We start from the raw sequence: 70,825 nt of genomic DNA on the forward strand, positions 1-70,825 counted from the left end.
CTTGCTTAAGTATGGTGTCTACTGCTGGCCACCAAAGTTTAAAAATTTAAACTGGTGAAAAAGCCATTAAGGAACGATAACATGTTTGGTGTTAACAATGTATTAAGAAAATTAGGGAAAATGGATTTTAAGCTAGAAAAGGAAAGATGAACAGAGAAGAAACAACAGTGTTATTGTCTATCTGCTAAACCTATCTACAGTAACTTGACTGCATTCATGTGTGCCTCCATATTTACACTACCCTCCCGCTAGTCTTTGTCTATAAAAGTTCTGTATGAAGATACTCCACCACAGAGCTCAGAGTAGAATCAGTGCTAAGTCTATTATCACATAGGTCATCCTAGCTACAGGTTTAGAAATTAGGTCCAAGAATGCCCTCTATACCACTGAAACCAACTCTTGGATCCTGAGATTGGCTTGAGATTATTTTTTTTCCTGCAGCACCAGGTAATTTCAGGTATCCAAGTATTTCCTACTAGCATGTATTTTCTACTACTAATCATCAGTCCATATGTTTTTCAGTCTATGTGAGAAAAACATAGATTGCCTTGTAGAAACAGTAGAAGATGCAGTCAGCAGATGCAGAAGACACTGGAGATCCATAAAACAGACTGCAACAATATGCTCATTCAGGATGAGCAAAGCAGTGGAACCATTGCCCTAAACTGTCCCATACGTAAAATGAAGTATAGGCAGGACACGAGAGCAGCAGAGACCTGCAGGATAAGTGCTGCAAAGGCAAAGCAAAGAAATCCACAGAGCTATGAAATCCACTGGCTATTTTCTGAGAGAAGGATTTCATCTGAAATGAAATCAGGCAGGAGAAGCAGACTGAGAAAGTTTCCATTGTCATAAAAATATCTCCCTGGGTAATCCACGCTGATGGGAAAAGGAAACTCTGATAATTTATGTGACAGTTTAATGGGATTTTGGTGACACATGATACTTTAGAAAGAATTTGCCCAAATCGGACAGACAGGACTTTAATAAGGTTTCAGCCTCAAAACAGCAATATTTTCACCCTTTATTTTGCATTTTATCCTACACATACACTGCTCACTCATAGCCCATCTATCTCATTTGCAGGGCATATTTCTATATTGTGAGAACAACAACTCCTCTGCACTTTCTGGTGACATTCTCAGCTAGAGAAACCTCTGCCTATCTGAGATCCCTAAAGGGATCAAGCTGACTTTGCATCTTCAGGGCAGAGCAGCAGAGCTTTGAATTCTGAGCCATAAGCTGCCCATGGGCCACATCCCCAGCTCTGTGGATGTCATTAATAGCTTCTCTGTAGAAATCAAGGGTAGCAGATGGACAGTCTGCAGTAGCGATCACAAACAATAGGATGCACCCAGGGCACACTCCAGGAGTAAACGTCTCTCACGCTGACTTACACCTCAACCCATTTCTTCTCCTTATGAGAGACAGCCTTCACCCCAGTGCAGCATTCCCCTGCCCTTCATTGCCATCACTCAGAGAACAGGCACAGTACCAAAAGTAGTTGCTTAGAACACTCAACTATGGCGAAGCCAGGGTTAACAGGACGAAACTTTGCAGAAGTTGAATATCAGTGAATTATATGGAAGAGTTTCCCCCGTGGAGAAGTAGAAGTTAACATTAAATATACATTGCCCTGAGCACTAGAAGCCATTCTGTACATAACAGCCTCACAGAGGCTGGAGACAGAGATAACCCGACAGGCATTTGTTTTCTTACTCATTCCTATGGATCTACCCCTGAAGCCCTTATTTTTTTCTGGAAAAGCACCTTGTGGGAATCTGGGCAGGTGAGGAACGGTGTGCAAATGATTCAATGTTTTGCCCAGTGTTTCTTTACTCCATGAAGCTAAGATCAGCGTGGGACATGAAATGATACCTGTTGGCCCTACGATGGGCGTGGAAAACAGAGCACCTGTCACTATTTCTTTCACCATTGGGACTACCAGCCAAATTTAACAGGGAAACAAGCTGTGTTGTGTAGTCCCTCGAGCTCTTCTGCTCTACGTGAGACACATTCTGTAGTAAAGAGAAGAATTTAAACCCACCTAATCCCACCAGCAGCATAAAGCAGTGCTCATTCTTAAACATGGGTTGTGTCTTTAAGAGGTACAGATCCATCTCTGCCTCTGACTTGAGGTCTTCCTCAGGGAATGGCTCATAAGAAATGAGATATATTAAAAGGAAGTGAAATCAGAGCCTCCCATTATCAAAGGGATAAAATATCAATTTTTTGTCAAGATAAAAAGCATCGTAGATTGGCTCAGATGGGAAAAATTAAATTCTTGGTCTTCAGTTGATTTGATATTTATCACTCCACCGCTCTAGAAATATTCTGACAGGGAATGTTTCTTAAAATATTATCCTGCATTTCTCCTCAGTTAGCAAGCTGGGAGAGTATGAACTTGTGTGTCTTGTTACACCTAAAAAACTCATAGGAAAAGAGAAAAAGGAAAGAAAACAAAGTCTAGAAAATACACCTTCTAACACTTCATTTCACCAAGAGCTTCTCAATAAAGGACCTCAATTGGGGAATCACTGCTGTCCAAGTCTACCTACCCCATATTGTAGAATATCCCAAAAGCAATTCTCTCTTCCCATATAAAGAGACTAATAAGCAAGAACTGTCTCCCAGTTCATAACCATTAATCTTATCTTGACAGCAAGAGCTCAGATGAACTCAGAGAATTGAGTAAGAAATTGAAAGTAGGGGAATAACGTAGAAGGTCTTTCAGGGAGTCCTGCTGCCCACCCTCCAATGGTGAGGACTGATGTATCCTTCAGCCTGGACAAGCTTACTTCTAGATATACAGTGTTGTCTTGATAAAGAATTAAGTGGAATGAGCCAGTGTTTGTGTCTAAAACATGATTAATGGAACTTGATCACGCACGTAAAAAAAAAAAGTGTTTAGGAGAACTGTCAATTCAATGTTAGTGGCTGCTCCTAATCTGTATTCCCCTGGCTAAAGAGCGACTTGGAAACACTGCAGTGTTTTAACAGCTTGTGTTCAAACCCTCAAATCAAAGGCTCCTCAGTAGCTGTTTAGATCATGGACAGAACATCAGTTTTCCAAGAGAACACGGATGAACCTTGGAGCTCACAGGCAAGCTCAGAACTAAGCAATACTTACATATCATCAAGATGATCAGGCAACTGAGATCCTATGGCATAATCAGAATCTCAGCATACTTGGCAGAAAGATAGATAAAGCAAGATTCGCCATTGCAATTAAGTAGATAGCATGAGGAAATTTCAACCAGTGTGTGTATGCCAAGACACTGTGCAGCCACCATGAGATCAGGAAGATCTTCCATTCAGTGAAGAGATTTCTGATGAATCACACCTTTCTACATCAATCACTATTGGGAGTGGAACATCAAGCCAGGAAGACTACTGGGCAGAGGAAAACTGTCTCCTCTTAGGTCTACTAGTAGGAAGGTTGGACAAATGAAATATATATATATATATATATATAATTTTTTGCCCCAGAAGTTGCTACAAAGCATGGAATAAAGGTATACCTGAATAAAGGAGTCAGGTTGTGAAACAGTCTTATCAGCTCCAGAAGGAAAACTAACAGAAGTGAACACAATGTCCAGCACCCAATTGCTTTTCCTTAATAACACGCTATGTATCATTAAAGTGGGAGTTTTCACACAAGAGATCAGTTTGTTCTTTAATTCCTATCTTCATAAGTGATATTCTGTTTTGAATACAATCTCCAGAAGGTTCTTTTTTGTCAAATAATTTAACAGCATGAATGATGGCTGCTGATCAGTTTGAATTTCTGATGCCTACTACAAACAATGCAGACTTACACTATATGTTTGTGAAGCTGATACTGCCTGATATGTTTCTCCAATTCTGGTGCCTCCTTGTATATTCAACCCAACATTTTCCTAGCAGAACTCTTCCAATTTATGTTGCCAAGGAATCCTTCCACTGCAGCTCAGCCATTCTTCACAGTCTGAACAAATCCTTACTTGAAATGAAGCACTTGCAATGAAACAGTTCTATTTCAGAGCATTCGCTGCCACTTCATCTTCCGCTCTGTAAACTATCGGAATGCTTTTAAAGGAAACACTTATTTAAATAAAAGAAAATCCCTGTAAATCACAGTCGTGACAAGCTAACAGCAAGCACTGCAAAGATGATTTATCTTCCTGCTACATCTAACAAAGCTTCGCACATCAACACATTGTTTGTAAAGACTTCTAACTCACGATTTCTAACTACAAGAATATACTAGTAACAAAAACTTTCTTATATCAGTAATCTCTCCCTGTCATCTAATATCCCATCAACCTCAAAATCTGAGAGTCTCCTTCAATTATTTCTGTTTACTGTCTTATCCAGCATGCCTTCTTCATGGATGAAGAAACCAACTATTTAGTCTCACTGCCTGCTTGTAATCCAAATTCATTTCAGAGCTTGCATGCATTAGCTGCATGCTTTAATTTGATTTATTTTATTTGACTTCTATTAAATTACATTTGAGACAGGTTAGCAGATGGCCTCATGGGGAGCATCTCGCCAGCATCACCCCCTGTGCAAACAGCAATTATTGTATCTTAGCTGAGCCCAATTTCAAGTTATATCTTGACAAGCTAACAAATAAGGTCACAGTATCTGCATTGCAAGTAATATCCCAACTGGTGGGAAAGACACTTGACAAGCTTGAAGGTGGGCCCAGAGAGCGTTCTGATTGCAAGGGGAAGATGTAAAGGAAATTAAGCAGCAAGTCACCACTTAAGAGCAGGGATGCTGTTTCAAGTCTATCCACATTCTGCATTGCTTGCAGGCCCGCCACCTATGTTAGTACAGAGACTCCACGTCACTACGTGGATTGCTCATTCACAGTCTGTTAGTGCTAAACACGGGAGATGATGGATAGTGAGGGCACCACAGCCACCGAGGCCCCCTCTTTCTTCATATTTCTCACTCTTCTTTTGCCCCTGGCCAGTCGCTCTTTGTGAAAAACAATTCCTGCACGTTGCATTACCCTCCACGGTGACCCTCGAGCTGTTTTTTTTTTTTTTGCCCTTTCAAAACACTTGACAAAGCTGTCACAGAAGGAGTTCGGCATCTGGAAGCTGTGACAGACACGATATGACCTGATTCATAAAACATAACTAAACAGCTTGGGCTGCCAGAGGCCAGGATTTACAGGACTGCGTTTCAAGAACGGCCTTCAACGCCTGCTCTACCAAACACACTCCTACTCTGCCGCAATACAAATTCCCCAGCTCCGATGGGGTGACCTGCAACACTACAAAATGACAGAGCAGCTGAGACACTAATCTTGTTACAGTCTACCCTGTCTCCTGCTGGTCAAGAAGGGGAAGGGATGACCTTGGTGTTGGCTGCACCTTTTACACCAGGCTACAAGGGAAGGGAATGCTATAAAAATAAAAGACATCATTTTTTTTTTTTCAGAAATGACTCCAGCACAGCAAGTACAAAGGAAACAAATCAAGGCACTGATAGTTTCTGTTATATTATCCCTACAGCCTCACTTTTACAATAAAAGCCTCTCTGCATTTTTATTTCCTGAAGGTGCAACCTGACCGACAGTGTATTTAAGGACTTTCTGCCATCCTATCCATCAACCCTTTTTCCTTCATTTTCCCTTCAATCACTAGTTATAGTCTGTTAGGTGATTGCCATGGTACCAAAAGGCAAACATCATTAACAATTACACTTTCTTATACCATCAAAACAGTTTGTCAAACAGTACAGTTCTTCAGTTCACATAAACTCCCTTAATACAGTCTGTATTCTTCAGTTATAAACACTGTGCCACAGAACCAGCACTGATTGAACCACCTCCCTCACACACTTCCTCACAAGAAGTACATAGTATTACATAAATGGGTTGACATTCATTGGTCAGGTGGAATGTACACCTCTCCTCAGGACAATCTTACTAATCTACAGAGTACAAACTCCTGTCTTCTTACATACAAGCAGAAAGTACATATGAGTGGACAGACAACACAGTCTTTCACTTTGTCCGTGTCTGGCCATTTCCCTCACAGGAGGAAGGAAACACGGGTCGGGACTCGGCACTCACCCTGCAGCTGTTCTGTGTCTCACTCACACCACACTCACTCTGACATTTAGATCAAAAACCATGGTTAATTCATACTACACAATGCTGACAACGTTTTCTAGCTGGAATCTTAATAACACTCATACTCTGGTCGACCAGTTGCAAACGTTAATGTTTTTCCCAGAGTCGGCTTGACACACGGTACCAAACACTTAAAGCAGATGATAATATTGAACATACAACCTATAAGCCCCGTGATTACAACTTGGAGAACCCAGGCTACCATTTGACAGGCTATCCACTATATCCCATACCTGTAGGAGAGACCAACCTAGGCCCCTCCTATTGTCAACTACCTGGGAGAGAGTATTTGTTCTTGTTTCCATTCATATGACATACAGTTCCCTTTCATAGGAACTCACCCAAGGAGTCTTCCTACCCCAGCTGGCAACCAAAGCCATGAGCTCACCTCCCTGGGAGCAGCACGTATGGCTGTAAACTGTGTAGGATGTCTCCTCAAGACATATGGGCTCCACTTACCATACACATACCTGGTCCACCTATGGGTGGTCCTTGTCTGTCCCTGCAGTGATCAGGTGAGGAAGGGAGTCCTTCAGAGAAATCTCAGGGTGCGCCAAAAGTGTCTCCCTCTCAGCTGGTCCTGCAGCGAACAGAGCTGGTCCCACCTGGGCCGCCACATTGACTACAGGAATTGAACTCTATAACCTCTATAACTGATACAGTCTCCCATGACATACTTATACCAGAGTTGAGGAAGTATGGGATAGGTGAGTGGACAGTGAAGTGGGTCGAGAACTGGCTGACTGGCAGAGTGCAGAGGGTTGTCGTTGGCAGTGCAGTGTCTGGCTGCAGGGCTGTAACTAGCGGCGTCCCCCAGGGGTCTGTGCTGGGTCCGGTCTTGTTCAACATCTTCATCAATGACCACCCTCAGCAAGTTTGCTGATGACACGAAGTTGGGAGGATTGGCTGACACACCTGAAGGCTGTGCTGCCATTCAGCGAGACCTGGACAGGCTGGAGAGCCGGGCAGTAAGAAACCGGATGAGGTTTAACAAAAGCAAGTGTAGAGTCTTGCACCTGGGTAGAAATAATTGCATGCACCAGTACAGGCTGGGGGAAGAGCTGCTGGAGAGGAGCTCTGCTGAGAGGGACCTGGGCGTCCTGGTGGACGACAGATTAACCATGAGCCAGCAGTGTGCCCTTGTAGCCAAAAAAGCCAATGGCATCCTGGGGTGTATTAAAAAGAGCGTGTCCAGCAGGTCGAAGGAGGTGATCCTCCCCCTCTACTCTGCCCTGGTGAGGCCTCATCTGGAATATTGTGTCCAGTTCTGGGCTCCCCAGTAAAAAAAAGACAGGGATCTCTTAGAAAGAGTCCAGCGGAGGGCCACAAAGATGGTGAAGGTCCTGGAGCATCTCCCCTATGAGGAGAGACTTAGGGAACTGGGTCTGTTTAGCCTTGAAAAAAGAAGGCTGAGAGGGGACCTGATCCAGGTCTATAAATATTTGAGGTGTGAGGGGCAAAGTGGTGAGGCCAGACTCTTGTCAGCAGTGTGTGGAGGAGTGACAAGGGGAAACAGACAGAAACTGGACCATAGGAAATTCTGCACTAATGTGTGCAATAACTTCTTTATGGTGAGAGTGACAGAGCACTGGAACAGGCTGCCCAGGGTGGTTGTGGAATCTCCTTCTCTGGAGATATTCAAGACCTGCCTGGATGCCGAGCTGTGCGACGTGGTGTAGGGAACCTGCTTTGGCAGGGGGGTTGGACTCAATGGTCTCTGGAGGTCCCTTCCAACCCCTACAATTCTGTGATTCTGTGAATATCATGGGGTGGTTTGGATGAGGAAAGACGACCCCTTTGAATGACCTTTTGTCAGGGCATGTCCTGGGATTCCTAGGATCCTCAAAATGCAGCACTGCTTCTGTCACTGAAAAATGGGGCCCTGTGTGGATTGGAGGGAGGGTCCATGAGTCCCTGGCCCACCTGACTGAGTATTTCCATGGTCTTAGCAAAGACATACGTACAACTTGAGAATGAGAGTTAGCTGTGTTCATGGTGGCATGGCCACTGCTGATGGCCTTGAACTGTCTGAACATAACTGAAGAGGCTCAGGCTGATGCAAATCAGCTATTGAATGACAGTGTTGAAAAACTGGAAAGACAGGTGGCAGTTTTGATGGGGAAAAAACCTAATTCAATCATTCTCCTATGGAAGATCAGGAACATCTCTCTGGAAGACCATGGGGAACCTGTACAGGGAATCTGTATAAAATGGACTCTGTAAATGAAGGCACTAAAAGGTCAGATTTTGAGGTTCCATTTGGACTAGATCTATTTGAGATCTGACTGATTGTAACCCAAAAATGAAAAAAAAAAAATGCAGGATAGGCTGGTGGGAGTGCCCTGACCAGTGTCCAACCCCCCAAACCCTGCTGCCCATAATACAGCAGCTGAACTGATGGATATAGTACAGTGGTTTAGACAGAAACCAAGAGAGCATGCCAGCATAGCTGCTCTGGTTATGGGACATGGAGGCAGAAAGCGCTGTGGTGAATGGACTGGAAATTTCAAAACTGACATCCATTACTACTCACCCTGCCCTCAGGCAAAGACTGTATGTTCTGTCCAACATAATGAGGATAGCCATTTGATCAGTGAATGATTTATGGCTGTGTGTCATATAACATGGCCAAATAAGAATGACATACCATTAAATATCAGCCTGTGGTCCTTTATGGAGGACTAACAAAATTATATTAGAGAATTAGGCATGAAAGAGGCAATCTATGAAGATGATTTTGAGAGCCCAGTCAATAAATTTTTCATCAGGAACGAGGGATCTCATCCTACAGCCATCACCTTTCCATCAGGATGGGTCTATGTTATCCATACTGAACCCCCCAGTGGCCCTCAGGTGCTGTAATACAACAGGCTGCCCAATTGATGGGGAGACAAGAGTGCCTACGGCCAGATGCAGGCTCTGAATGGTGGTGATAAGGTCAGAGAACCATCTGCTGCCATGACTTATGCGTCCAGCCCCTAAGGTAATCCAGTCTGGACCCATTAGGGTCTTGAGACAACAAATGTTTAAAGACCAGATTAGAGCAGGAGTTCAGTTTAAAAAGATCGATGGACAGCATAATCAGGAAAAAATATCTGTTAAACAGGCCCAAGCACTGAGTATTTATAGTCCAACCTTTTCAGCCAAACTAGATGTGAATGTAACTCAAGAAGGGTCTGGATGGGGTCTCTGGCAGAGCCAGAGTTCTTTGTGAACCCCTATGAGGTTTTGGTCACAGGTTTGGCATGGAGCAGAATAAAGATACATCACAGTTGAAAAGCATTTATTGGCTACCTATTCTACACTACAGGTGGTAGAACCAGTAACTCAGATTTCAGAGGTTATCTTTAAAACAACTAGGCCAGTCCAGGGGTGGGTAAAAGATCTAACACACATCTCTATGATGGGGGTGGCCCAATCACAAGCAGTGGTGCGCTCAGTAGTTCTGCTTGCCTGCTCCTCAAGGAGTTAGGAGAAATCTGTGCCTGTTGCGTGTTCGAGTGCATGCGCAATGCCATGTGGAGGGCTTATCACAATAAAGATTGGCGGATTTGCTGCGTAGACCGGTCAGAACTCAGATCTGCGTTGTGCTTCCTGCGGCACCAAACGCCCAACAGTGGCAGTTCCGCTTATTGGCCAGCAGGTGGCAGCAGAGACCACGGAAAGAACGTCTGCGGGACAGACCCTGGGGATCTGTTCTCTTTTGATTATAGGGGAAGAACACAAAGATGGAAGAGGAGGGAAGGGGAAAAAAAATAAATGAAAAAAAGAAAAAATCAAACCACAGCAAACAAATAAAACTTCTCCAAACGTAGCAAACATGAATGCCTGTCAATAAATAAATGAGTAATTGAATTGATGCCTGTTTCCCCTCTCTCCCCCCCCCCCCCCCCCCAACTTCTGAGATGAAAAAACACCTGGTATCAATTGGACAGATGCACACAGTGAAGCCAGGGATGGTCTGAAACGCAAAGCAGCTGAGCAGCTTTTAGAAGAAAACAGAGTAGTAACAACTTCTGTACCTACATTCACCACTCTGAGATCCTGTCTGGGTCACCCAAGGCTTGTAAATAACCACTGGGTCGGTTCTGATGTCGAGTGATTTGTTGTCAGTTCTCTCATGGTTCTCCGGTCAGTTCTCCGGTGCCAGGATCTGCCACAGGGCATTCTGACCACGGGCATCATGTTTCTACGCTGCCGCCTGCATTTAACAGGCAATGGGACTGCCCAGCATGTGCAAGGCAGCACCTCTTTCACACCACCAGAATGTTTAAGGCTGTTGGGATTGTTGTTAGCGTCCCATTAACACTGAGGCTAGAGATACCCTTAGGATTGACATTACTATTAGCATTATTTGATGGTGCCCTATCTGGGTCATTTTCAGGGATGTCTGGAGTAAGGCACAGTGTCAGGAGTGAAAGAACAGACTCTGTTACTTTATAAATGTGATAATAGAGAGAGTTCATTGGAAAAAATACAACTCTTAAATAATACAAAGCATGCTTCTGATTGGACGCAGGTATCATCTGGGCTCTGATTAATATTACTTTTAAGGTAAAGATTATTGTTACCTTAATGATTGTTTTTTGGATTATGATCAGGGTTAAGGTTCCTTTTGCTACAAACTTCTAGCATCATTTTTGTTGTTGCATTTGGAGTTAGGGACGATTTTAGAATCAGGGTAAGGGTTAGGATTAGAGTTACATTGCTGGTTAATGCTGTTATCTTTACAGCTCCTGTGAGGGTTGGGGTCTGGGTCAGGTGTTTAAAAATGAAATGAAAAAAGCATAAAAAAAATACATTGAAAGCTTCAGATTTCCTTAATCTTTGTGGAAATCATATAATGTGCAACTCAGATCTACCTCTTCGTGCAGTGACTGCCTGTAAATTTGCTAGATCCTAATACAATATGGCCTTCTGCTTTCTGCTAACTCACGTTCATTTCATTTTCATTAAATTTGCTTGGTAGTCAGATTTTGGTGTGTGGATATTTTAAAACAATCTAACTGACATTGGCCAAAAATTAAAAATAAATAAATAAATGCACGACAGCATCAATTGTATCAATTTTTATAGATAAGAAGAGCAGTTTTCCTTTGTTTTCTGTGCCTCTTTACTTTCTTACCCTCTCCCCTTGTGTGAGAAACTCTCAAAGTCAAAGATTTCTAGTTAGGCAAAGATGGCAGCGATAGCAGCAGTGCTTATTCATTATTGCAATACTGCGCGCACATCCCCTATTGGCAAGGGAGAAACTGCACACCAGTCAGTGACATTAATTCTGTTCTGTGCCCTAAACCCAATGCAGGTGATGCTCTCATGGCTCTCATTGGTTGAGCATCACAGGCTCACAGACTCCTCGAGACTGTTGCTAGGATTCATTTCCATAGAAGGTCAATTACCAACCTCTTGTTTTTAGGTCTGCCTTGTACTTTTCTGCGGACAGAGAAGGGCAATGTTTCCAAAAGTCAGTACATTCATTCTGTCCTGTGCTGGGCTCTACCCACCCTGCGTATTTATCTTGTGCTTGTCTCAATTCTCCCCATGTCAGAATGCCCCCAGTCTGAACTTAACTCTGTTCAGCAACTTTCTTGGTGGAAAAACTACTTATACAGCTGTTTTACAAGAGGGTTATACATTCAGTTAGGGCCTACACTATGTACTGAAAATACTGGAAACTTCCACTGCAAAAACACAATCTACCTCTCCCATCTGTGCAGCCTTGCAGACCCAGAGCACGCCAGGTTATTTCTGCTTTCATAGCATTTGCATGCTGTAGGGTGAGCACAAGGTTCTGCTGCTTGATTCTTCTGCAAGAGCTGCCTACCGGCAAATGGTTGCAGGGATGGAGGATGTGACAGAAAGCATTTGTCTCCACAAGAGCAGAGTTACATTCAGTGCAGAGTGTGAGAGTCAGGTTGGTGTGGAAAAGCACTGACACGCTGGGGATGATGCAGTGCTCACATGTCTAACACAGACATTACTGTCAGAAGGATGGTGCTGTGTTGTGCTTCTACCTTTGGCAGCCCCTGGAGAAATGCTGTGGCACACAGAACACCTTTGTATTGCACTGACTGCTGCCATGCAGCATGGATTTAACACACCAAATCCAGAGGAGCGTGACTGCATCTAACTGCCCTGAGAAAAACTACTGTAGCTGAAGAGATGAGGAGGCAGCTGCTCATCTGCAGAACAAGCAGTACTGCCAGACACTGGGCCAGGTGAGCACCTCCTGCTGCAGCGTGATGATGACAGGGCTGGAGATGATCTGCAAAGCCAGCTTAAAAGTGGGAGACGTGAGTCAACATGGCAGGAGGACAGAGGTGTTAGGGAGCAGCCAAGGCATCAAAGAGTATCAAAAGGCTTTGAAAGGTATCACAAAGCAACAGCCAGGAAGACTGGGATTATCATGAGCAGCAGCCTGGATGCTAGAGATTATTTGCTCCCATACAAAATGGTAGAGATCTTGCTGCAGACATCCCAAAGCCAGGCAAAATGGGAACCCAGAGCTCTGCCTGCACGAACCCCACAGCCAGAGTGTTGCAAGCTGAGCTGCCTTGCTGTTTGTTGCATTCATCCCAATCCCTGTGAATGAAGACTCGGAATGCAGTCAAGGCGATGATTGAGCATGAGTGACTTTATTCAATAAAAGACAGGAGGGCTTGAGAGGTCAAGGGTGAAGATGGGACTCCTCTTGTCAAGATGAGAGTGGCTCAGAGCTGGTGCTGCTGCCTGGTGCCTGGGACTGGCAGCCTGACTCTAAGTCCCCATCTAAGATGCTCAGCTTCACCTCACTGATGCTGACCTGCTCCTGCATGGTGGTGCTGCTGCTGGGACACTCGGGCTGTGCTTGGGATGGGCAGCACTGCAAAGGCGCTGGGTCACAATCCAGGCAGGTGACTGCTGTATCTGGCAGGCTCAGGTCACGAGCTTCAGCAGAGCCAGGAGATATGAGAGCATGAACGTGGATGAGCCCCTTGTGTCCATCACTGTTACCATGTGGAAGGCTGTCATCCGAATTGCAGCGATTCGTGCTTAATAAGAACTCTCCATTGATGGAAACACACTGCACATCACTACTTGGTTTGGATCTTTGGGGTTGACAAGGGCTCAAATCACCTAGGAAGGCATAGAAACACAAGGTTTAGTGTCAAACGTTTGCAAGTTGAATCATGAAAGAGGCTGTTGATACTTGGTAATAGAGTGGCGGCAGGAAGAAGCAAATAGGCTTCAAGCAACAGAGCCACTGTCTTGAAAGTGATCCTCATGCAGGTCCAGCTCGTGTGTTGTTTCACTGTAATCTGCTTCTTTGGGTCTACCTAGTGGGCAGCAACACTCGAGTTGTTACTGATATCATTGAAAAGAACTGGAGACAATTGTTCTATTCCTAAGAGCTTCAAGGTGCCTAGAAGCACAAATAGAAACCAGCAGTATTTCATCACTTCACCAAAAAGAAGGTCAAACACCTGAGCTGTGAAGAGCAGTTACAGAACCTACGCATAAGATCACACCAGACATACTTTGTTCTAACAACAGTTATGGCACATAGTCCATTTCCTTCAATATTCCCAAAATGAAATGATGTGGAGCATTACAGGGAAAGAAACACTGCACACAGACACTATGACCCTGATTATACTCAAGCAGCAGACTTAAAACAAGTCAGAGTTTTAGATTCCAGGATATTTCAGGACCTATCATGTGTGAAATTCAGTTACACAACAGTGTCTAGGTGCCTGCGTTTCAAGCAACTTTCAGATCACAGCCATGTAAAATAAAAACAAATTCAGTGCAGAAATAGCAATCCTGTACCTTAATACTCATGAGATTATCCATTTTTTACAGCACTCTGACTAAGTTCTAAAACTTGCTCATCCCAGTTCACTTCAACAAGTTCCACCAGTTCAAGCAACGCAGTTCTGAGATCCTGTGTATGTCAGGCAGATAGAATTGAACAGTGCAGGAATAATCTCTGACAGCTTTAAGAGCTCCGTTCTGCTTACAAACTCTCAGTCCAAAATTATTCGCAGTTTTAAGGCAATGAACACCTGAAGCAGTTGGATCATCTGCCATTTGCTGCATTCTGCTTCTTGGCATCATGATTAGCACAAAGGGTTTTCTGCTGTCCTGCAGAGATGGACAAAGTCCTGCTTACAAATGGACCAAGTTCCAGTGTACAGCAGAGTTTGTACCAGACTAACAAGCCACGTCATTCAATTCATTTGCTCAGGTTGTTATGCACTCAGAAAGGAAACAGAACTAACTGTGGAATTCTGAAGGTAATCTGTGGGGTCCTGTAGAGAGTGTTTTTTACAGCTAGTTATCTGAGAAGGGTCGTAAACACGGTGAGGTTAATCAAGCAGCCATAACACCTGCAAGGACAGTGAGAACATCAGGATGCCCTGTGATGGTTAGAAACTAGCCATGGTTCTGGGAACTCAGCAAGGGAGTATCTTTCAGGATGATAACAACAAGCTGTTAAGATACTCGGGGATAGTATGTAATTGGGAACCAATGATGAGCTCCACTTTTGCAATATGTATGAGCTGATTATCCGTATTATAAAGGTACACGCAGCCAAGGAATAAACGAGATTCGCTGATCATGTCAATGACAGGTGTGGTCGTCTGCTTTTCTCCCGCCATTCTGCAACATCGTTGTTGTTTAGTGTCACTGGGTTCGTTAAACTGCTGTTCATTCTCAGATTGTTGGGTTTTTTTCATTTTTTCCCTCCTAGACCCACTCGCAATCTTACTTCCCTTCCCCTCTCAGCCGCGCCGCGCCGCGCTGTTAGAGAGGGGAGGTTCTTTGTTCCTTCTCTCCCTGGGTTTGTTCCCACTGTCACCGAGTGAGCTCTAGAGAGAACTCCGTGACACAAACTCATTGCAAAGTCTAAGCTAGAAGAAGCGTCACCTCAGTGTATCCCAGAAAAAGAACAGCGTTGAGATTTTAATTGGTTTTGGTTTTTAGTTTTATTGGGGGTGGGTTGTTTTTTGTTGGTTTTTTAGGGTTTATATTTGTTTTTTTTGTCTTTTTTTTTTTTTTTTTGGGGGGGGGGGGGGGGGGGGGTGGAGGGGTGCAAGGGGAAGGGAGAGGGAGGGGACAGTTGTTTGGTTATTTTTAATATACAATAAAGCTATGCAGTTCCACTGTCAGTCGCCTCAGAGAGTTCACGAAGGAGCTCAACCACATTCTGCTCAACATCGAGTTGTTCCATTGAGTGGAGCAATGGTAGTCTTGCAGATGGAGCAGTGCAGGAATTCTGACAGGATCTCCAGGTGTATCCAGTTCATCAACTGAAAGCTCCGCAACCAAATTGGAAGGGACCAGTCCTTTTGTGCCATCTGTCAGCTCTCCCTGAAACCAGCCATTCTCACCCACATCTCCAAAGACATTACGTTTTGTCCAGCAGTCAGAGGAAGCTCGTTTTCTGGGTCCTCATTAGGACCCTCAACAGGAATGTAGCTGTGTCGAGCTAAGAACCTTCAAACTGCTGGTGATACCTGTCCTGGAGAATGCAGGATGAAGGACAAAAGCTCTGCTCTCACATTCAGGGCCATCCTCTGACAGAAGGCAGCACTCAGGACTGTTCCCAAGGATCTCTTTCATGGCTTTCAGTTCAAGCTCCTGGTCTTCCAGATGACCTTGAAGACTTCGGGCCTCTTCAATGGCAGAATGGAACGGACTGGAGCTATTACGGAGATTCTTGTTTGACTGGGTCAGAGTCTGTCTCGTTGCCTTCCCCAGCTCCATCTGCTGCTTCTGCTGCTCTCTTTTCCCTCTTGCGTGCTCTGTGAGAATGAGTTTCAGAAAGCACTACTCAGTGACAGGAAATAAGGGGAAACTTGAAAGACTTTGCAACCTAAGTCCTGGCAGTGTACTGCCAGCGGCTGATTTGGCCGTCCAGGATCCTGGCACCACAAATGCTTCATTGCCAAATGCAGCAATAAGGTGTTCTGGGGAAAGGCCAACTCACAGGTAGTTTTTGAGCACCCATATCACAGTACCAACAGCCAGCACCAGCGCAGGCAGCAGCATCACTGAGACCGTCATCGGAATGCGGCGCTTCCGCACAGATCTGTGAGCAGCATCCTCTGTGCTTTTGCCTGTGTTCATCCCTGGAAGAAATGAGACAATGTCCCACGTTACCTTCAGCTGCGCTACAGATAATCTCTCAGTGTGCTTCATGGACCCAAGAGGTCATTTTGTCAGTGGGTGCCTCCGTCTCTGGTGCCGAATCACCGGAGGACAAGAAGGATTGCTTCCACCTCTCGTTGGGTACGGAGAGGCTGCACAGGCACTACCCGTGTCCTCCTCTGGGCCGAGAGCTGGGGCTGTACTCTGGGGTCTGGGCTTGGTCCGTGGGGAGAGCTACAGAGCAGAATCCCTCACACTTTTCCCGGCATGCGTGTCCTGAGCTCCCCCTGTGGGACGCCCCCCAGGCTGAAGGTCAGGCTTCAGCCAGCACAGGGCACAGCCAGAGCCAGCCCAGGGGAGAAACACTCCTGCTTCTTTTACATGTGCTCTATGCTCACACGCTCAGGTCTGGCTGCTGACCTGGTGTGCAAGAGCTGGCAGCAAGAGCCTGCAGGCACACAGTGACTCTGGTTCGTGACACTGTATGATCATAGGACAGAAATTACCTGGCATGCCGGTTGGTGCTGCCTGCATTCCTCTGTCCGGGATGGGCAGTGTGGGATATCCGCCTTCCTGCAGCGCATCCGGGACTGGCAGTGTGGGATATCCACCTTCCTGCAGTGCATCCCGCTCACTTTGTTGGTCCGTTCCTTTAGAAAGAAAGCAGGGCAGTAGGATTGGGATGTCACGTGCCCTCATCAAAAACTGAGCTTCTCCAATCCCGAGCTCAGGTAAAGTCCAGGCCCCCCCCCAAGTACACTGTGAGCCCCTCTGTTACCCAAGGGCATTTGGGCCCTCCCAGCTATTGGACAATGCTGACTCCCTCACACCTCTTGAGGAATCAGCTCCTGTGCAAGGCCCTCACATACTGTGCTGTCACCAGCCCGTCACAGCCAGGTAGCTGCAGGCTGAAATCCAAGCTCTAACACACAGTCCAAGCCTTCAGAATTAGCATCTCCACCTCATTTCCAGCATTAGCAAAGGCAGCCAACCCTGCTCGGGATGCTCCTCCTGCCTTGAACTTGCTCAGCTGCACGGAGGGCTTTGGATGAACAGAAGCACAGCGCTTGCCACTTTGCCACTTGCTGCCATCTGGGTGCCAACGACTGCACAAAGCAGCTCTGACAAGTAATGGTTGTGCTGGGGGAGCAGCTGCCTCTGGGTCTTGGCTGGATGCAGACCATCTGGCAGCAGACCAGCTCTGGTGCTTGACAGCACCTGCAAGGTGATACATGGAACACGGCTGCAGCACGGCTCTGACCCATCCCTTCCTGCTGTGCAGGCTACAGCCTGCCCACACCTGTATATCACACCTCAGCTTCCCAGGTCCCACAGTGAACAGACTGAAGTATACCCACCACGCTCTGCCTTCTCCATTTCCTTCAGCAGTCGCTTCAGGAGACGGGATGAGCCCTGAGAGTATTTTCCTCGTTTGGATTCATCCTCTTCTCTTTCCGGACCTTAACAGAACGTATGAAGTTAAATATCATGTGCATGAAGATCTGAAGATCAGCGGCGAGTCAGCCAAGTCAGTGAAGACAGAGTACTCACTGCTGGGATTCCAGCTGGGCTCCAGCACAGGAGGAAACCGATGACCGGGCAAGGCCCACACTGGGGGCACTTCTGCAACCAAAGACCCATGAAAAGTTTTAGTCACACACTACAGCATCAACTGAGTAGCAGAGCATACAGGGGACAGGGCCTGCAGACACAAGTGTGATCAGACACAGGTGAGGAGAGCTTCCGGCACATGTGGGGGCCTCCTTTTCCCTGAGTGACCTGTAGGGTCTGGCGGTGGTTGGGGAATGCCACAGCCCAAATACAAAGGTCTGGGCTCCCTCAGCTGCAGAGGGGCAGTGGTAACCTTCCCACTGAAACGTGGCAGCTCTCCGAGAGAAAAAATACTCATGGGCTCATCTGTGCAAACCCTTCCGAGCACAAACAGGCTTGGAAGACCTGGAGAGGATCTCCAGTAAAATTGCACCCAGGTAAACCATGAGAGCATGAACGTTTCAGCCTCCAAGGAAACAGACACTCACAACTTACCCCTGGGTTGTCCCCCAGGCACAGGCATGAAGTCCGGATCCAAAGGAGCATCCGGAAAGGGAGCACGAAGCTCATCATCTAGAATCAAGAACAGATGAGAGAAGTTCCCACTTATATACACTATATGGTGTGATCTCCTTCTCCCTCAGTAACTGGATGTGGAGAATAACTCAGGTCATGATTTCCAAAGTTGCAGGGCGGATGGGATGACCCGTAGGCTGGCACCTGGCAGCGTATGCAGTGCTCTCTCCGGGCCACATGCCACATCTCTCACAGATTACGTGGAAGAAGATGCAGCCCCCCGGGGCTTTCTTACTGGGAGGCCTCTGATGGACAGCAAGGTCACACTGAGGCACTGGAGGAAAGCACACCTGTCTCTTCCCCTGGGCTGTGGACAGGGGCTCTGGCTTGGAAACTGGGGAGTGCCATGAGCCTGAAGCAGAAATGCTCATGCACGCCCAGCACGCCTCTTCTGAACTCTCCCCGGGCATCTCCCAGGACGAAGGCTGTGCTGCAGCCAGCAATTAGCAGAGCTACAGCCTGGCATGGCTGGAGCCAGCCCTGGGGAGCAGCGCAGCCACGGGCTCTTGCCCGGCTCCTGCAGTGCTGCCCATCACCCCCTACCCAGCAACACCCCCATGGAAGGCAGGCCCCAGGCAAGTGTACTACAGGGCCGTGGGGACACAGCCTGACTTCTTGCTCCCAGCGCTGCTCAGTTTGGGTCCCATCTCTACCCACTCACCTGCTCCCCGTGCTCGCCACGGAGCAGCACAGCTCTCCTGGAAACTCATGGCCACCAATAGGAGGAAGAGGACAAGGCGGGCAGGGTCCATGGCCGCCCCCACACTTGCACCACGCTTCCAACACCACCGCTGCAGCCACAGTGAGTGTCGCACTGAGCCAAGCCTGCGGCCAGGCCTCGTGAGCTCATGACGCAGCTCAGCACAGTCATAGGATGGGGCATTGTGACCTCACATCTCTGCGATTCCGGGTGGTGGCTCCCCGCAGGCTGCTGCTCTTGTGATGCACTGCACCAGGGCTGTGTGGGGCTGGTGCTTACATCATAGAAATGCAGAATCATAGAATGGCTTGGCTTGCAAGGGACAGTGAAGAACTCAGAACCCCAGCCCCACTGCCTCGGGCAGAGATGCCACCCACAGAGTCTTGCTGCCCAGAGCTCCATCCAGCCTGGCCTTGAACACCTCCAGGGATGGAGCATCCACAACTTTGCTTGGCAAACTTTTGCAGAGCTTCAACAACCCCAAGAAGGCATTATTTCCAGCCTGGTGCACCACCTCAGGCCACAGGGGTAGTGACGCAATATGCACAGGTTATCCACGCATGTGAAATGTGCTGCAATTAAGCAAGCCAAGCGGATAAATCCTCTCCAGTGTGGAGGATGATGGCTGAAATACAAACACGGAGAAGCTGACCTTCCCACAGACCCGCCAAGTCAAGTGTCCCGTGCTTACATTTTTGTTGATAGATCTGCAGTTTCATCTTTTTTTGATGGCTAAGGAAATCCCCTTTCCTGCACCAAGTGTATTTCCCACGTGTAACGTGCTTCCAAGTCTGATTTTAGTAGCAGATATTGAAGGCTTGCTAGTTGGCACCTCCCATCCCCAAAGTCCCAGTGAACTCACCCCCTGCTGGCAACTGGATGCTTGGTGGCGAGAGAACCATCACCTATAGGATCCCACCCGGGTTTCCAGAAACTGTTGCACCTTTGGATACATGGTGATAAATACTGTGTCCATACAACACCCTCATTGAATCAGAGCCTGCCACCTTCCCTACAACCAGGCAAAGGGCACAAAGGAAGCTGAACTGCTGAACCAGGCACCAATGGGGCTTACGTGTTTGCATCAAAAGACAAAATACCAAGCAGAGAGCGTGGGAATCAGATGTTGTTTCTGAAGCAGAATTAAGATTAAAAAAATTGATTTCACAGTCTGACATCAACCCTCCTCCACCCCTCCCATTCCCCCCCCCAGCGCACCCCTCCCTTCCTTCCCTCTTTGTTTAACAAAGACTTTGAATAAAATCATCATATCAATACTACAATTGCTGGCCTGGGATTATTATCACCTCTTTCGGGTTCCTGGACAGGAGAGGTGCACCCCACTGATTTCAGCGGTCCTGCCTGGGTGGTGAGGTGACTTCACAGAATCACAGAATCACAGAATCACAGAATCACAGAATCACAGAATCACAGAATCACAGAATTGTAGGGGTTGGAAGGGACCTCTAGAGATCATCGAGTCCAACCCCCCTGCCAAAGCAGGCTCCCTACACCACGTTGCACAGCTCGGCATCCAGGCGGGTCTTAAATATCTCCAGAGAAGGAGACTCCACCACCTCCCTGGGCAGCCTGTTCCAGTGCTCCGTCACCCTCACTGTAAAGAAGTTCTTGTACACATTCGTTTGGAACTTCCTATGCTGTACTTTCATCCCATTACCCCTAGTCCTATCCCAACGCACTACTGAAAAGAGACCAGCCTCACCACTATGGCTCCCACACCTCAAATATTTATAGACCTGGATCAAGTCCCCTCTCAGCCTTCTTTTTTCAAGGCTAAACAGACCCAGTTCCCTAAGTCTCTCCTCATAGGGGAGATGCTCCAGGCCCTTCACCATCTTAGTGGCCCTCCGCCGGACTCTTTCCAAGAGATCCCTGTCTTTTTTGTACTGGGGAGCCCAGAACTGGACACAATATTCCAGATGAGACCTCACAAGGGCAGAGTAGAGGGGGAGGATCACCTCCTTCGACCTGCTGGACACGCTCTTTTTAATGCACCCCAGTATGCCATTGGCTTTTTTGGCCACAAGGGCACACTGCTGGCTCATGGTCAATCTGTCGTCCACCAGGACGCCCAGGTCCCCCTCTGCAGAGCTCCTCTCCAGCAGCTCTTCCCCCAGCCTGTACTGGTGCATGCAATTATTTCTACCCAGGTGCAAGACTCTACACTTGCTTTTGTTAAACCTCATCCGGTTTCTTACTGCCCAGCTCTCCAGCCTGTCCAGGTCTCGCTGAATGGCATCACAGCCTTCAGGTGTGTCAGCCAATCCTCCCAACTTCGTGTCATCAGCAAACTTGCTGAGGGTGGTCATTGATGAAGATGTTGAACAAGACCGGACCCAGCACAGACCCCTGGGGGACGCCGCTAGTTACAGCCCTGCAGCCAGACACCGCACCGCCAACGACAACCCTCTGCACTCTGCCAGTCAGCCAATTCTCGACCCACTTCACCGTCCACTCATCTATCCCATACTTCCTCAGCTTTGTTATAAGGATGTCATGGGGGACAGTATCAAAAGCCTTACTGAAATCAAGGTAGACTACATCTACCGCCCCGCCCCCTGTCCACCCAGCTAGTGACATCTTCATAAAAGGCCACCAGGTTGGTCGAGCATGACCTCCCCTTGGTGAACCCATGCTGAGTACTCCTGATAACCTCCTTATCACCCAGTTGTCTGGAGATGGCATCCAGAACAAGCTGTTCCATCACCTTCCCTGGGACAGAGGTGAGGCTGACCGGCCTATAATTACCCGGGTCTTCCTTCTTGCCCTTTTTGAAGACTGGACTGATACTGGCCGTCCTCCAGTCTTCAGGCACCTCCCCAGTTCTCCAAGACCTCTGATAGATTACAGAGAGCGGCTCAGCAACGACCTCCGCCAGCTCTCTCAGCACCCGCGGATGCACCCCATCAGGTCCCATGGATTTATGGACCTTTATGTTTCCTAGGCACTCACAGACCACCTCTTCCCCGACTAAAGGGAAATCTCCCATTCCCCGGACTCTCTCATCAACCTCCAGGGTCTGGGATTGCTGAGGGAGAGTACTTTCACTAAAGACAGAAGCAGATGATCCTGCGGGGTAAAAGCCCACAAAAGGCAAACCACAATTAGTACCGAGACCCTGTTGCTTTTGTTGTAGAAAATACCGCGGTTTAAATGTGATAATGATCCAGATTAGAGAAACAATAGGGTTGTGTTACCTCCGCTTTAACATGTTAACTTTACAAAATTTGTTTTTGAACCATTGCTCCCCCTCCTCGTGTGTGTAGGAACATAAGGGAAAGAGATACCTAAGAAAATCTCTTAGGATGTATATTGGCATATCAGAGGGATATTGCTGGGGAACCGGGAGGGAATCTAAGCAAGAACACCCTCATCAAATAATGTAATCATTGGTGGTTAGTATATAAGTTGGAGGACGGGTTAAAATGATCCCAAAACCAGGAAAAAGGATAGGGAAAAGATGTTTAAATATTGTGTTAGATATGGCCTAGAGATCCACTACAGGGAAAATCAATATTTGGCCAAAATATGGATCTGATGAAGGTTGGGTTTGTCAGATCTCGAATTTATATGTAAAGAACAAAACCCCTTTTCAAAGGAGGAATCAGAATATGCTGCCTGTTGGATACAAGAAATCAGCCTGTTATTAGTAAAAAGAAAAAGGCCCGGACCAGGAAGGAGAGGAATTAGAAAAAGGAACTAATCAATGGGACCCTCCTGAGAATCTCCCCCCCATATAACCCCAATGTAGCACAAAGGGAGACAGGCACTGCCCCAGTAAGAGGAAATGGTAGAGCACACAGGGACATTTCACAGAAAAGAGGGGCATGCTGGGCTCAGGAGAGAATTAAAACAATGTAAAAGGGACATAAAAATTTCTCCTTTCACAGACACTAGCTGTTCCAGCACCTCAGTGTACCCCTTATGGGAGGTCCCATTGGGACAAGGACAAATATGCTATGTAAACTCCCCACTCACTAGTGGAGAAATTAGAAATTTTAAGAAGGAAATGAAATCTTTAATTGAAGATTCTATAAGAGTAGCAGAACAATTAGATCAATTTCTGGGGCTTTCAAAACTTTGGTCCCATCAGGACCCCCTGGTAAATATAAAAGTGGGACCTGAGGGGGAAGAAGTTGTGGTTTTAGTTGATACTGGGACAGCTCGTTCATCACTGGCCCGTAAGGTGTCAGGACTCAAATTAACAAATGAGGCCTTAAAGATAACAGGGGTAGAGAGAACCGGGATGACAGTACCACTTTTTGAGAATACTGTATTAAAACTAGGGGATAAAGATGAAATTGGGAATCAAGAAAAACATGAAGTAAGGCCATAAAGATAAGGGTGGAACAGCCCAAGGAACTGAATGATATGGATTGCTAAGGGAAAGTTATGTGGTATTAAGGGTGTTTGTGGAAACTGAAAAATTGTACTGTTTGATCTGTGGGTTTTGAAGGGAATGGGACAAACTGCTTTGATGGTATAAGAAAGTGTAATTGCTATTGGTATACAGAAAGTATAATTGAGGGTGTGTCAAAGTGTAACTGAAGGTACAAATAGTGAAATTGTGTACAAAGGAAAAAGGGTTAAAGAGAAAGTAAGTTTATGTGTGCTGGTATGAGAGCAACCCCCTGTATTGTTTCCCCCCCCCTTGCAAGAACTCTTGGAGTGAGAGAGAGCCGGGTACGGAGACTGTTGCTGTAAGCAGCAAAGGGGGGAGGTAGGGAGGAGGGGGCAATGGAAGTGAGAATAGCCTTCATGTGCAGAGATGTAGGAAACCTGAAATCCCAGTGTTAGCACTGGACACCTGGAGAGAAGGAGGTGAAACTGAAATAGGATGTTAGTAGTTTTTGTAATGATGAGAGTTTGGAAAGTGAGAAAGTTTGGGACAGACACAGGCTGGAGGAGTAAGGACTGGCAAGGTATAACAGGGATGTCAGGACTGAAAAGAGGTGAACGATATGAAAACAAAACAAAACTGATTGACAAACAGATAGTAAGGGAATTGGTGATAATAACAGCTGTTACTGTTGTGGTGCCAGAATAGGGCCGTAGGACCCAGAGATCCCCTCAGGGAGAGGTGGGGGGAGTGGGGGCTTGAAGTGCCCAGGGAGGGCTCCGCCCCACTGAAAGGAAAGCAGTGTGCAAACTGCAACGGGAAATTGCATCTAGGGAAGCAGGATAAAGAGATTTATTTTCTGGTGGATATGGGTGCTTCTTACTACTCATAGATGGTTTTGTAACAGTAACAGAAGCTACTGCCCAACAAGAAAAGGTTTACGGTTTTTTTTGGATTAATTAAATATAAACTAAGTAGGAATACAGAAATTCTTGTACCTGCCAGGTTGCTCTGGCAAGAAATTTAATAAAACTGGAGCTAAGGGTCCAACAATATTGACTGTTTAAAAACTGTAAGTCTGACATTAGCACAAATGGGGAAAAACAATGTTGTACCCCAGGAGTCACAGCAATATCAAACATGATGCACTTAGGGCTGTGGGCATCAGGGCCAAACATGAAGCCCTGAATAGAAGTTAAAAGCAAGAGATTGCCCAGTCAGGGTAAAGTGGTACCCTATAAGGATACATAACTGTAGAAGGATAGAAGACTTTCTGGAGTTTGGACTCCAATTTTGCAAAAATTTTTGATAGCAAGTGCTGTAGTTTGGTACAACACTTGAAGGCAAGTAATAGAATTGTTGAATGCATACACTCAGTGGTGGCAAATCCATGCACTTTATTAACCCAGTTAAGGAATGAATAGGTGGAGTTTACCTTCTGGATTTGAAGGATGTTTCTTCTGCCTGCTTTCTGTATCACGGCTTTACAAGTCGGTGTGCAGGTTTGGAGGAGCTATCCCCCTTGCACCCGGCGCTGCGCAACGCTGGAATAAACATACCTGCTTTACAACCCATCTCTGGATTATAGAGTTTGATTCCGCAAGTCAGCTAAACATTTGTGGTTGGTTTTTCTTTTCCCTAAACAAAGCAACCTGTTTTCTGCACTTGCTGTGCCTTACAAAAATGCACAGAAATTAGGCAAGCCTGAGACTCACCAAACACCACATGTGACGTTTTGTAAAAGGTCAGTTTTGCAGCAGAGAACCACATATAATTATACCAAGTGTGCAACTACTTTCCCATGCAGCAGCAGGCAGCAATGAGGCTGTTCTCATAATAAAAATACCATTTGAAAAGTAGTGTAATTAAGTGTATATCATGATGTACCCAGTAGCAACGAGAGCTCTATTAACAGCTTCTGGAACAAGTAGATCACTCCCATCCCCTGCAATGACTTTGCCTCCAATATCGCATGGCTGATAAATTGCAGTCTCTGGATATGAAATATTTGCAAGTAATTTGCAAACTGCAGCTAATCAGAACCGTCTTCCATATTGTCACCAACCACTTCAGGCAGCATTGTTCCATTTTGACATCTGGCTATGAGGCATTCATGCACGGCATTCACATACATAGGTCAATAAATAGGAGGGAGGGTGATTTCAAGTACTTATGCTTCCATCAGTTTCTTCTGTGTACCTGTGCAGTAGCTGCCCATCTCACCTGGTAGGTACGAATGCTGTTTTCTACTCCAGGTCAATAAAAGCCTCCATGTTGACATCCACATGCAGATTTGTCCAGCTAACACCATGGAGAAAAGCTTCTAAAAGTCAGTTCAAGTTTTTAATGAGATTGCTGAGCATAAAGCCACATGATTCCCATGATTTTTCACAGATTGTTTTCTGCAAACCTGGATCTCACAAGCCTACAAGCAAGGAGAAAGCTTATCGGCACAGCAACAAATAGTACGATTGTGGGTTTTTTTAAATACAATCAGTATATTGTTCTATCACCAGCTGCTTTTAAGGCAATTCACTCCCATCAAACTCTCAAATATTCACCCAAGTCGGCTTTCATCCATGTTTTTACCTCCTGAGCAATTGAATCTATAGGAACTATTGGACTTGGAGACAACACAAGGAAATACTGCCAGCTGAGAACCTTTCAGCTAATTCATCCAACAGCATCTAAAGGTTCGAAGCTCACTGAGGGGGAGAACAGTATTTGGGATATTAGAATTCCCCCCAAATGTATTGGGTTTATTTTTCTAAGTTTATTAATTTAAAGCTGAATTTGCACAAGTGAGGGAAAGCACCTTTCTTCCACACTGAGGAATTGGCACCATCTTCTCTCCAAAGAAAATTCTTTAAAAAGATCCAAAATTTAAGTATACATAAATATTAATGTGTATTCATGCTCTTCTCTCTGCCAGAGTTCTGCTAAGTACACCAGTCACGTGAAAAAAGCAAGCCAGGCCATCCTGAACAAGTACAGTTATTACTGCACAATGGGTAAATAGCAATCAGTCCTAGAGATACTGTTCCTATACAGGGGAGGCAAGACAAAAATAAATAAACCCTTAACCACAATAAAATCCAAACCCAGTTTAAGAAAGCTTGTATTTATTTCAGCCTCAATGGAGTCAGTTTGAAACTGTCAGAGAGACACTGTACACCTATATACAAATTTAAGAACACAATGGAGTAACTGTTACTGTTTATTAACAACCAGTTTTAATAATACGATAAAAGTATGTCCTGAGAAAGGGGAACAAACATGCTTCTTCAAGGTTTTTTAGCTGTTCTGGATCTCAGCCGTCGCTTGATGATCAGATGATCACTTTCCTTCTTTTGTTCCTCAGATTCCTGAAGAAAACATTTCAAAAGTTACTCATCTTTTCACACAAGACTGATAAGCTCTTCTTGACCCACGCAAACATATTTCTTCCCCTAAATGGATTTCAGAATGGAATTTGCTTATTATATTTTATTCAGAAAACTATGGGATACCGAGATCATTTTAATGCAGCTTAATCACAAGGAACAAATATGGAGAATGTACAAAATCCTGTTTATCTTAAAAAAGCACACACATCTGAGGAAAGCCTGAAGGCAGCTTTCATTTTGAAATACTTGTTTTCAAAAGAGTATTATAATACTTGTTTTGTGAAACATGAAGCGTTCAGAAAACATTTTTAGCCTCAATCCCTGTAGCTATGACTTGCCCAGAATTTCAGTTCTCGGTTCAGTTCCATGTTCTCAGAACTACAGTGAGAAAAGAAATTGTCTCATCTTCTTCATCCTCTAACAAAAAAAATAACATTTTGGTTTCTGCCCCTATCATTCGTCAAATCATCAAAAAATTCAGAGGGATATTACAGTATGGGCAAATGATCACTATGATGAACAGAAAAAGGACTCTAATATAATTAAAAGATGCAGTTCCAACAGAGCAAGAATGTTCTTAGCACAATAGCTGCCGACAGAGTCATGAAACTGGCACATCAGATCCTCTGCAAGTTGGCTTAGACAGGAGATCATAGTTTAAGCATACCTAAAAAGCTGTCTAAGTTGTGCTCTAGAAAAGCGTGTAGTAGAATAATCCCACTCCGACACACTGAAATTATCTATGATTCCAAATTAGAAGACATCTCCGTGATTGCTACATCACCTACTTAGTAAACTGTAAGCCAGCCAAACACAGAGATCTTTGAGGACAAAATAAAACAGAACAGCAGGAAGACCAACAAGAATGACTTGGTAGAATAAAGAAATACCTCAGTACTTTCAACCTCCTCCTGCAAATAGATGAAACCTCCAGTCTGTTTGGACTCCTTAGTAGTTTATTTTAAGCCAAGACTACAGTATAATCGCTTACCGAAGAAGCAGGTATATCTAGAGGGCCAGAAACGACAGTGGAATACAGCTTCCTTTTGCATCGTTTTGGCTTGGTCTCTCCTTCTTCGAGACTTTCAGGTTCGTTTGATTTAGGAGAACTTACTGCTGACATCAGCTTCTTGGCTAGAAGAAATTTGTTTTGATACATAAACCAATCAACTTACTGGTTTTGTGAGTCTTTAAATCACTGAATGCAAAAAAAGCTTCGTAACAAACTTGGTTTATAAATGACACGTAAAATTTAAGTGAAAATACTCAGAAATTGTATTTGTTCATGGAGGTTCTTTATTGCTTCTATAGCTGAAACTGTTTATAGCTTCAGGTATGGCAGCTTAAAGCACGCATTAAAATGGAGTATGAAAGACAATCATGGCTCAGAAGTCGCTGGAAGTCAGAAACTTCAGCAGGAGTTAAACAACAGGCCTAACTTTCATGCTGACAGAAGCACAAGACAGAACCAACTTTCTCTGTATACTTGTAGGTTTTCACAAATGTAATAATGAATCTCTGAAGAGACGAATAAATGCATTTACTTCATAAATCAAAGGACAACTTAACATGGCAGACAAGTTCTCTAAGAACACATACATTAATAGCCTACAGCAGAAACAAGCCATTCTACAATGTCTAGAAAACATGGAATAAAACTTATTCTACACCAACCTTTAGAGTGTATAATAGAAGGAGAGCTTTGAATAAAATCTCCAACTTTTTGCAGTGTTTCATCCTTCTTTTTAGTCAGTCTTGAAGCATGTAGTCGCTTTCTCAGGAAGTAGTCTTTTCCGGATTTCTGTTCAACAGAGATGTGAACATGTGAAACAAGAGCATTGTTTAAACTTCATTTTAGTTCAACGTTATTTTAAGTTGACATTTTGAGCTTTACTACTGACACCTCTGTTCATTATGCTGATGATACCACAACGGCAAGTAATGTAGACAATTTTATACCCTTTAGGGAGTTGTCAAAATCTCAGCTATTTCAAGGCATACGTTTCTTAAAGTTTCTTAATAAGGCAGTAGTTTCTTTAAAAGTAGCTCCCAAGCTGTGGAGTTGTTTCTTACATAAGCTGTTCTAATTACATAAAATAAACAAACATACAAAACAGAAGACAACAGATGGGAAAAATCTACTACTCATACTCTGACCATGCCAAGGATACTGCTATCACATGTGAACATCTGTTTTTAATAACTGCCATGCATATTAATGATATGAACCTTAGTTTAATACAAGGGCTTCACTTACAAAAGCACACGATAATACACTAAAGCTTCTCTTCTCAACTATTCAATGTGCAATATCCTTCCCTCCAAATCATTACACAGTACAGCCATTACACGCTCTGGGGACAGACTGACTTGCCCTTTGGTTAGCTTATGGAATTTAATAGGAAGAGCTCATAAGCATGTAAGATTCCCATTCAGGTATACACATAAGGATAAGACACTGCTTCTTTCGTGTGACCACACAATTACAGGAAGTCCCAAGCTAGCTTCAAAACTAGAACAAAAACCAACCATTTTCTCGTCACTTGCAGAGGGTGAATTAAAAGCCATGACAGATTTTGTATTTTTCGTGTTCTCACTTTTCACAAAATCCTGGGAAAATAAGACAAGTTTCAGCCATGATTCTTTTGGAAAGAACAATTGATGTCACAAAAGTGAACACTTTAAACACTTTTGCTAATAGTAGGGAAGTATCTGCTAGTGGTAACTATTCCACTGTAAATCAAATAATAAATAAGCATTCAATTATAAAAACAGGACATTAAGATATCAGTATTTGACATCTCATGATGTCTAAAAAGCTGATTTATGTCTACAGGTTTCAAAGAAAATACACAATGGAGTTAAGAGAAATTCCCTTCTCTTAAACCATTATCACTGAGCTTGGCTATTAGTTTTGTTCATTAAAGCAGTTCATTAATTAAATTCTTCAACTACTTTACTGAGGTAGAAATAGCATTTTTTAATGCTTGTTTTTAATGCTTTCTTTAATTGTAGAAAGACAAAAAGTAGTCAGAGCCACTTTATCAGGCTCTGCTAAGAATCTGAATGGAGTATCACCACCCACTGTATTTCCAAGAATTAAGTTGGTTAATAAATACTTTGTTTTTAAAATATATGTAACTGCTATTTTATGAAAGTTAGCAATTAAAAACTTATATAGGAATGACTAACATCATCTGCTAACAAAACAATATCCAGAAATCCCGCAGAGGAAGAAAATAAGTTCAATTTGCTGTGCCTGTTTCAGTGGCTCCATGGATTTTTTCCAAGTAACTTATCTAATCATGAGCCACTTCATAAGCATTAACATGAGGAGAGTTTTCAACAGCACCTGACAAAAATTCATCACACAATTGTTTCAACAGCTTTTATTCCTATCAAAGGCTATAAAAACAGGTGATCTGATCACCTTGAAAGGGATAAATAAATTAAAACTTGGGAATTGTTTAGAGAACATGAGATCTTTTCCTACTCATTCCTTATCAAAAGCAATACAACCACAACATTTTCAGATCTGAAGTTTCATACTAACCTCAGATTCATTTAATGAAGTGAGGCTCCTAGTACATCGACGTGACAAATAATTGTCTTCAGCTTTGCATCTTAATGGAATACTTTCTCCAGTTTTAGTTTTGCTTTGTTGTTTCCTAGGCTGTAAATATTTAAAAGGAGTAAAGATTAGGCTATGCATTAGACCTCCAAAATATCTCGAGTTTTCTAAAGTTACAGTGTAAAACCTCAAGCTCAGACGCCACATGAACACGTAAGCTGAAACACAGCACAAGTGTGGGAAGGCAGTAACATCTATTCATTGTGTGATCTTCAGATACACCCTACTGGGTCTCACTAACAGTCTCAGGCAGTATTCTGCCTCCAAAAGAGAGAAAGCGAGACATTATTTAGGGACAAAATCTGTAACGCTGGTTGTTTTGTCATCCATTCCCCCCATACTCTGCACGCTCACAGCTGCTATGTTAGAACACCAAAGGCTAAACCTCTGCCTAATCTTCAGCATCCACATACGAATACATGGAAAACTGCATGGAAAAGTTCCATAATGTACACAGAGAGATGGTGTTCTAGTAAATAAAATATTTTTGAGAAGATGAGAGCTCATGTTTGAGTGTAAGACAAAAAGAACCAACAAGTACTCATCACTGAATATGTAGTTAAAGGACTATATGCTAAGAAAAATGATTCTAGCTCCAGTATCTCCTAGGAAAACAGAAGAACAAAAAGGGGTTAACAAGATGTTAAGAACTGACTTTCTATAAATATAATCATACCTTTTCATTTACAGAGTCATTCCTTCTACTTTGTCTTTCTTCAAGTAAAGGTATTTCTGGCAAACACTGAGGGCTACTGTGGTTAATGCGTTGTTTTAATTCCTTTATAAAGTCATCTTTGTCAGCCAGTTCTTTTCTTAACTCTTCTATCACAGTTGCATTATCCTAATAAACAGTAAAAACCGCTGAGTTGTGGGATTGGCAAAAGGAATTAACACACACAAGCAGTATTGCAATTACTTAGTAGCATCAGTTTTAGAATTGCAGGCTACAACACTTAACTATTCAAGAACAGTAACATTTCACGGATTTGTACGGTCACTGTTACAAGTGCAGTAGTCACAGAATTGCCTGGGAAGTTGTAATACAATATATTTTGATTCTTCTATTTTACTTATGTGCTTCAGCCTTCATCTCCCTTAAGATATAATAACCCGAGCTTTTATTTGTTCCCAAATCCTCGGTACTGTGAGAAAGTCGGCAGTTGTAGGGGAAGTTTTGCTATGAGAACATCTTTCTTCTCAGAGAAAGTGAATCCAAACATTCTCAAAAGAGCACAACTCATTTAGTCTTCTGTTTAGCTTCTGAAATTCTATGCTACGGCTTAGATTGGCTATCCTGATTAAAAGCTGGATGTTGAAATAAGAAATGCAACTTCCAGAGATCATCCCCCCTCTGCTTTTTGATGTTTCCCTTAATCTCTCTCCACGTCCCCTTCTGTCTTTTCAAGCCATTGTAGATACTACCTCAGAGAAAGCAAAGAAAGTAAGAAACCTGAGACAGAACTACTGTCTGAGTATTGAGCCTAGCTTGGGATCCGGAAATGCTGTGAATTATCAGAAAAAGCTACAGATGTCCAGTCTGATTGTAGGATCATAAGCATCAAACTGACATCTGCTTATCTGAACTACTGAAAAAATTGAAATTTTAGTAATTAACAGAAATTCTGTTTCTGAAGAACAAAAATAAAAGCTGGTGCTTTTTTTGGTTAGTTGCACATGATGTCAATACGACAGTGTTCAAGAACAGAACCACACCCAGAATACAAAGAGCAGGTACAGGAGTTTTACAGAATTTATGGGTAGCTAATCAGGTAGGAGGAAAGGAGAGCTGACCTTGCTTGAATCCTTTAAGGCAGATTGTCTCAGTTCTGCTATTTCTGTCTCTTTTTGTATGACATTAGAAGCCAAAGTTTTGAGCTGTTTTTCCAAAGCTTCTACTAACTGATCTCTCTCCTCACGCCACTTTTGAAGATTACGGTCCTTTTCCTCCAGCTGGGCAACAAGTCTTTCCTAAAAGAAGAACAGATGAACAGTGAACATCACCTACTACACACTGAACTGTTCTAACACTTCGGTAGTTAGCACCGTTTTACAGTCTTAGTAAATGTATGATCTCTTCAAGATCCACAGGAGCTCTAGAACTAGTTGCACTACAAACTTACAGAAGCAAAACCATGCTTCTATTAGACAACCTACATTACTCTCCTTGTGAAAAAATATTAGTATTATTTTAGAACCTCCACTTCAATTTGCTCATTTAATGATTACTAATGAGCTTTAGGAAAATAAAGTCACAAAGTGATAATAATACTAAGCTCCTCACATCCTTCTATGCTGCTTGCAGGTTCAGAGAGTCGGGACTAACTACTTCCAGATGTAAAAAAAGCTTTGCAGAATGTACAGATTCACATGTTTAAGAAGTTACATGACAAGAGCCCAGCAAACAGCTCAAGTAACTCAAGTGACTTTGTTATCAGTCACTATTTGGAAAGTGATAAAGGAGCAAAACTGTGGCCGTTTGACCAAGTATTTTTATTCAGTATCTGGAGAGAAGTTTGTGGGGTTTCTTTAGAAAATCAATTGCCTTTTCTTCCTTATAAAGGCTTAAAGGCCTTCTGCTTTGCAGAAAAGAGAACAAACAAAAGCTATTGTACAAAATACTTTCTTAGCCTCATTAAATAGTGATCTATTTTTCAACTGTAATTTTCTTATTGATGTCCCACATACGTGACATTTCATTATGCACTTATGAAAGATCTTTCTTTTTGTGGCCCCCCCATTCCTTCCTTTTCCAAATCAAGCAGTTCTCATATGGGCTTTGGCGCATAAGAAAGCAAGGGGACTTGGACAAGCTGCTCTTATGCACCCTTACTGTTAATACTTGGTATGTAGTTGTCTCCAAACTACAGGCACCAGACAACTCTGCCAGGACCTCATCACTTACAATTTCTGCTTGTTGCTTTCCATAATGTCGTCGGTCCTTAGCAAATTGTTTCATTTCTTTGTTGCAAAGATTCTCAGCTTCTTTTATCTGATTTAGGAGCTCTTCTTTCTCCTCCAGCCACTTTTTTCTATCAGTTTGATACTTAGTCTCACTTTCCTATTTCAAAGAAACCAAAAATGAAATAGTGAGTCATTAAGGAATAAAAGTCTTAAAAGCCAGGTCATCATTAAATAGACTTGTTTCTGCAAGATAACAGAAATATTAGCAGTTTTTACTACAGAATATTCCCAAAGGCAGGTATTGGATAATCATTAGTTCTTTTCCATTAAAAAATAATCATTTCCAGTATTTCTTATTCAGACTGCAGAGCCTCCATAAAACATCTCTTTTTCTTTATAAATGTTCACACAAGCTTTACAGAACTTACACCAAAAGTCAGTATAAGAAAAACTCTTTTAACTTAAAAACTTCTAACACTTTACGCTGCCTTGCAGCAGTTGTAGAAAAACTTGCAGCTCCATTAGGGTTGAAAGACAAAGAAAAGCAACATAGTTTACACTGTAGGAGTAGTCTCCTTTCCTATCAAACCTACTGGCAGACATTCTCATATATAGGACAGAGCACCTGAGAAACTGCTTGGAAAAAATAAAAGTCTTTTAACCAAGGAAAATTAGTAGACCTGCAGCCCAACAAAAAAGGCTTCCTGGTAATAAAGTTAGATGATGATTTCAATAGCTTATATTAGTTGCCCAAGCAACTAACAGAAAACAGTTTTGACAAATACACCGTAAGTTACAATTTGCTTTGAGTTAGTATTCCTTTCTTGCAAACAACAGTTCTATAAGTATACTCTGCTTATAGCACATTGACGTGGTATAGAATGAAGCAATGAATGTTCAACTTTCCCCTCTTCTTGAAAAAGTGAATTGGCTCTGCGCATTAAAAAAATATATCATGAATAAGCTTACTCAAGGTGAAGGAGGAAAGAAGCTCAGAACCATTCCACTAACAGAGTGGATGTAACCTATTGTATACTCACTTAGAAAACTCCCACTGCCAGCCCATTACTTTTATTTAAAAAAACAAACAAACAACAACAACAAAAAATAACATCAGATGGGATAAGACAACTAACTGTTCAGAGGCCAGCAAAAGAAGCACTGCTCATGGCAGCATAATGTAGGGAAGGCTACACTTCCTATACTATGGGGGCATCAGTGATGCCATTCTTAACATACCACAAAAAAGCTGCACCTGGTCCCTATTGCATGTTGCACTGCAGCTTTTACAGGAAGTTTCTGTAATCAATATAACAGTTTACTTTATCAAGTTACAACTTTGAAGTTAAGTTACCTCCAGCTCTTTTTGCAGCTTTATTAATTCTGTACTGTTTTCATTCAAATTTGCCTCATCACTTTCGTTGTTCTTTTGCTGCCAGTCACCATTGCTCTGGTATTCCAGTTCACTGTATTTGTGTTTCCACGCAATCAGTTCTACTCAATACACAAAATGAGGTTAGATAGCATATCATTTCAAATATATATTTGAAATACCACACCAATGACTTTTTACTAAAGCAGCTTAGGTTTTATCTGCTACAGACATAAAGAAATAACAGAAGCCTTTAACTACAAGAGAGTTGTTGTTTACTATGGAACGTTAATGCCTAAGTAATAGTCACATGAAAATGGAAGTGGCTATCACAGTACGTCTAAACCCCTTTTGCATCCCTGCTCCCTTTCCCTGGAAAGATTACCTGAAGCTAATTTTTGGTTCTCTTCTAACTGAGCTTGAAGCATTTCATCTTGTTCAAGCTGCACTTCCTCTTGTTCTTCTAATGTCATCCGTATAACTTCAATTGTTCTATCCCTTGCACACAGATCTGAAGGTTTGAAAATTTACAGATGAACTCCCTACTAGCTCCCATTATTCTCAAATCAAGATTCTCCCATGACCAAAAGCTCTTTTAAAAGAAATAGAGCATCTCCATTGAAATATTTACATACAAATATATGCAGACATGTTTTAAAATCGAAACACAGAAGACTCAAAGTCATTAGCAATGTGACAACATTTACACGGATATTCCACACACACACACACACACACAAATAATGGCTGACCGTCACATAGTTGATCATAGTCTTTGGAGATATCTTCCATCCTCTCAGTTTCCACCAGCTCCTATAATTCATGTTGAAAGAAAAGCATACACAGTAGAAACAAGCAGAATCTTTAACACAGCCTAGAATTAATAAGTTTTTCATATAGCATAAATAAGGACTCAAGCTGATAAAAAGAGTTTATGGTAAGACATTTCAATTAACATATCGTGATGTCACTCAACAAGATCAGGTTATATGCATGTATTACATATGTATTTACTATGCAGATTATTGTATTTAAAGCAATCTGCCAGTGCTCTGTAGTGACTAATTATTTGAATATCTTGCATGGTCTACCACTAATTTCAGTTGGCCACTTTCATTTTGCTCCAATTTTTTTTTTTTTTTTGACCTTTTTCCTGTTGCTTGGAAAACCTGCATCATTCATTTAATAAAAAATAAGAGCAAGTAAAATACCTGTTTAAGTTGTTGGATAGTATAGTCTTTATAATCCAGCTCATCCTTAAACTGGTTATTAATCCTTTCAAGTTCTTCCATCTTGTTCCTGAGGGATTCCTCCACAGAACGCATCGTGGACACCTGTAATGTAAGCACAGCTCACGGTTCATTAAAAGACTTCTGTAATCCAACCTGGCCAAATACTTCTTTGTTAAATAAAGAGGAATTCACAAACAAGTGCTGAGTAGGAAAATGACAGCAAGTGCAAGGTTACCAAGGAAGACATGAATTCATTTTTAAGCTTCAATTTTCCACCCCAAGCACACCCAATAAACTTTCAGACTAAGATCCTGCAAAATGGGTGTTAAGATATCTTCTTGTTTAATAATTAAATTTTAACTATTAACATCACTGAAGCCGAAATTGAAGAAAAAAAATATACATGCTTATATTAAAGAGCCTCTGGAAATTAGTCTATTTCTCTTCAAGTAAATAGCATTCTTCTTCCCAGTTATCAGCGTTTTTTCACAAGACTTAGGTTTTAGGCTTTGGAGTTACAAACCTCGCTTTGTAGTTGCTGAATTTGTTTCTCGGCATCAGAATGTTTGTCTTTTAGATCTGCATACTCTTCTTCTTTCCTCTGCAAATCTTTTTTCAAATTCAGTACAAGGGCAGAACTCTCAGAAAGAATATTTTCTAGCCTTATGTTAAAAATAAAGAGACAAAGAATATTACTGTTACACATCTCATGGAAACAGCAATTACAGCTTAATCCATGCCCTGCCTGTTGGTTTCTATTTGTAAATAGACTCTTAAATCTATCTAGACCAGTGACAAGATTTAAACAATTACTTTCGAATTTCAGCTTGCTTCTCATAATCAGATTCTGAAGCAATAAATTATTCAGATGCTATTCTGAGGGATATACAACAAAACCACCAGAAATCCCCATATTATTCTTTATTTCCTTGCACACTCCTGTTTTCCTCTGGAACTCAAGTAGCATACCAAAGCATCCTAAAGTAGTAGTTTGGCCATTGATAAGCATGCAAATGCATTAAGTCGAAGGGATGTTCCCATTAACTATTTTTAACTCTAGTTCATTCTCAAAGGGCTCTAAGTTAACTCAGTGGTTACTTACGATTCTATACGTTGCACTTTCTCCATTTCACTCTTTTCCTTTTCCCGAAGAGAATGTTTCATCTGCTCCAAGCTGTTTTTCAGCTGCATAACTTCTTGAATCAGATTTGCTTTTTTGCTACTTAACTCTTCAAACTTTTTGTCTGCATTAGCAGACATCTCCTGCAGAGTTGCTGTAACTGTCTCCAGATTAACAATAATAGATTCTTTTTCTTTAAGTAATTCATTGAGTTTTGACACATTGTCTTCCATTGTCTTGGAAGCCTCCAGGCGATATTCAAGCTCTCTTATTTTTACCTCACAGTTGGCAACTTCCTCCTGAAATTGTGCAATCACTCTCTGATCTTCTGCAGTCTTTTCTTCAAACTCCAGAGTTTTCTTTTCTATTTGCTCATGTAACTGATTCACAAGATCATCTTCCTGACTAGTGTGAGTTGTAATCTCACATAGCTTCGTTACAAGTTGACGATTATGATTTTCAGCATTATTCAGTCCCGCCTTTAGGTTTTCATTGTCTTGAAGCAGTGCTTTGATGTGCTGACATTTTTGTGAGGAAACATCAACAATACTTCTGCATACTTCCCAAATCCTTTCAAGACTATAGTTAAAGGAGAGGTCCTGCACAAGATCTGAGATGGAAGAAGTCTGTGACTGAATGCATGCAGAACTTATTTGAGATGTCCCTGGCTCATCTTTTTCTGAGTCTGAGGAATCCTTTACACTGACAAAGTCAGTACCGATGGCGTGAAACTCTAAGTGACATTTGTATAATTCATCTAATTTGGTCCGCATTTCTTTTACTTGTGACACTTTATCAATTATATATTCTTTGGCAACTTCTATGTTGTTAGTTAGTTGGGCATTTTTGTTTTCAAGTGTCATATTTATAGATTTCTGTTCATCCAGTTCAGAAGCAATTTCCCGATAGTCAGCTTGACCCTGCAGAATTTGTTCACGGAGGACATCAGCTGTTTCTTCAGAAAAAGAAAGCTGAATACGCAGGCTTGTTACCTGCTTACTGAAATCTTCTTTTTTATTTTTTTCTTTTCTGCATTGTTCTTCAAGCACAGTTAAATGATGTTCCAAGATTTCAGTTCTTTCCCTCAGTGCTAGTACTTCCTTTCGGTACGCGGAGCACTTTTGTTTCATGTGTTCAATTGTCCTTTGCTCTACAGTGTTCTTTTTCTTTCTCTCATTTACAACTACTGTAAAACAAACAAACAAACAAACCAAAAAAAAAGGGGAAAAGGAATGTAGCTCAGATTGATTAAAATAATTATTACATAGCAGTTCACAACACCAAGTAGCAACTTCTAAGTGAAACACTGTCGTAATATGCAAGCCATACCCTCACATCACATAGTATTTGATACTAGTGAAGGAATTAAAGTCCTCTGAACACGTAATCAGGTGCCTCAGATTTCTATACAGAATTAAGAGCAAAAGGTTTTCAGGCTGGAAGAACACGTTTACCATGGCACTACTCAAACCTTCACACCAGTAGAAAATCTAATTAGATTTAAGAAACATGGGAACGAGATAGATAATTCACAGCTATATTCTTTCTATCTTCCGTGCTTCAGCAATCCCTATAAGGCAGCCAGGAATCACTCCATCTACATCTAAATGGTAGATAAACAGTTCTCTAAGAAATTTCATTCCAACTCACAGTCCTCTTACTTTCAAAAGAAAGATAAAACCCTGGACAAGTTGATCACTTAAGTGTTGATATCTGTCTCTCTTATTCAGTTGATCTCTAAACAAAATATGAGGATTCCTACTTCTGTCCACACTTACTCTTTTGCATATAAAGTTCACTCATAAAGTTGTACAAATTTGCAGATTCAAGTTTCCATAAATATTCCATTAGCTTGGGGCTGTTTTTTTCTTTAACTGGTGAGCAATTAGCTAAAATCACATGCATTTTCTTTCTATCAAAAGCGACTTCTGCTGTATTTCATCATTGCTTTAGAATCCAGTTATGTCCATTCCATAATATGCATACTTTAAGTATTAAAAAAAATAAATATAAGTCAAGACTTACTAGGGATTGGGTCACCACAACAATATATTCCATGGTGATTCTTGTACAGTCCTTTTATTACTACAACTACAGAAATGCAGAATTTTATAGCGCCCACGTGCAGCCTGCATTACATACAGATTCACATGTACTGCATGGAAACAGCCTCTTAACTCATCTAAGGAGTTTTATATACAGCCCTCAACTGATTTAAAAGTCATACTGAAGAAACAGCAGTGGCGTATTCCACCCCAAACCAGGTTTTGGTTTTGACTGCTGCTCCCAGCAACACTAGTGAGGGGAAAATGATTTATAAGTAATCTAAACACTTTATGCTGAAAACAACAAGCAAGCACTAAAGCAAGATAAATAAGACTAGGGAGAAGATGTGTAATGTTCAGTCTAGAAGCTCCTTACACAGGAAGTAGGGAAAAAGCATTATTACAGAGCATAGGAAACAAGACATAAAAGCTCAGAGAATGGTGTAAATACCCTGAACTTGAAGCTGAGATAACCTAGCATCTCCTAAAACACTTTTGCTCGTGCTACTTATATAACTAATTCTACAAAAGAACCAGCACAACATACCTGTGCTCATTGTTCTACTGTGTATATTTAACATAGCTAAAGAATATATATTAAGCGGTTTTTGAAATTGGACGCTATTAATACTCACAAATAGAAGAAAATTTTAACATGATTGAATACTCAGTACATCTTAACAGAAAACTTCATGCTGACATTGTGACTATCAGCTACCCATTTTAATTCCTATGTGGAGCATTGCTGTCATTAATTTTTAAATGAGAGCTTTGGTCATATGATTAGAACAAACCCACTACTATTTGGAGTATGGAGGAGTCCACATCCCTCCCTCAGTCTCTGGTAAGATGCTTATATGTGATGCCATTCAGTGGTCACATTAGGATTCAATATTTATGCCAAATAAAGGCAGCAGGGACAAATCATCCAAGAACAGCATCTCATCCAAAGAAGGCCTTGACTTTCTCCCTTGCACATATTTTGCAAGAGGAATACAAGAAAGGAAGGGAATACAGCTAAGTTGTAGATTTTCCCTTCTACATTGTATATGCCTTCCATAATTCTAGGAACACTGATGCTCAGCTGTGCCCAGAAGTGAAGTTAAATGCATCAGAGCTTATCCAAACCATTTTGCTCAAATATTGCCCATGAGCGAGCAATTAGCAGGTCGTCAACAATTTTGATAGTTGCTTCAGGAAAAACAAACCAAACAAACAAAAAAAAGCACTTGAACAGCTGATGCTACTCAGAAGATCAGCAACAGCAGTTGAAACAATCCTAAAGAAACTGCTTTAAAACTATTACCAAATCTGCAAGTGCATCAACAGATGAGGAAAAAGCAGCAAAAAGGAAAAAAATAGTGCAAAAACCTTTTATTCTTAAGCATTCAAAAACGAACAGCATAGGACCTTCTGAAAAAGGGATATTTACATAACAGTTACTTCTATTTACAGTTTAACACAGTGGCTTTTCTCCTTATACCATAAGGTACGCGCTTCACAGCCTTTTGCTTCCTATCTGGAATAGGAAGCAATTTATTGTTTTGGAAGACACCCTGTTCAAGGATGGAAGAAACTGTACCTTTCTTTGGAGGTGGCTCTTCCACAGTAGGCTTATCCTCGTCAGTACTGTGCTTTCTTCCCACTTCCCACTCAGTTTTCTCTTGTTTCAGTGCTTTAACTGAAAGCACTGAAAACTGGCTGCTTTCAGTTCCTTTATTAGTGTTCTCTTCTGCCGGTTCTGCTTTAATGGTAGTTAAATGGTAGGTAGTCTTTTCCTGTATTGATATAAGATCAGTTACATTGAAGCTTAACAAAAGGAGCACTTAAGTCTCAGTAATCTTCTGTAGGCAAATATTTACACAAAACCATACAGCTAAAATATTTACCCGGTGACTCTATAGACATCAGTTACAAATCTCAATAGCAGACAGAACAAGTACACCTTCAGATAATGACAAGTGCAATACTCGGTAGAGTATACAAGGGAAAGCAAGAGCCTAGCAGGTCACAGAGTAAAAGACTTGCACACAATCAAGAGTTTACCAGTTTATCAAAGAATTTCCAGTTTCCAAGAAGTCAACAAAATTACAAACATGGTCAAAGAGCAAATGGTCAGCTCTCATACAAGTTCATCACATCACACTTCTGCTAAGCTGCTAAAATCACTTTCATCGTGACAGATATAATCCAACCTTAAAGCTTACTCAGCTCTGTCACGCATATTTTAGATTGTGTCCTTAACCACAAGTGAAGCTTCCTTACTTACAAGATGACGATTGTTAAGCCATGCTGGCACTGCCAAGGACTGATTATTCATCTTTAGTAGCTTATGAAAAGAAAAGCCTCAGAAGTGTTCAGGCCACACAATCTCACAGATAGAGTTGGAACCTTGTTCTTGGAAGAAGTAATAGGTGAGGACATGACTACTCATCACAGTCAGCTTTAACACCATGGAAATACTAAGTTGCAGTGATGCAGACAGTCAAAGACTAAGAAGGGTCAAGTTGCTAAGCTTACAAGGTTAGAGATCTGAGTGACAGAATTAACTATAAATGTTTTCAGAGCTACTTCAGGCTACCAAACATCAAAAAATGAACAAAAACCACCAGAAGTGGTATGCACACATACTTAATCAAGCCAGTCTTCACATATTCAGTAGCTCGCAGTACATTAGTCAGGATAAAGTTTTATGGACTGCATAGAACGTGGAGATATCCTGAGCATTCATAGCATTTTAAGCTACCACAAGTTGGTATTAAAACAATTTTACACAACATCTTCTTGATAAAGTTACCTCAGTTGCTTCTTTAAGTTGCTCAACAGACTCATCCAATTTAATCATCTGCATTTCAAAGTCTGTAACACACAGAAAAGGTTGTATTACATAAGTAGCCAATAGAGTGTTTATTAAGTAATCAATTTTTCCAGATATTCTAATGTTTAGGTAGCTTTTGAACAGATTAATTAATTTGCATGTGGTCTTCACTTATTGGGAGTGATTCAAAAGTTTTCTATATTTCTTGGAATGAAAACATTGCATCAACAAGACATAAAGAAGAGTAGAGATTACAATATAAAAGTAAAAATCAAGATATAGACATTTAACCCCATACTTACGAAAGCGTAAAGCTGCTAGTTGCAGTTTAAAGGAGAGGGGGAAAAAAAGAAAAGAAATAACCAAAAACCGTGGAATTGCTGAACCTGAATATACACAAGGAACAAACTATCACTTATCTACAGGCTATGGTTCCAAAGGTAGAACATCTCCTCTAATTCCTACTCAAACTGGTTATTTCTATTTTAGATTAATGAACTATTTCTGTCTTCTACCTTTCACATTGCATAACTCACCTTTGTTCTTCTGCATCAGCTCTTCTTCAGTTTTAAGTAGTTTGCTGTTTTTCTCTGTTAGCTCTTCTTTGGTCTCCATCAGTTCAAAGTTAGTTTTCTCCAGCTGCTTTTCAAACCAGCCAATATCTTCCTTCGGGTCCTCCACGGATACAATGGAACTATGTGCTGCCTCAGCTTGCTCTTTAATATCCATGACATCATAATGCACAGAATCAAGAATGCCCTCAGGATCAACACAGGTGTCAGGCACTATGCTATGTTCTCCACCCTGAAACGTAATTTATAATCAGTTAAAACTGGTGAATAGCTGACTACATAATAGCTGTTATTTCTACAGATAGTCTGGATAGCCACTATGAAGACAGCCATACAAGAAGTTTTTAATTTCAGCTTCAAAACCCACCTCACAAATTCACATACAACATGACAGTGATTCGTATGGGGGGAAGATAAGTGGCATTCTAGTAACAGCTAATATATTTTATAGTATTTGATGACCACACTCCCCCCCTTTTTTTTTTTTTTTTTTTTAAAATATTACCCCAGATTGATCTCCTTCAAATTTAACGTACAAGTTCGGACTCCCCTTTTCTTTGTATACAGTGTAAATTTTCATTTTGTGTTGCAGAAACAAGGAAAATGCCCAAATTCCCAAAGCTTTCTGAAACTGTTCTTAAGGCTCAGCAACTATTCCTGCTAGATGAAGAATAGATGTATCTTGCTCATCATACAGCAACACAGCATGCACTTCTTTGTAAACAGCCTTGTGTTTCTATAAGATGTGCCCATAACATTTAAATAGTAAAAAGGAAAATATTTAAGGAAAAAAAAAGGAAAATATTTAAGGAAAAAAAAAGGAAAATATTTAAGAAAAAAAAAAGAAAAATACCAGGGTGTCACGGTTTAATAATTTTGTAATTTTGCTATCAGTATTCCACATCATAACATCATATAAAGCATGGATAATTTTACTGAATCTGCAACTTACAGAAGAAGACTACATCTCCCAGAGAACAACACGATGGGTCACGGGACCTGGACTCTATATTAACTCTGTCGCAGACTAGACTGACGTCTTTCGAGTTCTGGCGTTCAGGGGAGTGTGTGGGAGCCTTCAGCCGTTCGCCTAGATTCACAGTAGGCCTCTCGGTTATGGGACTCATTCTCTCTCCTATTTTGCTTGATTCGTTAGCTCAATTTTCAATTATATTGTATTATATTGTGTTATCCAGTATTTCGATATAGTATTTAGTAAATAAGTGTGCCTCCTTACATCGTTGCCGCTGTTTTCTTTTCCTAATTAACTTTTTCCTTTCTGCCTTGGGCCCCTGCGGGGCCCACAGCCCCTGTCACAGACGCAGGTGGACTTTTCATTCAAACCGTGACAGATTTTGGTGGAGAATGCGGGCAAATTGAGTTGCTGTTTTTCTGTGTTTTCTTCTGTTGCTCTTTTAGCTTTTAACAGAGCTACAAGTTTTTTTTCCTGTTAAGGAGCTATCTTAGGTTTGCGATTCTGCACCTGTGAGCTTGACCTTGAAAGTCCAGGCGGACTGCCAATACTCCGGTTTATTTTATAAACACTGCTGAGCTTTGTTTTTTTTTTTTACTTTTCTTCCCTCTCTATTGAAAAAAAAAAAAAAAAGTTCCCTCTACTAAGTGTGCTTTATAAGGTACTGCATTTCATTAGTTCCTCTTTTACGATGCTCCAAACATATTGGACCATGTTTAAGCTACCCTATTTTTCTTATGAAGTTATAGGAATGTATAATAGATTGAAAGCATGGTTAGCAACGCTTATTTGGTATTTGCATGCAGCTACAGAGGGAGCAACTAATGCAACTAATGCAACCAATAGTACGGATATGGAGGTTTTTGAGCGTGCTTTTCCTTTCTTCTTTGCATCTTTTAAGCAGTCTTCGACTGACCAGTTGTCCCAGTGGACCACACTGTCAATCGTATTAATCTCCCTCAATTTGCTGTTGGTTATTGTAGTGATCTCACTCGGTATCTGGATTTATAACCTCAGGAGGAAGTCTTCCCTAGAGTCAGAGAATACTGAGTGGCAGGGAGTGTGGAGAAACTTTGGAGAGACTTTTAGAGGACAGACATCTTTAGTGTCATGGAGCTTTACTCCTGAACACTTAAAGAATCCTGAGAGTTTGACTGCATATTTGAGACAGGAATGTTGTGGCTCAGGCAGATCTCAGGAGGCACAAATGACTTGGGGCCTAGCTAATGCTTATCGGGCCTTATTCAATACCATTCCTGAGAGGGAAGATTTTGAGGTTGAGAGAGAGAGTCTCAGGGCCGAGAATGAGAGTATCCAATCCAAACTCGACACTCTCCAGTCCGAGCATAACGTCCTCCGGTTCGGGTACAACACTCTTCAGTCCAACTACAACAGCCTCCAGACTGAGTTCGGTGCTGTCCAGTTCGAGCGGAACGCTATCCGAGACCAGCTATGTGCCCTCCGGGGAGAGCTGAATGTATTTAACCAACAACCAGGGTCACATGTAGTCCAATTTGACCAGCCATTGGGGGCACATGTAGTCCAATTTGGCCAGCCACTGGGGGCGCATGTAGTCCAATTTGACCAGCCACCGGAGGCACATGTAGTTCAATCTGACCAGCCACCGGGGGCACATGTAGTTCAATCTGACCAGCCACCGGGGGCACATGTAGTCCGATTGGAACAACCATCGGGGACACCAGATACAATGTTGGTTGCCCCTGTAAGAGGGCGAAAGACAAAACAAGTTTCAACTCAGTTAGAGAAAATGCAGAAGGAGTTAGAAGAGCGGAGGGAGTTAGGAGAGCAGGACTCAGGAGAGCAAGGGGACTCAGGAGAGCAGGGGGACTGAGGAGAGCAGGGGGAGTCAGAGGACCAGAAGAAGTTAGAGGAGCAGAGGATGTTAGAGCAGTATAAGAAGATGTTAGAGGAGCAGAAGAAGTTTCAGGAGCAGATGAAGTTGGAGGAGCAGAGGATGTCTGAGGGGAATAAGAAGATGTTAGAGGAGCAGAAGAAGTAAGAGGAGCAGAGGAAGTTAGGAGAGAGGAAAAAGAAGGAGGGTTACCTGGAGGAAATAACACAAGGGTCGGGGTCAGAGTCTGAAGAGGAGCCAAAAGCTACTTTTTCTTTACGAGAATTTCTCGAGTCCAAACTTATAGATGGGGCAGCCTCATCAACACAGTTGCCACCATCAACACCTGGGACGCTTGATAGAGCAAAAGGTGAGCAAAGTATAACGACCATTATTGATCGATCTTTTAAACTGAGTGAAATTTGAGATCTAAGAAAGGATTTCACATGTCAGCCAAAAGAAAATATGGTCACTTGGTTACTTCGCTGCTGGGACAATGGTGCCAACAGTGCATGGCTTGATGGCAGTGAAGCTCGCCAACTGGGTAGCATTTCCAGGGACTCGCGTGTGGACAGAGGTATTGGCACATGCCAAAATCGGTCCTACACCCTCTGGAAGCGGATGTTGATAGCGGCAAGAGATAGATTCCCCTTTAAACGGGACTTGGAGCCTGAGAGAAAGAAATGGACTGATATAGAGAAAGGTATCCAATCTTTGAGAGAAAGTGCTCTGGTGGAAATGCTATACAGCCCCGAGTTCAATCGTAACGATCCAAACCAATTACATGATCCTGAAGCAGTCCGCGTTCCACGACAAATGTGGCGTGACTTTACAAAGGCAGCTCCAGAAAAGCATGCCAGTGCACTTGCATTAGTATATGGCAAAGGGAAAAGGAAACCCTTTGTGAATGAACTAATTGGCAGACTTCAGGAACTTGAATTATTTATAAGCGCTACAGAAGTTAATCTGTATACTTCAGCCATTGTCAAAATTGTGGAAAGATTAAACAAAATGGAGGGAACACAAAATGATATTATTGACAAATTGGCTAATGTGCCTGATGTAGATGAATCCACGGTGGTACAAGATGATGGAAACCAGGATTTCCACGATCGCCTATTGAGAAAGCTAAACAACATGAGTTCCTCTCGACCTGTATCATCGAAAATCTCAACCATTAAAAAGAGACGTCCTCATATTCAAGCAAATGACAATGATAAGTCACCTCGAATCAACGATGAGACTACACGTCTTGCCTTGTTGCTTTTCCTCTGTAGTCATGGGGAGGACATGAAGAAGTGGTGTAATTCATCCACTTCTGCACTTCAGGCATGAGTGGAAGAATGACAAGGTGAAACAACTACCAAGGTGAACTATTCCAAGAAGGGGAGAGTTCCAGTTGCTGCAAGCCACCGAGGTAAACAATAGAGGGGCCCTGCCCCCAGCCAGGGGGGGGAAAGGGACAATAGAGTATACTGGACTGTGTGGATTAAGTGGCCTGGCACATCTCAACCACAGAAATATAAAGCCTTGGTGGACACTGGTGCACAATGCACCCTAATGCCCTCAAGTCACCAAGGGACACAACCAATATATATCCATGGAGTGACTGGGGGTTCCCAAGAATTGACTATGTTGGAGGCCGAAATAAGCCTCACTGGTAAAAACTGGCAAAAACACCCTATTGTGACTGGTCCAGAGGCTCCAAGTGTTTTGGGTATCGATTACCTTAGGATGGGATATTTGAAGGATCCCAAGGGGTATCGATGGGCCTTTGGGATAGCTGCTGTTAACACAAACGGTGTTTATCTGCTGTCAGCTTTATCTGATCTGTCAGATGATCCTTCTGCTGTGGGGTTGCTCCAGGTAAAAGACCAAGAGGTACCAATTGCCACCAGAGTGGTTCACAGACGGCAGTACTGCACCAACAGGGACTCATTGCTCCCCATTCACAAGCTAATTCGCCAATTAGAGAATCAGGGAGCGATTAGCAAAACTCACTCGCCTTTTAACAGCCCCATATGGCCAGTGCGTTAAGCCAGTGGAGAATGGAGGTTGATGGTGGATTACCGTGGCCTAAATGAAATCACACCTCCATTGAGTTCTGCTGTACCAGACATGCTAGAACTCCAGTATGAACTGGAATCAAAAGAAGCTAGGTGGTATGCCACCATTGACATTGCTAATGCCTTCTTTTCCATCCCATTGGCTGCAAAATGAAGGCCACAGTTTGCTTTTTCCTGTAGAGCTGTTCAGTATACCTGGAACCGTTTAACTCAAGGGTAGAAGCACAGCCCAACAATTTGCCATGGGTTGATCCAAGCTGTCTTGGAACAGGGTAATGCTCCCGAACACTTGCAGTATATTGATGATATTGTCGTGTGGGGCCATACAGCAGCAGAGATTTTCAAGAAAAGAAAACAGATAATCCTAATTCTTTTGCAAGCTGGTTTTGCCATTAAGCGCAGCAAGGTGAAGGGGCCTGCCCAGGAAATCCAGTTCATAGGTGTAAAATGGCAAGATGGGCATCGACACATCCCAGCAGATGTGATTGACAAAATCACTGCTATGTCTCCTCCGACCAACAAGACAGAGACCCAATCTTTTCTGGGAGTAGTGGGCTTTTGGAGAATGCATGTCCCAAACTACAGCCACATAGTGAGCCCCCTCTATCAGGTAACATGGAAGAAGAATAATTTCTCATGGGGTCCTGAGCAGCAGCAGGCTTTTGAGCAGAGAAAACAAGAGATAGCCCGTGCCGTGGCCTTGGGGCCAGTATGGACAGGACAGGATGTAAAGAACATCCTCTACACTGCTGCTGGAGAGAAAGGTCCCACTTGGAGTTTGTGGCAAAGAGCTTTAGGAGAAACCCAAGGCCAACCCCCGGGACTTTGGAGTCGAGCATATAAAGGGTCTGAGGAGTGCTACACTCCAACTGAGAAGGAGATCTTAGCCATGTACGAGGGGGTTTGGGCTGCTTCTGAAGTAGTTGGGACAGAGGTTCAGCTCCTTCTAGCACCTCGCTTGCCTGTGGCCCCCCTGTCACGGACACAGGTAGATTTTTGTTTAAACCGTGACAACTACCCAGAATGCAGCATAAGGGAATTTTTGCCTAGAACTCTGGAGGACTATTTGTAACTCAGAAAGGTCAGAGATAGAAAGTTCACACTGATTTCTGGGTCACCAGCCTCACCGTACATCAGCATTTTTGGTTTTTAAATGATACATAAAGTTCTCAATGGCACTGCTCTAGTCGGTAGTTCTTTCCCTTTCTGTGCAGCTTGCTCTGTGCATGGCTTGTGAACCGCTATTCAGGCCAGACAGCTGCAGCCCCAAAGACCTGCCATAAATGTACAAATTCTACCAGGATAATGTCTTGGTAGTGGAGAAACAGGATGCGCAGTCATATGGCTCTCACACATACCTTGTACAACCAGCTTGGCTCTGGACTGGGCATCACCAATGTCACAGGTGTACACGTCACTGTCACTTTTCTCCAGATTTTTTATGCACAGCTGCAGGTCTCGTCCTCTCTGTGCCCTCTTGTATTTCCTGCCAGGCCTGAGCTCAGCAATGCCTTTCCTCCATATGACAAAGGATGCGGCTTTCTCGCTCTGACATGTAAAAAGTGCACTTCCACTTTCTTCAATTTTCACATCTGAAAGTTCCTTGATAAAGTAATTAGGTTTTTCTGGAAGGAAAAAAAAAAGGATGAGGGTGTAGGACAAAGGGATTTGTTACCACAACAAGTCCCAAGCATACAGAGGTGTCCTGAATCTCCTTTGCCCTCATTTCAGAATATCACATAGAGATGCAAAGAGTCTAAGAAGACCACAGAGTCCACCCATTTACATAGGTTTGATAATTCCAGTAGATATCTGGAAAGTTCAATACCATTATACATGCGCTGGTAGGATCTCATCTGATCAACTGCATATAGTTTTGATTACACATATTCAATAGAGACTAATTCAGATTGCCATCTTTTCTTGGCTCACTAACACCCAAGATCATAGAATCATAGAATGATCACAGAATCATAGAGTGGCCTGAGTAGAAAAGGACCTCAAAGATCATCTAGTTTCAAACCCCCTCCAAGGGGTCACCAACCACCAGACCAGGCTGCCCAGATCCACATCACACTGGAGAATCATTCAGTTTCCAGATTATTTTAAGGAAAAGATTTTAATCCATCATATTTTCTGAAAACTAAGAATTGATCCTGCTCAAGGAAACAGAAGAGAAAAACATCACCCACAGGCTGCAGATATTTACCTCGACTTCTCTACATGCCTTCCCCAGTGTGCTTTTCAACTCACCTTGCACAGTGACCCTGGCTTTTGTTATGGAGTCCTCTGTCTCACAGGGGTACTCCCCACTGTCCTTGGCAGTAGAGTCATGGATGATCAGAATGGCCCCAGTTCCCTCCTGCTGCAAGTCGTACTTCTGGCTTTTTCTGATTGCTTTGCCATCCTTGTACCACCTGATGTTCAAATCCGGTTTTGACAGCTCACTGCTCAGGCTGATGTCCTGCCCTGCTGCTGCTGTCTTATCCTCCAGCTGTTTTGAAACCTCAGTAGGTTTTCCTGGAAGAAAACATTGCTTTTTGAGTAACATACACTTAGGGTAGGATGCCTCTCTCAAAATACATGCATCTACATGCTGGAGATAAGTTAGAGAGGCACTTGCAACAGACGCCATCCTACAGCCAGCAGTAATCTGCAAAGTACAGACAATAGAATTCCAGGCAGCATTTATTCTCTCTTAAATCTACCCAATTGAGGATGATGAACCATGTCTGAAAACTGCCTCTCTCTTCTCTCCACTCATCACACTGGGAGCCTCGGATGATGCTCTCAGATGCACATGTTCTAGATAGGAATTTGTTGTACAGCTAGATGATGTGAAGGCCATCCCTTCAGCTTATACTTAGAGGATATTTGCTCCCACAGTTCCCTCAACAGATCATTCCTGATTTACTGTTAATGGAACAAGCTGTAGTGAGATGACCATTGCCAACACTACCCCAGTGCTTTGGGTAGTTCTCACATTTGTGTAAAATGGTTCCTCCTTTTACTTATTTTTAAGAGAAATTCTCAGTGCTTCAAGGTTCAAGTAGAAGGTTGCTATTCACTTTAACCATATTATGAGTTAGCTCTCACGACAATCTTATCAGAAGACAGTTGAAGGAATCAGGCCCCAGAATCTCTCCCATCTCATTACCTTTCACAGACAGAGAGGCTTTGGAGGTTAGACCACGGGCAGTAAAAACGACTTCCTCAGCGTCAGTAGGAGTCACACTTTTGATAAGGAGAGTCTATTTCTGACTCACGTTAGAAGCTTTAAATTGCCCACTACTTTCCACTCTGCTTCCAGTCAGTGTCCACTTGAACTCATCAATGCTTTCATGGGACGGAATGCATTCAAAAGTACAATCTTCTCCCTCCTGGATTTCAGTGTTTTTCAGCCGTTTGGTAATGCCACTATTCAGCTCTGGAAGGTAAGAGATAGGTTAGTATGAGGTTTATATGGAGAAAAGGCATTTGTGACATATGTGAGTATCAGTACTGGTGTTTTAACTCAGGATTTGCAGAACATGGCTGTGTTCCTTACTGATGTATTCTCTAAGACATTCTCCACTCAGAATTACCAGAAAGCTATAAAAAAAAAAAGAGACGTGAATCTCTTGTCTTTGCTCTGGAAGAACTACAATTAGAGCAGCTCAGTCCATGGAGCAGAATGAAGATTCAATGAGCTACAGAGGGAACAACCTAACAGAGAGGACAACTCTAGGATGCTGCGTGAGAAAAAGGGTTTTGCCTATGACAAGAAATTAACTGTTTCTATTAGCTCATTTGTTACCATCCTACCCCTATTGGTGTTCAAACCATTTCTCCATTTTAGGGATGGTTTGAAAGGAAACATTTCCAGGACATTCTTGATGTGTTTGGTGATTTTCATGGCAAAATGAGATACATTTACATCAAAAGCAATGGGAATTTTCCAGACATCACTGTGCTAAATTGCAGTAATACACTTCTATTGTAGAAACTATTAAGGCTCATGGGGGAATAGGTGTAAGACATAGTGACCACACTGAATGTGCTTTCAGCACTCCTTTACTTTCCACAGTACTTACCCTGAAAGCCGACCTTTGATTTGGCAACATCAGTGCCAATATCACAGGTATAGAAACCTGCATCTGACATCTCGAGGTCATGGATAAGGGGACATAGGGTCTTCCCAGACTGTACCAGCTCATACTTGTTGCCAGAAGGGAGCACAACACCGTCCTTTTTCCACACTGGTTTGACCTTCTCTTTATAGAGACTTCGCATTCCAATTTAATCACACCCCGCTCCTCATCAAAAACATCATCCAAGGACTTCATGAAGACAGCAGGCTTCTCTGCAATTAAACAGGCAAAACGGAACACCATTATACAGAAGATCAGACATTTCCAGTTGCTTTCAGATTTTTAAAGAGGGATAAATAAATCTTCACCACTACTGACGACACCAAGATAGAACCTAAAGCGGTTTCATGTCTGTTGACTGAATACGCTTTATGGAATTCTGAACTAATCAGTAGGAGAATACAGGGAACAGGAGGGACAGCCTGCATTGCCTTGGGTGGGACTGATATCATATGAAGTAATTGGGATGCAGCTCTTCTAAAGCTGGAGAGCTGGCATTGCCCTCACATGGAGCAGAGCTCATACAGCAGGCCACAGGATTAAGAGGAACACTTTTGATTTTCCTGTATTATTGACTCCTCTTATCTGTCTTCTATTTCACACATCAGATGTTTATACTGGGGAAAAAACTTCCACCAAATGCAAAAGAAAGGAGAAAGAGGAAATCCTTCAAACTCTGAGCGCATAGAGTAAAAGAGCTTAATTGCTGGGGAGAGCAGATTAGAATCACAGTATCCTTAGAATTGGAAGAGACCCTTAAAGGCCATCTAGCCCAGCTCCCCTGCAATAAAAAGGGACATTCACAGCTAGATCAGGTTGCTCACAGCCTGGTCATTAGTCATCCCAGAGGCAAAACACACACTGAATGATCTCTCCCTGCAGTCATAAATCCTTAATTCCATAAATCACTGGAAGAAAGCCCATCATGACTTTGCTGGCTATCTGAGCCCCAGAGAGGTGAGCTTTAGAAGCAGGATTGCTGCACAATAGAATGAACTGGAGCTCCTTAGCATCTCTTACATCCAGGAGGGCTGTGATCAGACCCACCTATCACCTTCAGGTGCGCTTTCTGACACCTTGTCTGACTTCACTGTCACTGTGCCAGCATCCTCAGGCTTAACCTGCTTCATTGTCAGTGTGCAGCAATTGCCAATGTTCTTGATGTCATTGTAAGTGTTGGTGTAAAGGAGGTTGCCATTCAGGAACCATTCCACGTCCTCGTCATCATGGGACAGCTCGCAGGAGAAGACAGCAGAGCTCTCTTCTTCAATTTCCACATCCTGCAGGTGCTTCGATACTTCTACATTGCAGGCTGTGGGGAAACAAGGTGAACTGTTACCACTGTTACTATAAATCATACTGGGATGTGGTAGAATGGTTGGACTAGATGATCTTTGTGTAATCTTCTCAGTGAAGATTATACATTTATAAAGTTAGCAGGAGAGAATGGCAGAAATCAACCTCAAGAAGAGAAATCTGAGGTGAAATAGGACATGGAAGAGGTCACCCTCCCTGCTCATACCTTCAGCTGTCAGCGTGGCCTCAGTCTCTGCAATTCCTGCCTTGCACTTGTACACACCAGCATCATCGGGCTTCAGCTTCAGAATATTGAGCTCTGCTGAATGCTTATCCCTCTTGATCTTGTACTTCTCAGAGGGTTCGATGGGTGTGTGGCCCTTGAACCATTTCACAACCTTTGGAGAAGGCCTGAAGTCACAGGACAGGATGACAGAATGACGTTCCAAAGCTGTCTTGTCCTCCAACTTCCTGGTGATTTGTATATGGTAATCTGCAAAGCAGGGGTGGAAGAGAAGAAAGGATGAGGACAATTGGAAGAAGAGGAAAGTCTCTTGCGTATATTCCATTCCAATTAATGTCATGTTCACAATGGTTTTTTGAACCACTCCAAAGATAAAACAAATGATTGTCTATAGGGAATGCCATTGACTACATTTCAATAAAGTAATACTGTATATTATCTACCAAATGCAAGGTCCAGCTCTTGTTCTGTGCTTATTAAATTGCTCCCAGTTGAGGCTTTTATTCAAATAAGAGTGAGTTGAAAATATAACAAGTACTTTAGGATGTGAATGGAGACTCTTACGCTGGGGACAACAGCAGATAAAAAGCCTGGAAGTTTCTTTCAGGTGAAATCAATGACAAACTGCATCAAATTTAGGTGCTACCAAACTTAACCTTGTCTAGTTCAGAAATACAATTAATTTCACCTGATCTGACTTCTTTGGTATAGCCAAGGACAAAACCTCAGCTCTGTAGATCTGAATAGTAAGCACATCACAGCTATTCAAACACATCTTTTACTGAGATGCAGCTGTCTCATTTAGTGTCCAACGACTTTGAACTGGAAATGGAGCAGACCCTCCAGACACACACAATATTTCAATGACCCCAGTGAAGGAAGACTGTACGTTAATTAATTCTTCATCTTCATGATGTAAACCAAGCCTGGATATGTTATCTCTGACAAGCAGATTGGCTGTGGATTTTGATTTGCCAATTGAGAACTGAATGGTGCTTGTCATATCAGTGGTGGTTTTCGCTATGGTCAGCTGGTGGATGGTGCCTTCTTGCTGCATAATCAAGTTTCTGCCAGCCTGTAAGACTTCCCCACGTAGGAATACCACTTGGGAGGTTTCACAGATGGAATGGATATCTCGCATTCAAACTTGGCTTTTTCAGGCTCAGTCACATAGTCATCACACAGCTCCTTTACTAGATTAATGGATTGCTATTTAAGAAGGATGGAACAAGAGAAAGCAGAGATTTAGAAGGAATGTAAAAAACCCTTACATTATCACCCTACTTACTCACATCAGCATTACTGCACATGAATACTACACCTATCAGCTCAAAATGCCTTAAAACATCATTAAAAATAATATAAAGAAAGGAATGTTGTTAAGAAGTCACATGAACACTACACCTATCAGCTCAAAATGCCTTAAAACATCATTAAATAATATTATAAAGAAAGGAATGTTGTTAAGAAGTCAGACAATAAGACTGACAACCTGAAGAGAGCCCAGATCTTCTGATTCCCAGTCCAACATCCAAATCAAACCATGACCTTCCCATCCCGATATCAAACTCCTCGCATTACGAAATGGAATACAGGTTCAATGAAACACGGACATTGATAATTACTTTGGTTAAATACAGCAACATAGCTCTGAACAACAAGTTTTCTCCTAGTAAAGGTCTCTGTAGCTCAAATGTAATGACTCTACTTAGGATAAATTCATTTTCCAGGATGTTCTTGCCCTTATAATGGTAACAGTGGCAAAGCTGGGGACTGAACTCTTGAGTAGTGCGCTAACTCAAACGTCTCCCTTTTCTTTATCACACTTAACATCATATATATACCCTAACATTGTATATATTAAAAAAAAAAAAACAAAAAAAAACCTGTGCTCTTTTCAAACAGACAGAGAAAATGAAGAAAAAGTCAAGCTATGTTTTTTATCCCTCAACGTTCAAACACAAATCTGAAGTTTAAAAGTAGAAAATCAACCTCGTAAGAAAATAATCTGTTCTACTTAGCAAAAGTAAAACCCAAAAGACAAGCTGGATATTTTGTGGGCAGAAAGGTAGGTAGGTAGGAGTTTTTATTTCTGTGAAAGGTCCTGGTGGTGTTCAACTTTTTTGACATTCTTGCAAATGATGTTAGCTGGTCCATGTCACTTGTTCCACCCTAACCTCAGTCCCCAAACAAAAGGGGAACTCCCTTCTGAACCTTCTTCACTTCATTTCAGATGTCTTATATGCTTGATCTCCAACCCACCCCCCACTCAGGAGAAAGATCCCCCTCTTACACCCTACCATCTTGCCGCATTCTGATGTTGTCATCAGCCTTCAGCTTGTTGTCATCTTTGTACCACTGGCTCTGAACCTCATCTTGTGAAATCTCACAGACAAAAGATGCACTCCCATATTCATTCACTTCCACATCTTCCAGTGGTTTAACAATCTTGATATCTCCAGCTGTGAAACAGTAGAGATATATTTGTCAGGGTATTTCCAGAACTGAAATTTCCAGAACTGAAGCATCTTTTCCTTACACATATTTGCATAGAAAATAAGTAGGATTAGGTTTTATTCTAAACCATCATCCATTCCTGAGTCATTTCCCTTTTCAACACAGTCAATGCATTATTGCCCGAGAACTTAAAGATAGACTTACTAGCTACAATGGAGCTCCCTGCAAACACTTTTCATGGAAACCAGAACCTCATTTATTCTAAAAACTTTCAAGCAAAATTAAGGGTAGAAAAACAATAGAACTGACTGAATCTTTAAGGTCATTTAGTTCCAGTCCCCCTGCTATAGGCAGGGACACCTCCCTCCACACCAACTCTTCTCCTCAGGGTCAAGGCTTCTCTCAAATCATTCTCCTCTAAGCCTGTGCCTGTGCTTGGGATTGCCCTGACCCAGGTGCAGGGCCTTGTACTTGGCCACACTCAAGTTCATGAGGCTGCCAAGGGCCCACCTCTCCAGCCTGTCCAGGTCCCTCTGGGTAGCATCCCTTCCCTCTAGCACATCAACAGCACCGCTCTGCTTGGTGTCATCTGCAAACTTGCTGAGGGTTCATTTGATTCCACTCTCCATGTTGCCTACAAAAATGTTAAATAACACTGGTCCCAACACCACCCTCCACCTGGACACTGAGCTATTGACTGCAGCTCTCTGAGTGTGACCATCCAGACAGTTCCCTATCTTGCAACTGGTCCATCCATCAAAACCATTATTCTCCAGTTTGGTGACCAGGATGTCATGCAGGATGGGATCAAATGCTCTGCACAGGTCCATGTAGATGATGTCAGTTGCTCTCCCATTATCCACTGATGCTGTTACTCCATCATGAAAGGCCACCAAGTTTGTCAGGCATGGCTTGACCTTGATGAAGCCATATTGGTTACCACCAATTACCTCATCTTTATTTTCCAAACTATGCCAAGGAGAAATAGACAGGACTCTACAGTGTCATGTCACTACAAACCTGTCTGAACCATTGGCTTCTCTGCATGCTCATCACTCGTCTCTCCTTAGCTTGTGTGCCCACAATGCATGGGGAATGTCAGCCACAAATCTTACCTAGGGGACATCTTTGCTTCAAAATCCTTTGAACATCACACAATCCCTTTTAACTCTCCAGGTCTGCATTTATTTATGTCAGAATCAGACCATATTTCTGTGCTGCTATTTCCCTTTCCTTCTGAAGGGCCTGGATACAACTTGGATTAACCTCAGGAGCAGAGTTCCTGCATAAAACAGCCTGTACTGAAACAGCAACTCAACCTGGTTGCAGACTGAGAGAGAAAATGAGAGTTCACCACCTGTGAATAATGAGACTTCTCTTATTTCCCTGGGAAGTAATGCCCACTTCTTTTACTTTGACAGAGCTCCTTCCCATCCTAGAAGGGAAAATATCAAGTCAAATCTACATTAGTCCTTCCATCTCTGCACTGGGCAAAGGCAGCCTTCAGATCTATGCTTAATTCACCCAATTCCCTAGAATTAATGGAACTGTACTTACTGGAACATATGCTGAAGCTTAAGCACAGTGCAGTGTTTTCAACATGTAGGAATGGCTATAGAACATGCATAAATTCTTGCTGACATATGACAGCTTAACGCACTGCAGAGGACTGTTAACAAGCCCGTTTGGACATCACCTTGAATAAATGACGTTATCCCCAAGTAAGGGAAGGAACAGCTGAGCACCGGGGAGGTACACAAAGGGCCAGAGCAAATTCTCACACTGTCAGGTGCAAAGAAAACTCAGATTTCACCCTAAAACCCAGTTCACAACAAGGCTACAAAATCCTGGCTGAGAATTTCTGAATGCTCACCAGTTGTTTCCAGCTCGAAGGTCATCTTCTGGCCAGCAGCCTCACAGATGTATTCTCCAGCATCTTTCTTCTCCAGCTGCTCCACAACCAGACGCCGTGTTTTGCCCACAGATTCCATTCTGAACTTTCTGGAGGAGGCAAGCAGTCTTCCATCCTTGTACCATTTTACTCCAGTTGGATCCTGTGCTACTTCACAGCTGAGGGAGGCACTTGCTGCCAGGGCAGCACTCACCTCTTTCTGTACCTGCTCCTGGTTTATAAACACAGGTTTTGGCTCTGAGGGAAGAAAAGAAAAACAGAAGGACTGAAATGAGACCATCTTGCAGGTTTTTATGTACAGGTTGGAACAGGTTTAGGTTACCACTTGGGCCCAAACTAATAGCCTTCACTAGAGAATATCAGCTCTTCTGTTGAAACAAAGTGTCAAATCTAGGCAAGAAAGAACCTAGGAACTGAAGGAACCAAGAGGGTCCTTGAACACCAGTCCCATGGTTGCAAGTCACTATGCAAACATATTGAACCCAAAAGAACATCTGTCCTGCAGGCAACCAAAACCTGAGTTCCTTTTGCTTAAGACCCACTGTGAAACATCAAAACACATAAACATGCGATAGTCAAACCACTGGCTGCCTTTTCATGACCCAGAACAGTACTCCTGGCTTCCCGAACAGACTCCTCATGGCCTCTACCATTGCCACAACTGTGACTGTCAAAGGCACAAAGGAAATATGCTCACCAACGCAGTCCTTTGTTCTTTGTGTGTGATTTGCAGATATCTATCTTACTTTGAGCTCTGGGAATAGTCAGCTCTACCAGGTCTCTTACTGTGAGTAGCAGACTCACCTATCCAGATGCAGCCTCCAACATAAAGGCATAGTAAAAAGGCAGTGTACTACTAGGAGAAGTTCCTGCTTCTCCTGCCATGAAAGGCTGCACGTAGAACATGCACTCCAGCCTCACTGCACATACTTATCTTAGTCAAATGTTTCGGTGAACAAGAATTACAGTTTGGGATCTCAGGCACAGGAGAGATTTGAATAATATCTTGAATATTGCTTCCATTGTACATATATCAGTAATTATTATTCTACAGACAGACTGAAACAGGTCTTTGTGCCATACTAAATCCAAATACTTGCTACAAACTCCGGCAATCAAGTATAGGGGAAAAACCTCAGCACAGACTACTGCACCTGGATCACTGTATAATAGAAACTAGATTTTACTTTACTGTTCTCTGCTGTATTTCATACAACACCTGTCTCACCTGTGACATGAATCTTGAAGGTGAGTTTCTGGCCAGCAGCCTCGCAGCTGTACTCCCCTGCATCTTTCTTCTCCACCTGGCTCACCACCAGCCGACGCTGTTTGCCCTCTGACTCAGCCTTGAACTTCTTGCTCCAGGTGATCAGTTTCCCCTCCTTGTACCACTTCACCTCCGTCTTCTCCTGGGCCACCTCGCAGCTCAGCGTGGCATTTTCTGTTGGTGCAGCCTTCACCTCCTTCTGCACCTTCTCCTTGTTGATAAAAGCATATTCTGGTTCTGGAATTTAAGGCAAATGGGCACATTTAAGACATGAATCTTTTCTACACAGCCTTCCCCAAATGCCCAAATTAGTCTTTGGACTGTACCGTTGAGGACAGCTTTCCCACTCACATTTCCTGACAGTGCTATGAACTGAATGCCAACATCTGAACTATATCAATTGCCAGTGAAGAACTTCCTCCCTGCCAGACCAAAACAGCTTAGATAGCCCTAAACTTGTTTTCATTTCCACCAGTATCATGTTCCAAAATCTTCAAAAATTAAAAAACACCCCTTTCCCCACTGTCCAGCAGCACACCAGCATACGCAGTCATTGAAAAGTCTGTTTCATACAAGGGGACAGGCATTAAATTGTCCAAACAAGCTGACAGCTGTAAGTTGCTTTGCCAGCAAAAGCCAGGTGAGGGTCAAGGTTAAATTCTGTTTGTGATTAAGTCATAGTGAGGAAATGTATTTTTCTCACCTACTTATTTCTGAAAACAATTCTAATATCCCCTGAGTTTTCAGAGGCAGTAATAAAATGGTTTCCCCTATGGAATCATAGAACGGTTTGGGTATAGAAGGAAGCTTTAAAGATCATCCAGTCCAACCTCTTGCCGTGGTCAGGGACATCATTCACTAAATGAGGCTGCCCAGGGTCACCATCCAGCCTGCCCTTGGACACTACAATGATGAGTCACCCACAACCTTCACTGGACAATCTGTTCCAGTGTATCACTACCCTCATCATAAAGAACTTTTCTCATGTCCAAACTGAGTCTACCCTCTTCACTTTTGAAACCATTGCCCCTTCTTATGTTGCTACAGACCCTGGTAAAAAGCCTTTTTCCACTTTCTTATCAGACTCTCCTAATAAATAGAACGCCTGTCTTCCTACATTTTGGAAAGAAAAGCACCAGCTTGAAGCCTTTCTATTTTTAAGCATTTCTTTTGTACCTGCTATAGAGAAGAAAACAAAAGAAAATACTGGAAAACCTTTTTAGTTGCAGGTTTCTTTAATTTAATAGAAACCACCAATGCTGCCGTCTAGCATTGTGACCAAATGCTGTCTCTGAGACTATTTAGGAAGAAGCATTTGCAGGGGTGTGCTTGTGCCCTGAAGATATCTTTAATATTCTTTAATTTCCCCTGAAATTATTGACTTCTCATTTTGCTATCATTGCATCTACTTGAGATCCCCAGGGAAATTCCCAAATTATTTCCAGCCTGTCTTAAGCTGAGGCTACCCAAGTCCTCTGTGTTCATAGCTTCAGAAGGCAAACAGGAATGTACACAAATTAAACAGAATTTAAGCACCGTCTACATCACTGAATGCTGGGGTTAAATGTGTCAAACCACTTAACTTTCCCCTCCTTCTTTGTTGGGGGGTTCAATACAGTCGAAACAATTTCTCTCACCTGTGACATGAATCATGAAGGTGAGTTTCTGGCCAGCAGCCTCGCAGCTGTACTCCCCTGCATCTTTCTTCTCCACCTGGCTCACCACCAGCCGACGCTGTTTGCCCTCTGACTCAGCCTTGAACTTCTTGCTCGAGGTGATCAGTTTCCCCTCCTTGTACCACTTCACCTCCGTCTTCTCCTGGGCCACCTCGCAGCTCAGCGTGGCATTTTCTGTTGGTGCAGCCTTCACCTCCTTCTGCACCTTCTGCTTGTTGATAAAGGCATCCTCTGCTTCTGGAACTGGAAAACACTGGGTAAAATATACATTAGATATGAGCAACTTGTGACTGGAAGACATTAAAAGTTGCTTCTATGTTGTATTGGACCATTTCCTGGAGCAACTCTGCTTCACAGTGTTTATCACACATTATAATGCATCCTCAGCACAGTCCCTATGGTCATCCCATCCCTCTGGGTAGTCTTTACTATCAGCTTGGACTCCTAATTTTCAGATTTCTTCTAATGAAGACAGTGACAGATCTTCATCTGTCTGTCTTTTTGATATTGCTCCACTCTGCACTGGAGATCAGCCAAATACAGCTCAATTATGAAGTGAAGACCTCAAAATCAGGAAACCATAGAAATTTAAGAGCAGAAAACCATCTTTTGACTCTACCCTATGGGAATGATATAGCCCTTAATATGGTGAATACTTGGCCTACATTAGATTTTGTAGCTCGGTTTTATGCATAAAGCATGGTTTTGTACTCTCAGCAACCCCTGATTCTTCAGAGAACTGGCTGAGGTAATCTCCTCTTAATACCTAACACATATAGAAGAAAGTGTTTAAAGCCCACCTTACCCTTTGTGTCAACAAATGGAGTTAGCATCAGAAAGATATCAAGTGTAATTAGTTAGGCATACACACTTCAGTTAAGGTGATTCAGTTAATCACTTTGCTAAGTGGGATCGATTGATACATTGAATCTTTTATTGATTACTTTAATGACTGTTTTATCTGATTCTCCTTTTACCAACAACTGGTTGCTGAGAGCGTTCATGCTAGTTCCTATTTGAGGCGTGGGAGAACAGATAAACCCTAAATAAATGGGCTTCCATTTCTATTCCATGGTTTGCCCTACAAAAGGCTGTAGAAGTGCAGAATATTTCTGACGCACTTACATCATGGACTTCTCTAGTGCTAGCCAGCTTCTAACAGCAGAGCAATTTTGAATAAGCTTCCAATGCTTGTTTGGGTCCCAGGAAAGATCCCAGGGTCCTGATGCTGATACCAAGACAGAGGCTCCAAGCATGAATGCAGGACTAGCAGTTGTGAGGGGGATTGACATTGCCTTTTATTTGCAGTGGAGACATGGAAGACCACTCATTCAGATCATTCATGCAAGCATCTTCAGGCATACCCAGCTCAGGTGACCGGGAAGGCTCCTGCTCCCCAGCAGTCATGGCAAACCCTTCCAGGACCTGTCCCCTATCTCCTTCCTCCCCGCTGTCACTCTGTGAAGCCTTCTGCTGCCATCCCTTTCCCTTCCTTCATGACTTTCTCCTCTGCATGCTGTCTGAATTCTGAGTGGCAGCAGCTGCCCAGGAGGGTAAGTTCAGCTCAAGTTCCTGTGCTGCTGACCGTTGCAGTACGTGCAATCCCAGGATTCACACCACAGCTCTACCACCAGCACTGCAGTCCACTGAAGGCGAGGGAGCAGGGCAGCAAGCCAATGCAAGAATGCAGTTGATACACTCTACATTTGATCTCCCTGCTTGTATTGACTGCAAAAGCATCATTCTCTCCGCCCATCTTCAACAGCCCCTGTTCTGACTGATGATTTTCAGAGAAGGTTCAAGTTGGATGTTAAGAAAAACTTCTTCTGAAGAGGAATCGTGATGTGGTGGCACAGCTTTGCAGGGAGGTGGTGGGGTCACCATCCCTGGGAGTGTTCAATAACCATGGAGATGTGGCACTGAGGGACGTGGGCAGTGTGCATGGTAGGATGGGTTGAGGCTGGATGTGGGGATCTTTGTGGTCTTTTCCAACCACAATGATTTGATGAAGATCAGAAGGGTTGCTTATTAGCAAGACAACAAACATGGCCTAGACCAACCAGGTGATGCAAAACTTCTCACAAATGCAATGGAGCTTTGGCCCACTTCAAATAAGGATTTCAGCATGCACCACAAATACTGAGATAATGAGATGGCAGAATCAGCCCTTTTTACTCTAGTTTTCTATAGGTTTCCAAGGTGTGCAGCACTTGTTTCTTTTAAGCAAGAAGGTCTAATCTGCATCCCATAATGCTCAACACTCAGCACCTAACATTCAACATGTCCTTAAAATGGGATTGTTCTGTGCTGCCAGTGGAACCCTGGGGTAGAGGAACCCTGAAAAGCTTTCTGAGTGCAATGGTAAGAGGAGAAATTAAGACTCAGAAAGCCGTTGCACTTTGGGAGAAGCTAGTAAGATGAGGATTTCTGTAGTGAAAGAGCCAACCACTCCAAGAGTACTCATAATCCCTCCTGACTTTCACACCACATCATTCTGCAGTGAGGGCTGGACTTGCACATCATGTTACAGTGGTACACATGAGAAATACAGCAACAGTAGCTAGGCAAGCACTCTCCACGTATGGCAGAGGAGGAAGTATCACATTACCCTGTGCAGCCATGAGCTCATCTGGTCTGAAAGAGAACAGAAAACCTTTGGTTTCTGAGGCAAACAGCTAATAATAGCCCTCAGCTAGCAAAATTCAACTGTAAAAGCACTACATTGCTGTGTTTTCTCCCTACACCTCTGCAATAAGATGTGGGCTGGCTTTGGCTGCTGAGGATTAACTTGGTAGATTCCAGCTGTTTCCATAGTCTTTCTGTCATCGTTCATATTTCATTTTCTCTGACAGATACCTCCCAAATCTACCCTTTCTGTAATCCACTATTTGCTGAAACTGCCAGTTTCCTGAGCCAAAAGCATGAGCTACACAACTCACGGAACAGATCCAAAGGCCCCAGAATCACATCCACGTGGTGTGGGAATAGTAAGAGCTGATGGTTTAGAGTCTACACCGCAGGCAGCAGCAAAACTGTCTACTACAGGAGCAGAGATATATTGCACACCAGGGACTGAAGGAGCAGAATGCCCCAAGATGGAGAGAGCAAAGACTGCAACCTTTACAAGGGAACAGAACGCAAGCTATGCCCTGCAAGGACACCAGGTCTGTGTGAGCAGAAAGGCAGTAGACTCCCAATACAGTTGCTCCTCCACATAGCTGACCAAATGCCAAACCTTGACCAGGATTAAGCTCCAATGTGTTCACTGCCATAAGAAAGAAGAGGAGAAAACAGATTCCCTGTCCTGATCAGCTCAGAATACAAGACGAGAACTGTAAAGTTAACAGAGAACAAGCTGACTTACGAGCAAAAACCAGCAGAGTGCAGCTTCAAATAAAACAGAAGACAAACCCTCGTCATCAGCCAGCTCACTAATGGTCACTCAGAATGCAGCTGATGTGCCCATGGCTATCTGGAGTCTAAGTTAAAATGTACCGGATCTTGTGCAAAATATACTGACACCAGAGCAATCTCTACTGCAGCTGGAGTGAGAGATCTGCCTCCGTGCTAAACTCTCAGACTAATGAGAAACGTACAATTAGAAAGGTATCAATGGATTCATGACTGGTCATTACATTTACAGAACATGGAACGAATGGTCGTCAACGTGCGATTCAACAAACCAAAGGCAAGTGCAATGCCTCTGACTAAAAGTTCTTAGGACACCAACAACCAAACCTTCTCAGTGCAGCCACAGTAGAGAACTGTAACTACTACTGTTGAAATATCAATTGGTAGAGCAGTGTTGCACATTGTACAAATCACAGTTGGACATCCATGGACAGCTCATTATAAAAGTAGTCGTTGGGGAAGAGCTGGATGAAACACTGTTAAAAACAAATAATCATTTTAGCTGCACGTTTGTAAGCATTTCTTTTCATCCTCCCCAAAACAGTTTCATGGCAGAATCAAGAGGACACATTCACACAGACGTTTCCACAGCCAGACTGGAATAATCAAAGAATATCAACCAAAATGTGTTTCCTACCAGTTACATGAATCTTGAAGGTGAGTTTCTGGCCAGCAGCCTCGCAGCTGTACTCCCCTGCATCTTTCTTCTCCACCTGGCTCACCACCAGCCGACGCTGTTTGCCCTCTGACTCAGCCTTGAACTTCTTGCTCCAGGTGATCAGTTTCCCCTCCTTGTACCACTTCACCTCTGTCTTCTCCTGGGCCACCTCGCAGCTCAGCGTGGCATTTTGAGTCAGTACAGCCTTCACCTCTTTTTGTACCTTGTCCTTGTTTGTAAACACGTCTTCTTTCTCTGCAGGGACATCACAACAGTCACACCGTTTTGCTGTAGTCTGCTGCAGAGCTAAGTCCAGTTCCCCATTTTCACTATACTTGCCCTTCACAGAGAGCATCGTGATGCCTCATTAAGACAAGAAAACACTTTCCCCTCTATTTTGCCTTGGGAAATGATAAGCATATCATTTCATATCACATTCATATGATATATCATATCATATCACATCATATCACAAAGCTAAACATTTCGCAGTCTGATAGCAGATTTGGACATGAGATTTAGAACACCTGCATGCACTACTGAACCTTCTCCCTTATCTTTTTTTCTTCTCATGTCTCTCTACATTTCCAGTAAATCAGAAGGGAACGGCCCTCCAGAACAGGTTGCCCAAGGAGACTGTGGATGCTCCATCCCTGCAGGCATTCAAGGCCAGGCTGGATGTGGTTCTGGGCAGCCTGGGCTGCTGCTTGGCAACCCTGCACATAGGAAGAAGGGGGTTGGAACTGGATGAGCACTGTGGGGCTTTGCAACCCAGGCCATTTATGAGTCTGATTAGTGGCATTTTCCACCTAATTGTGTCATTCAAATTTTGTAACCAGATCTCTTGAAACACCTCCCCTTTTCTCACTCCTTGCATGCCTGGTGTGCTCTTGCACTGTAACCCTGCAGACACCAGCTGACTACAAGAGCTGCACAAGTTACCCTCCTTGCCTATTGTTTGTTGCAGTAATTCATTCCTCGATGGAAAAGCACGTGTAGAAAAGTGTTGCTATGACACTAGATGACAAAGAAAGTCCTATAGCCAAAGTGTTTTGCACCAGAGAGGCTGTAAGTTGATCCTCCAAATGCAAGACACACCAAATGAAGCGTTCCTTTATCTCTGGGATTTCAAGCATTTTCTCACCTCTGACTTTCACTTGGAATGTTGCTTTGTCATCTTTTGTTTCACAGCTGTAGCTCCCTTGGTCTTTCAGGGTCACATTTTTGACCATGAGCTTGCGGTGCGTCCCCTGGGAGATGATGGTTGTCCTCTGGTCCTGCTTCACCTCTGTTTGATCTTTCTTCCATACGACAGCTCCGCTTGCAGCTGACACCTCACACACCAGCTCCAGGTCTTCAGAAGGACTGACTGATATTTCTGGAGTCGTTTTGGGCTTGTTGACAGAATTAATGGCTTCATCTGAAGAAAAAAAGAGAAAGTGGTTTACATCCTGACTCAGGCTTATTCAGCACAGCATGAAGATACAGTTAGAACTGATTGTAATGTCTCTGCTCATTACATTTGGGTGATCGAGTTTCACCTCTGGAGGTACTCACATACAAACATCTGCTTGATTCTCCTGTGTAAGGAAAGAGTAAGTTCTATGCAGACAGTTCTTATTTCTTTTAATCAATTCTGTATTCTGCACATGTTCTTCTGAAGCTAAAATGAAGGCAGCTAAGTAACGTGTTTGCAATACATGAACAAACCTATTCAACACCTTGTCTCTAAGCTAACAAGCAGCGTTTGATGAGCGCATCAGTATTTCATGCCCTTCATTCCATCCAGACAGAACCTGCCTGAGGAGCAAGCTGATGGCTGTCAGCTACAGGCAGACCTAGCTTAGTATTGCATTTCTTAGAGCAACAACTGTTGCTTTCAGTCGCTGAATATAACAAGGCCAATTGCTATGCCAGGCACATTTATGGCATCAGTGAAGAAATAATTCGTTAAAAATTGTAATAGACAGGAGACATCTATCGTTTTAAAACTAGGTGACCAAAGAAGAACAGTCCCTCTAGAGTCAAGCTGTGAAGAACTAATAGCACCAATCAATGTCACATAGATAGATTACTTCCCTGCCCTAAGACCATCTTGCGACCATTTGGTGCTCCTAATTAAGCACTCTTGATGGCTTTTTTGTCTGAGCCATGTGACATTTTGTGATAGGAGTTACTGCCAGTGTTCCCTTAACCCAACACCAAAGTAGGAGGTATCCATTCTCAGGGAATCATGCAGGCTTCCTCTGTATTTGATGCTCAGAGACAGCCCCAGAACTTTTTAAATCTTAGCTTAGCTCTCATCCAATAATGTTCATCAAACAGTGCAACTTGTCCTTTGGGGATGCCTTTGTTCTGCATCAACCAGTTCCAACGGAGTCTTCTTGGCTTGTTTTAGATCAGTTTTTCAACAGATAAAGCCAGAGTCTTTGAATTACAAAGTGAAATTGCAGAATGCATGATTCTCAACCAAACAGAACAGGAGGTGGGATGCAGGGTGAATACCTGAGCCAACACCACCTGCAAGCAATCCTTCAATATCTTAGGAATCTCTAGCCATCCCAAATCCAGTGTTGTGCTTGATCTATCATCTCTGCTGAGTTTTTAGCTAGCTGATGGTGAGCATCACGGTGGTGATGGGTGAGCAGTCAGACTAGAGGGTCTTAATCAACCTTAAGGATCCTGTGATCAGAGGAATGTGAATGTGCTGTTAAAGGTCACAAGCGCTGCGCTGCAGCATGAGCATACACAGCGAAAGGCTTTCAGTAGAGCTTCAGTTCATAAATGAGGACTGGGTTATGGAAAAGAGGCTCAAGATATAAACCAGAAAACAGATCTCAATGCCAGGTTCTGTGAATGCAGCCAGCTGAATTTCACTGATATTGAATTTCAATGACAATTTCTTGTGTTATTTTACCCTCCAGCTCCACCCTGAACAGGAACATGTCAGTGACAAGCATTACTCCTCCAGGCTTGACCTGACAGTGCTTTACTTGTACTATGAGCTAATGGCTGTGCTTACAGCACCTCAGGGAGACACCTCAGAGATCACAGCATCGTTCGGGTACAGTAGGAGACACTGAACTCTCCAAATATGGAGTTTAATTTGTCTAAAGAGGAGACAGGTTTCCAATGTTAAGAACTTAGGACCATTTCATGTTACCTCCCCACTGTAAGGGTAGAGCAAGTCCGAGAGTGCCTCCTTAGACTGAATGAGTATAAGTCTATGGGGCCAGATGGCGTGCATCCCAGGGTCCTGAAGGAGCTGGCTGAGGTGGTTGCTGAGCCGCTCTCCATCATATTTGAGAAGTCATGGCTGTCAGGTGAGGTCCCGGATGATTGGAGGAAGGGTCACGTCACTCCCATTTACAAGAAGGGGAGCAGGGACGACCCGGGTAACTACAGGCCGGTGAGTCTCACCTCTGTGCCTGGGAAGATTATGGAACAGATCCTCCTGGACAACATGCTTGATCACATAAAGAACGAGCATGTGATCCGAGACAGCCAGCATGGCTTCACCAGGGGAAGGTCATGCTTAACTAATCTTGTGGCCTTCTATGATGGAGTGACGGCGTTGGTGGATGAAGGGAAGGCGACCGATGTCATTTACCTGGACCTGAGCAAGGCCTTTGACATGGTCCCCCATCACATCCTCATCTCCAAATTGGAGGGAGGTGGATTTGATGGGTGGACAACTAGATGGATAAGCAATTGGTTGAAAGGCCGCAGACAGAGGGTGGTGGTCAATGGCTCTATGTCCAGGTGGAGGCCGGTAACGAGCGGCGTCCCTCAAGGGTCTGTCTTGGGACCGGTGCTCTTTAACATCTTTATTAATGACATCGATGAGGGAATGGAGTGCACCCTCAGCAAGTTTGCTGACGACACCAAGCTGACTGGTGCAGTCGATACGGTGGAGGGAACAGATGCTATTCAGAGGGACCTTGACAGGCTGGAAAGCTGGGCTCGGGTGAACCTAATGAGGTTCAACACAGCAAAGTGCAAGGTTTTGCACTTGGGTCGGAAGAACCCCAGGCACCTGTACAGGCTGGGAGGAGTTGTCCTTGAGAGCAGCTCGGCTGAAAAAGACCTAGGGGTCCTGATAGATGAGAAACTTAACATGAGCCAGCAGTGCGCTCTGGCAGCCCGGAAAGCAAATGGGATCCTGGGCTCCATCAGGAGAGGGGTGGTCAGCAGGGATAGGGAGGTGATCGTCCCTCTCTACTCTGCTCTTGTGAGGCCCCATCTGGAGTACTGTGTCCAGGTGTGGAGCCCTCAGTACAAAAAAGATATGGAGATTTTGGAAAGGGTCCAGAGGAGGGCCACAAAGATGATCAGGGGGCTGGAGCACCTCCCCTATGAGGACAGGCTGAGGGAGTTGGGTTTGTTCAGCCTGGAGAAGAGAAGGTTGCGAGGTGACCTCATTGCAGCCTTTCAATACCTGAAGGGAACTTACTCCCAGGAGGGGAGTAAACTCTTCGAAAGGGCTGATAATAGCAGGACTAGGGGAAATGGTTTTAAGTTGAAGGAGGGAAGATTTAGGTTGGATGTTAGGGGAAAGTTCTTTACTAGAAGGGTGGTTAGGTCCTGGAACAGGCTGCCCAGTGAGGTTGTGGATGCCCCGTCCTTGGAGGTGTTCAAGACCAGGTTGGACGGGGCCCTGGGCAACCTGATCTAGTAAATGTGTATGTTTGGTGGCCCTGCTAGGCAGGGGGGTTGGAACTACATGATCCTTGAGGTCCCTTCCAACCCGGGTAATTCTGTGATTCTGTGATTCTGTGATTTCAGTCAGAGGTTTAAAGATGATGTAAGCGCTGAGGCAATTCATGAACTGGAAGAATGAAGCCCAGATGTGAGGGCTCAAGTCGTGACTCCAGCGTCAGTTGGAGCTAAGGCTGTCCTGAATTCATCACAACACAGTTACATTATTTGCTCATCCTGTGGATTTGCATAGGGACAACAGTAAGATCAGAATTGCTTCAATAGAGCTATGCAATCTTTGTCCTAAATACTGGAAACCCACAGGGCTGGACAAATAAAATGAATTAAGTCTGAAGTGCTTTACATGGATTGTGATCCCATGTTTGCCTCACAAACTTACCTGAGACTTTCCAATCAAAAATCAGAGTGTCATCTCCAATTTTGCAGATGTTCCCTCGTCTTCTTTCGTTACAGCTGAAGCCACAAGCTTATGCAGTTTCCCTTTATCTTCCATTGTGAATTTCTTACTGGTCGTGATTTCTTTGCCATTTTTGTACCACTTCACCATGACATTGGCTTCAGAGGTCTCAGAAACAAATTCAGCTTGTTTTCCAGCAACTGCCCTGATAACTCCTCCAGTTGTCTCTTTGATTATGAAGTCTGCCAGTGCTGAAACAAAATATGGACACTCAAAATACATATGATGGTAAAGAACTGCAGGGACATTTGTGACCATGAGGCATTCATTTATCATAAGATCAAACGTGCACGTTTAATCCTAGTTCTAATTGCTAGATTCTAATTCAGAAGCTGGCAAATTGTCAGCTTTTATAAACCACGTACCAGATTACCTTATCTCCACAAGTTGAAGGACATACACTGTACAGGGGACAGAGCCAAAGGAAGAAGCCCAAGGCTTCAAGAAAATGTCTAAAATAGGAAAACTGAGGAAAGAATTGGAACAAGCAAACTAGAAGGAAATCAATGGAGAGGGTATCTATTACTGCACTGTAACCCCCTGGCAAACAAATCGAGCCTAAAAGATGGAGATGTCACTTAGGACTGAAAAGAAAAACAGAATTCCTTTATGGAAATTAATTGGAGTGCAAAAGTTAGATGATAAAACTGGCCCCTATTAACACACAGTGGAATAATTGACTTCAAAGATTCAAAATCTCACCACTGTCTTAGCCAAAAGTTTAAGCCTAAGTCCACGGTCCTATTTTACTGAGGGTAATTGAGCTTGTTTTCCAACTTCTTGTTAACATATCATTTCAAAACAGCGCACACAACTGAGTTGGGTCTGTTGAGACAGCGCAGTCAGAGCTGCTAAAATCAAAGTCTGGATTATGCATGCATTTGTTCTGCAGTTCCAAGAACACGCATGTATAATACAAATTCAACAACGTTCTACAGAATGCCTGTATTTAGGAGCTCGAGAGCCAGCTGATGGACACTGGGATGACTGAGATCCTGTCAATACATTTAACTCCATCCTATCATACAGTCAAATTTCATTCATTTTTTCAGGAACTGTCTCTTATCATTGTAGTCCCCTCACCACTGCTGGATGTGAGCCCAATCACACAAAAGCAGCTGCTGGTTTTCACTGCAGATACTGCAGTAAGGAGAAACAGCCTCCGGACTGGACCAG

The 70,825-nt window shown here is 43.0% G+C and overlaps 5 protein-coding genes across 7 annotated transcripts in view; all 5 read right to left on the bottom strand.

Annotated features, from left to right (window-relative positions):
* Positions 1-15,262: 15,262 nt before the first annotated feature.
* Positions 15,263-18,446, bottom strand: LOC146755691 (uncharacterized). The gene is made up of 6 exons (XM_085525306.1): positions 18,314-18,446; positions 17,819-17,890; positions 17,626-17,727; positions 16,774-16,917; positions 16,107-16,248; positions 15,263-15,921 (listed from the first exon to the last, which is right to left on the bottom strand). The coding sequence occupies exons 1-6, from the start codon at positions 18,339-18,341 to the stop codon at positions 15,825-15,827; spliced, it is 585 nt and encodes a 194-aa protein (XP_085381432.1). The 5' UTR covers positions 18,342-18,446; the 3' UTR covers positions 15,263-15,824.
* A 14,312-nt stretch (positions 18,447-32,758) lies between these two features.
* LOC146755692 (kinesin-like protein KIF20B) lies at positions 32,759-36,096 on the bottom strand. The gene is made up of 6 exons (XM_085525367.1): positions 35,956-36,096; positions 35,497-35,557; positions 35,130-35,255; positions 34,727-34,866; positions 33,374-33,529; positions 32,759-32,815 (listed from the first exon to the last, which is right to left on the bottom strand). The coding sequence occupies exons 1-6, from the start codon at positions 36,067-36,069 to the stop codon at positions 32,759-32,761; spliced, it is 654 nt and encodes a 217-aa protein (XP_085381493.1). The 5' UTR covers positions 36,070-36,096.
* Positions 36,097-36,478: 382 nt separating this feature from the next.
* On the bottom strand, positions 36,479-40,915 carry LOC146755693 (kinesin-like protein KIF20B). The gene is made up of 3 exons (XM_085525368.1): positions 40,724-40,915; positions 37,079-38,282; positions 36,479-36,638 (listed from the first exon to the last, which is right to left on the bottom strand). Exons 2-3 carry the CDS (start codon positions 38,224-38,226, stop codon positions 36,479-36,481), a joined length of 1,308 nt encoding a protein of 435 aa, XP_085381494.1. The 5' UTR covers positions 38,227-38,282; positions 40,724-40,915.
* An 8,760-nt stretch (positions 40,916-49,675) lies between these two features.
* Positions 49,676-53,030, bottom strand: LOC146755694 (obscurin-like protein 1). 3 transcript variants are annotated; one of them, XM_085525376.1, is made up of 4 exons: positions 52,600-53,030; positions 51,496-51,764; positions 50,580-50,849; positions 49,676-49,942 (listed from the first exon to the last, which is right to left on the bottom strand). In XM_085525376.1, exons 1-2 carry the CDS (start codon positions 52,908-52,910, stop codon positions 51,731-51,733), a joined length of 345 nt encoding a protein of 114 aa, XP_085381502.1. In that variant the 5' UTR covers positions 52,911-53,030; the 3' UTR covers positions 49,676-49,942; positions 50,580-50,849; positions 51,496-51,730. The 3 variants fall into 3 exon arrangements, with proteins under 3 accessions (XP_085381502.1, XP_085381500.1, XP_085381501.1); XM_085525374.1 differs by having other exon boundaries at positions 52,600-53,009; XM_085525375.1 differs by lacking the exon at positions 49,676-49,942 and having other exon boundaries at positions 50,325-50,849; positions 52,600-53,009.
* A 12,595-nt stretch (positions 53,031-65,625) lies between these two features.
* The window catches only part of LOC146755695 (myosin-binding protein C, cardiac-type-like), a 6,215-nt gene continuing 1,015 nt past the window's right edge, over positions 65,626-70,825 (bottom strand). Inside the window, exons 2-3 of the mRNA XM_085525384.1 lie at positions 69,572-69,840; positions 65,626-65,893 (exon numbers count right to left, since the gene is read on the bottom strand). Of these exons, the coding sequence (XP_085381510.1) occupies positions 69,593-69,840 (248 nt within the window). The 3' untranslated portion in view covers positions 65,626-65,893; positions 69,572-69,592. The remainder of the gene's footprint in view (positions 65,894-69,571; positions 69,841-70,825) is intronic.

Source organism: Coturnix japonica, chromosome 31 (genome assembly GCF_054131305.1).
Source record: "Coturnix japonica strain WE chromosome 31, WE-NBRP24, whole genome shotgun sequence".
In the NCBI taxonomy this organism is placed as follows: Eukaryota; Metazoa; Chordata; class Aves; order Galliformes; family Phasianidae; genus Coturnix; species Coturnix japonica.

Coding starts and splice junctions, on each gene's coding strand:
- LOC146755694 (XM_085525374.1), bottom strand. CDS start 51,694: ATGCGAAGTCTCTATAAAGAGAAGGTCAAACCAGTGTGGAAAAAGGAC. Junction 50,850..51,495: donor ATCAAAGGTCGGCTTTCAGG/GTAAGTACTGTG, acceptor CTTACCTTCCAG/AGCTGAATAGTGGCATTACC.
- LOC146755693 (XM_085525368.1), bottom strand. CDS start 38,226: ATGAAACAAAAGTGCTCCGCGTACCGAAAGGAAGTACTAGCACTGAGG. Junction 36,639..37,078: donor AAAGTGCAACGTATAGAATC/GTAAGTAACCAC, acceptor TTTTAACATAAG/GCTAGAAAATATTCTTTCTG.
- LOC146755692 (XM_085525367.1), bottom strand. CDS start 36,069: ATGCGTTCTGTGGAGGAATCCCTCAGGAACAAGATGGAAGAACTTGAA. Junction 35,558..35,955: donor CTATCCAACAACTTAAACAG/GTATTTTACTTG, acceptor CATGAATTATAG/GAGCTGGTGGAAACTGAGAG. Junction 35,256..35,496: donor CTATGATCAACTATGTGACG/GTCAGCCATTAT, acceptor TCAAACCTTCAG/ATCTGTGTGCAAGGGATAGA.
- LOC146755691 (XM_085525306.1), bottom strand. CDS start 18,341: ATGCCTGTGCCTGGGGGACAACCCAGGG. Junction 17,891..18,313: donor GCCTGGGGGACAACCCAGGG/GTAAGTTGTGAG, acceptor CTTTGGTTGCAG/AAGTGCCCCCAGTGTGGGCC. Junction 16,918..17,625: donor AATGGAGAAGGCAGAGCGTG/GTGGGTATACTT, acceptor TTCTTTCTAAAG/GAACGGACCAACAAAGTGAG.